The 68,927-nt window shown below is 40.8% G+C and overlaps 3 protein-coding genes across 4 annotated transcripts; all 3 read left to right on the forward strand.

Moving 5' to 3' along the window:
- The first annotated feature begins 3,739 nt into the window (after window positions 1–3,739).
- Window positions 3,740–11,879, forward strand: vamp5 (vesicle-associated membrane protein 5). The gene is made up of 3 exons (XM_044110746.1): window positions 3,740–4,314; window positions 6,948–7,091; window positions 10,636–11,879. Exons 1-3 carry the CDS (start codon window positions 4,312–4,314, stop codon window positions 10,777–10,779), a joined length of 291 nt encoding a protein of 96 aa, XP_043966681.1. The 5' UTR covers window positions 3,740–4,311; the 3' UTR covers window positions 10,780–11,879.
- Window positions 11,880–13,154: 1,275 nt separating this feature from the next.
- gcn1 (GCN1 activator of EIF2AK4) lies at window positions 13,155–51,411 on the forward strand. The gene is made up of 57 exons (XM_044111671.1): window positions 13,155–13,245; window positions 14,943–15,045; window positions 15,148–15,211; window positions 15,324–15,455; window positions 16,667–16,775; window positions 17,041–17,139; window positions 18,132–18,266; window positions 18,352–18,529; window positions 19,921–19,995; window positions 20,106–20,234; window positions 20,323–20,373; window positions 21,320–21,418; window positions 21,792–21,965; window positions 22,042–22,194; window positions 22,269–22,361; window positions 22,452–22,527; window positions 23,237–23,396; window positions 23,489–23,678; window positions 24,255–24,379; window positions 24,883–25,061; window positions 25,884–25,977; window positions 26,066–26,179; window positions 26,842–27,040; window positions 27,118–27,270; window positions 27,846–28,021; window positions 28,643–28,723; window positions 29,474–29,617; window positions 29,814–29,938; window positions 30,189–30,378; window positions 30,466–30,536; window positions 31,211–31,376; window positions 31,455–31,649; window positions 33,097–33,343; window positions 34,236–34,357; window positions 34,545–34,659; window positions 35,236–35,415; window positions 36,030–36,250; window positions 37,400–37,468; window positions 37,559–37,697; window positions 37,783–37,979; window positions 39,011–39,153; window positions 39,910–40,027; window positions 40,158–40,373; window positions 40,489–40,653; window positions 40,730–40,891; window positions 40,974–41,066; window positions 41,148–41,291; window positions 42,335–42,604; window positions 42,688–42,801; window positions 44,578–44,808; window positions 44,897–45,090; window positions 46,667–46,781; window positions 47,083–47,179; window positions 47,875–48,023; window positions 48,825–48,935; window positions 49,423–49,644; window positions 50,773–51,411. Exons 1-57 carry the CDS (start codon window positions 13,165–13,167, stop codon window positions 50,896–50,898), a joined length of 8,073 nt encoding a protein of 2,690 aa, XP_043967606.1. The 5' UTR covers window positions 13,155–13,164; the 3' UTR covers window positions 50,899–51,411.
- A 1,120-nt stretch (window positions 51,412–52,531) lies between these two features.
- On the forward strand, window positions 52,532–64,782 carry rab35b (RAB35, member RAS oncogene family b). Of its 2 annotated transcripts, XM_044110616.1 has the most exons (6): window positions 52,532–52,924; window positions 55,403–55,453; window positions 56,928–57,051; window positions 61,751–61,875; window positions 61,981–62,105; window positions 63,686–64,782. In XM_044110616.1, exons 1-6 carry the CDS (start codon window positions 52,873–52,875, stop codon window positions 63,812–63,814), a joined length of 606 nt encoding a protein of 201 aa, XP_043966551.1. In that variant the 5' UTR covers window positions 52,532–52,872; the 3' UTR covers window positions 63,815–64,782. The 2 variants fall into 2 exon arrangements, with proteins under 2 accessions (XP_043966551.1, XP_043966552.1); XM_044110617.1 differs by lacking the exon at window positions 61,981–62,105 and having other exon boundaries at window positions 52,573–52,924; window positions 63,686–63,792.
- The last annotated feature ends 4,145 nt before the right edge of the window (window positions 64,783–68,927 follow it).

A 68,927-nucleotide genomic window follows, 5' to 3' on the forward strand; every position in this document is an offset into this window, starting at 1 on the left:
TTCTTTATGACGAATATGAAACTTCCCCTTATCTCTCCTACTTTCACTTTGGTTTCTTCTGTTTCTGTAGCTTTCTGTTGTCTGTTCCTATAATCGTTCCTATTCATCGTTGTGTAACATAACATTTAACCAGGAACAAGACAAACCTGTCTTTGATGGGTTTTGAGTTCTCCACTCAGGGCTGTTGAACCCGGAAGCTTTCACTGAGCAAACAAACTGGGGGATTTTGATCTTTTCACAAATTCAACACAAAACAGGAAGTGTCCTCTTTCTATGTGTGAAAGGTAAAACGTGTGTTACCCCACTTCCTATTTCTCAAAAATATGTTGTCAAAATGTAAGTTTTACATCTAACATCTGGTGGTTTAGAAAAGTGGAAAATCGTCAATTGCTTTCATGAACACAATTGCAAATGAATCAGAAACGCCGTACATTTTATTCCGAAGAAATACAAATACAGATCACTGCACAGGACGAGATGAAAAGGAAATACTTTTCCATATCCTGGATGCTCCGGGGTTTTTTCTCGCCTGGCTGCTCTGTTCTGTAAATCATTCTGCATTAAAAAATCTGGTAGATGTTCCTCCTTGACCTGATCGCCTCTGGTTGTGGTAAACATTAGCATCTCCTCTGGTTGTGGGTTCTGTGTTTCCTTGCGGTGAGGTTGGTGTTCCTGGATCCGGGAATCTTCGTGTATCCTCCTCTCAACCCGGATTCCTGGTTTTCCTCCATTCCGAACCTTTACGTGTTCCTCTCCTGTACACGCCCTGGAAAACAGATGATAAACACAACATCCAAATCACCACGCATCCTGGATTAGTCAGAACAGAAAAAATAAGAAGTAGGATGAGAGTCAAAGCATTCAATTCATAAATTATCTTGGGACTTCATTTACTTTTCTCTTCCTCTTTGATTGTTTAATATTAGTTTCAACAGACTAATTACAAATCTGGTAATCAGGTAATGCTTCACTTACAAAGAATGTGCATGTTGGTTATGAATATTGCTCTGCTGCTGCACCTCATTGTAAATCATTAGCCTTTTAGAAGGGTCATTTGTGTGAATGATCTTGTTAGTGATGATGATCTCCTGTTATGTTGAACACATTTATGTGCTTGGCTTATCGAACCAAGAAAAACAATCAGTCATCTTCGTCTTGTGTAATACAGACGTTTAGAACGTAATGGTTGTTTTGTATATTCAAGCAGAAGCAGCAGCTCTGATGTGGGAAGCGTGTCATGTTTTCTTATTACCACTCTTTGAACTGTTCAATTTGTTAGTCTCGCTCAGAGTGATGCAGATGAAATATAGCAGAGTTGTGTTGTGTGCTCCTAATTAAAAAAAAAGTCTCACTTTTCAAAATGTACACACACAATTGAACAAGCGCTCAGCATTAAGATCTATACACAGTGACCGCTGATGCATAGCATTTAATTTTTTTGACCTCCATGTAAACAAAAAACAGGCCATAGAAAAGATTTATGTGCAACTCTGTTACATTACTTTCCTGTTGTTTTTGTCTTGGGAGGAAAATTTTAATCACAGAAGCTGTTATTAAAAGAATGGTGGAGAGGGGGGGGGACAAAAAATACTGTGGTGACATTTAGTGTGAAAAAAATGAACTGCAGAGAATTAAATACGATCAGATAGGAAGGTTTCATGTAATTTTGAAAAAGCAACAAAAACGGAACCAGAGGTGCACCACAGGGTTAAAACAGACTCAGTGACGGTCCCAGTGGGGCTATTGGATGAATGTTTCTCACTGGGCGGACTTGCAGTTCTCTTATTCAGAACGTGCATGGCCCATATGTGTGTGTGTGTGTGTGGGCAACACCCTAAAATGACCTAATGACTCCGAGTTTTGTGCCGCCAGTCTGAAGGCTGCCTGAGCAAGATAACTGCGGGACGTGTTTGGGCTGTGAAGATGGGGACGGCGTGCCAGACAATGAGCCGCAGGCCGTCTTGGAGGTTCGGTGCTCCAGCTGCATGAAGGAGATAAAGGAGAAAAGAAAAGAAAAACGCATCCAGCTGTTTCTGCTGATGGAGACATAGAGGTTTCAGCTCTTTCTGGGGAGTAGTTTCAGGGTGGTGGGGCTTTTATGACATCACATGTTCAGTGACTTACAGATGTTAACTCATCGAGTGGCTTTGTTGTAAGAGCAGACATCCACACTGACCAAAAACCTGTTACAATAGTTTAAAACGTGTTCAGATGTTGTTTTCACTCTGTTTTAGACACGCATCATGTTCCTTATGTTATTTATTAGGCAGCACTTGTCAGTCACCAGTCACTGGCATTTAGGGATTTGGTTGAAAATATGAAATGTTATTAAGTACAAGGTCTCTAGCAGATAAGTAGAATTTTAAAGGGGTGGTTTTGTGTGTTTTCCATCCACATAATGCCACAATCAAGTAATTATGTTAACTCCAGTTTTTGTAAAAACATTTTACGTATTTAATGTGACTTAAAATAAGAATTTGACTTCATAATTTCATGCCTTGAAATTGGGCCTGTGTCTCTTTAAGAAGCTCCTGCACATTCTGAAACTCCACCTTCAGGAAGTCGTCACAACATGGCTCCTCTATTAACCTTTTATCAGCGTTTCACTGAGAAGGAGCTCATTCAGTGAGCTCAGCGTGCTCAGTTCCACCAACTGTTTGCTAATTGATGCTGGCTAGTCTGAAGGAGCTGACTGAGGGAGTCATGGGGTAGAGGAGCTCTGAGAGGCAGAATCTCAGTGGCTTGGAAATTGCAGCTTGGAGGAGGAGCTTCGTCCTCGAAGGCGGCGCTAGGTTCCCCAAAGCGTTTTAACAGCTGAATGGTTGCCATGGGAGATTCAAGGATTTTTTCAATCATATATGAAAGAATCAAGGCAACACTCCAGGAATGTTTTTGATGAGGGAGTAACATTACAACATGATATAAAACTCAAAAAAGTCGATTTTACATAATACTGCCCCTTTTAAATGTTATTTGTTTTTAAATAATTATTCAATTTTTTTTTTTTTTTTTGTATCCTGCAAGCCCGGCAGAATTGTGTGTAGAAAAGCTCACATTATTGTCCTAGGCAGTGGTGAAAACCTTCCACTCTACCATATACGGATGATGACATCACAAGCTGAAGAATAGCCTTTGAGAGATTCTTCAATCTGAAGGAAAACCCCAAAAAGTAAACGATTCCAGGGATATCTTCATAAAACACTTTTAAAAAATCCACTGATCTTTAAATAATAAAAGAAAAAGCAGTTTATATTGCTCAAGTTAAATTTCTTGAACTGGCTGAGTTGTTACTGTCAGGGTTTCCTAACCTTTGCTCTCCCACATGACTCTGTCCCCCCCCCACCCTCCCACCACCCCCCCCCCCCCACACACACACACACACACACTTGTCAACGGTACAAAAATTAGTACACATGCTAACTGATTGCTCAGCAGCTCAATACCACTGAACCGAAAACCTGTTGCTAGACGAGATCTTGGTTGGAGATCTTTATAAAATATATTCTAAAAACCAATGTTGTAATGTGGATAATTACTTAGTTTTATTATTATCACTCAACAGTGTATTCTGTGATGTATTAACTTAAGTATTTTAATTGTAGTCTTGCTCTTATGTTGTCACCTAAGTTTAGTTTAATTTCTTGTAGTGTCATATATCATTGGTTTCTCATTAGAATACATGTTGCAGGATACATTTATGTTGTGTTGTGTTGTGTTGTGTTGTGTTGTGTTGTGTTGTGTTGTGTTGTGTTGTGTTACTTTGAGATGAACTCTGTTAATGCGTGCATCTCATCTATTACGCTAATAATGTGTTCTTAATGCTTTTCAAAACGCAGCGAAACCGACATTTATTTTACAGAACTGATTGTGTCGGGGCGTGTACCTTTGCTTTGTTGTAATTTGAGATGGCAGCTACTGAAAGGCTATTTAAGTTCAGCGCTTGAGTTCATATAGAAGAGAGACAGAGGAGAACGAGGTAGATAAGGAAATTCCCCTAAGTGGCAAATTTCCGGGAATACCGTGAACGCCTCATAAGACAGCAGCGTCTCTAGCAGCAGCTGAGAAAAGCGAAAGTTTTGACGGGGGAGGAAAGTCACACTTTGCGGAAAGCGAACGAAGAAAAAACGGAGTAAACCACGATTCTGGGCGTTTCTCTTACTATTTTTTCTTTTTTCATTTCCGTCGTTAGCTCCAAATCGCAGGATGATTATGCTGCGTTTCCTGTTTTTATAAATCTGACATTAGTCGACCTTTAAATGCTCGGGACGCAGTGACAGCTCTGACACCAACACAGACTGCGAACCGACAGACATGGTAAGTGAATGCTCAGTATACCAATACCACACAGCTAAGTTTAGGTAGCTTGACTAAAGGAAAAACAGCTTGGATTTACCAAGGAGATAAGACTGGAAGGAAAGTTTATTTTTATAAAATGCTTTGTAGAGTTTCTTCCAACGCTTTCTATGCGGTGGGCAAAGCTCTTTAAATAGTGTGGGCTGGTGAAAGAAACAAGACCCCATGAAGTCAGCTGAATCTATTTCTTTATTTATTTCCAAATTAAATTATAACCTGATTTGTTACAGTGGAAAGCTGCATCATGTGTCAGTGTGTGGATTTCAGCTGATGACATCACAAGAGGCATGAGGAACAATTTGGTAGCACAACATCTCCGTTATGCGATTTTTATACGGGCTCTATGACTATGGTTTCCACACTATGGGGGCTTTTTATGGTCAGAAGAATTTTTATTTAAAAAAAAAAAGGTTTTATTGGCTCTAGTGGCCTTTATTTGATAGTTAATTGACAGGAAAGTGGGTAATGAGAGAAGGGGGAAGACATGCGGGTCGCCAGGCCGTTGTGCTTAACCCCGGAGCCACTACAGCACATCCCTGGTCAGAAGAATTTTTATCTAAGTTATTTGACAGAAGAAGTGATTTTAGAGCAGCAGCAGTCTAAAATTTTAAACCTTCAAAGGACTTTTGCTTCATCGGAAACGTCTTGAAAGAGTGGCGTTGTGGTCTTATTAATATATATATATATATATATATATATATATATATATATATATATATATATATATATATATATATATATATATATATATATATATATATATATATATATTAGAACTCCAACAGACAACAGTGAGGCAGGAAAAGTGCTGATGCTGTTTCATTGACTTTTAAAGTTGGAACTTGAATGTGAGAAGAAATCAATCAAATTACTCTGAACTTTTCAGATCGACGCAACTTGGTACCACATAACCTCAGCCGGTTGTGGCTATATCTAATTAGCTCCTAGTATGCCTTTCCTAGCTAGGTATCTAGCTATGGAAAAGCTAGCTAGCTATTTATATGTGTCTAAAATTAAACCTGTAAAATTTCTTAAATTAATTTAAAAGCAAAGTTACATTAATCACAGGTTACATTAATATTCAGCAGGATATTTTTTGTTTAATTTTGTTCGTATCGGATTGGTTTCTGTGACTAATCACCACCATTATATTCTATATTCTGCTTTTATCATCTGAAATAGTTACATGAAAGTACAGTGACATTGCATACATCTTACCAAACCAATGTCCCTTTCTGATCGCTAAGTAATGAAATTTGATCAAAAGCATGAAAATGTAAACTCATTAAGCCTTCCTTGATGTCAGCAGGGCCATATGAGCATGGAGGCATTTCAGTTTCTTTTTTATGTACGTTTATGTAATGCTTTACAGTGAAACCACAAAACGAATTGAAAAACTGACTGCGATACTTCTTAGGGAACAAACTTTATATGAGTCTGATATTATAAAAGCCTTTCTAGCAGCTCTAAATCTCTAGTTCCTGTTGCCCATCCTGTGTGACGGCTTTGACTCCATCCTTAAAACACAAAGTTAAAACTGGTTCTGCCAGTTATGAGGAAGGGAGTGAGGGAAGGAAGGTCTGGGCAGCAGTTCCTGTGTTAAGAACGACTGAGCATTAAACACATGCTATTGCTGGTCTCATGATAGGAGACGGTAGCAGATAAACATCACTTGGCAGCAGAATCTGATGAGTAGCAGATTTGTCTGGTTTAAATAGCCAGAGGAGAGGCTGGAAGTGGAGTTTGTTGATTAAAACGAGAGCCACAGTGAGATGCCGAGTGTGTCAGTGGGCTTCTCTGACTGCTGGTTTCCTCTTCCTGTCACCTTGTCAGATTGTGCTTTCCTGTCATGGCTCAGAGGGCAAATATGAAGGAGAAAGCAGGCAGGAAACAAATAACTCTGAGGTGAAACCTCTTCTTGAAATTTCCTGCTTTGGCCCTGGCCTTGTTTTTTCTAGATCGCTCTGTTGATCGGATGCTTTCATCATCAGCCTGGAAGTCTGCCTTCATTGTAGCTTTGCATCTAATAGCTTCTTGTTTGAATTCTTTAAGGCTTCCTAATCAGTTGGGGAAAAGTATTTCTAACAAAAAATGTTTTCAAGAGGTATTTAAAGTACTTAGAAACTTCTGGAACGTCAAGTTGATATATAACCCTACTCTGCAACTCAGACAGTGGTGAACAATTTCTGACTATCAACTAACGGTTTGAATATTGATGGACTGAAAAGCTTTAGGTACTGCAAACATTTCCACATCTTCCTAAATATTTGTGTTCTGCCTTTCAGTACATTATACTTTGTGTAGATCTTGAACAACACAAATGTTCAAATCTGTTTTTAGAAATGTATGCAACACAGAAAAATGTTAGAAAAGGAAAGGGTGTGAGTCCTTTCTGGTGACGCTGAAGTTGACTTTCACAGCAGATCTGAGTGGCTGCCAGCCATAACGCCAAATCCTTTGTTTACCCCAAAACTTAAGGAGAGTCATGGCTTGTTTATGATCCCAATCGTACCACAAACATCCATTATCGTTGTGGCACTGACCTAAAAGCTGTTCCAAATGACATTAAGTTCTCATCTGTCTCTACGTTCCAGGAGGACGGGAAGAGCCGCCTGCAGCAGACGCAGGACGAGGTGGAGCAGGTGAAGGACATCATGCTGGACAACATGAAAAAAGCCGACGAGCGATCCGGCAAACTGAACGACCTGGAGCAGCAGGCCGAGGATCTGCTGGAGAAGGTAGCTGCTGGAGGCGCCGTCCAACTGCAAAACCCATCATGGCTGCCACACCGTCGCTTGGGCCGCTTATGAAAGATCTTTTTTGTCAGGAGTAAATTGCTCATGGGAGTAATTAAGGTGCAATATCGGTGGCTATAAATATGTCGTAGGTGGAGCTGGGCTGGAAAACAAATGTACAATTTACATCCTGACTGTGTAAAAACGGTGCTATGTTTAGAAAGGTATTTCCTATTGTTTGCTAAGATGAATGAAGCAGGCTGGTCTCCCTGGGTACAGCGCAGAGATTCCAGGACGTGCCACGAGGCCAGCCTACGTCCGGGGGTCGACAGGCAGGTCACATCATTCCCACATCGCCCCGCTGCTTCTGTGTTACTGGACACTCTGGGTTTGAGCTCCCAGAACACCAAAACGGCAGGAAGAAAGCAGAAGGCAGAAATCTAAGCTTACAAAACACGTACGATTCTGATTCACGCTGTTGGGGGCTTGCAAAAGTGATCACACCCTTTTCAGTTTTCTTAAATTTTGTCGTGTTACAAGCACAAGCCTCAAGAAAGCGGAAGAAAGTTAAGATTGTATTGGTATTCAACCCCTTTACTTTGCTACCCTGTACCAGACTTTAGAAAGGCCTTACAGGGACAGGAGCCCAGGGCCTTGGATTTTTTTTTTCTTTTTGGGGGGGGGCTGGGAGGAACATAATGTAAGCATGTTTTGCATACATCATATTTAATCTAAAATTCAAAAATCCAATATCAAATGAGTTAATATTTTGGGACTTTTATGGATATAAACAATATATATATATATATATATATATATGAAAGTTACAAAGTTATAGTAGATTTCTTTTGGAACAATATTGAGCTTCAACATAATAACATGTAGACCTTTGAGATCTCAAGACATAAAGGGCATTAGAAATAAAATCTATTACATCTAATTTTGTTACTATTATTATTATTTGCTTTGGGACATTTTAAACCTACCATGCATCGGTCCGTGCCCGCATACATAGAAGAAGAAGAATATTTTTCTTAGTCCCCCAGGGGAGAAATTGATATTTCAGTACAACCCGTCCAAAGGAACCCAAAAAGAACAAACATAAGACAAGGGTAGGCAGGTGACTGAGGCTGAAGTCATGGGAGGCGCTGCCCCTTCAGGGAAGAGTTTCAAGAAGTAAGTCGCTGTTGAAAAAGAACTTGAAGAAGTTTTGTTTGCACTTGGAAACACTGCAAACAACCTTAAACCTCAGTCAACAGACCAGCACCACCATCAAACCAGGAGGTTTCAGGATCATGTTGTGGAAATGTTTTTTTTTTTCTTCAGCAGTGGGAGGAAAGCTTATCAGAGTGGATAGGTGGAGTTAAATATGAGGCAACAATGAAATGACACCTTTCATAGGCTGCAGTGGACTTTAGACAGGGGTGGAGAGTCACCCTCCAGCAGAACAATGACCCTAAATACACTGTGAGAGCTACAGTGGGATGGTTCAGATTAAAACATGTTCCCGTGTTGGACTGGGCTAGTCAAAGTAAAACTAAATCCTTTTGTAGCAAGCTTTTTAAATAGCTGTACATGTCGGTCGAGGTATTTGGCAGATGCATGTCCCAATCACCTTCAATGAAAGGCGGTTCTACAAAGACTCAGCAAGGCTAAACTTGTCTGATTTTTATCTGTAAATTTTGAAAAATGTGATTCTTTTTTTTTTCCTTCTGCTTTTCAATTCTACTCTTCTCTGTTTTGGTCCCTCACTTAAAACCCCAACTACATGTCAAAGTAATGCAACAGGAAGTTTCGGGGATATGAATACTTTTGCAAGGCGGTGTGACATTTGGTTTCCAGCAGACTGTGGAAACAGATCCTAAGAAACTTTAGGTTTTACAGTTTGTTGTCTTGCTGTGGTTCGGTCCGATCTGTTCAGACGCGTCTCAGATTCGTTCTGTCTGTTTCTGATAGGAGCTGATCTTTTGTCCCCATGGAGACCATAAATCTCCGTGGGGCCAAACAGTTTTTCACAGCGCTGTACTCCATTATCTGTCCTCTCTCAAGCATAGGTCAAACAAGGCTTTCTCAACCGCTCTCTCAGACGTGTATGGACAAGTCTAGAATAAAATCAGCACAAAGTATAAAGGAAGACAAAGCTAGAGTTCCTGATGTTGGATGCATAGACCTCAAAGGAGATCAGTTATCCAGCAGCTGTCTCTGCACAGTGTCAGTCGAGGCCGATTTCATGCTGGAGAACTTTCCTGTCCTTGTTTGTCCATTCCTGACCCGCGTGATGTGACAGCAGGCCTCTTGAATATAAATAAATCCCCACGGTGCTCACATCTGCTATTTCATCCCGCTGGAAAAATGCTCAACTGTGTACACAGAGCAGCAGTGCATTGTGGGAACATCGTGTCCGTCCTATCGACCTCAGTGGTGTGAGCCTGCGTTAGAAAGAAGTTTATTGGATACTAAAAACACAAATTGCCTGAAAAACGTTTCTCCTCGTAGAGTTCTTCTTCTTTTATTTTATTCAGACTAATAGCCACGCTTTAATCTCAGTCAGTGCGTCGTAATGGCTGAAGGCAGTGAAAATGAAGACGAGCACATTCATTTATGATCTTGGAAGCAGATTAGGGATGCAAACAATTAATAGATGAATTAATGGTTTATTAGATTAAAATGATTTCAACTCTACTAAATAATTTTGTAGCTTGCCGGCCATACGGCAGAGGGTGCTGCTGGAGATCCTTAAGTGGAACCGGTTGATACAGAAACAAGGATGGCGGGGCCCTACAAGAAAGAGAAACAGTCCAGACAGAGTCTGGTGGGGCATGAAAAATGCATTTTGTGTGTTTCTGTTTAGAAATATGAACACCCAACAAGCTCATTAAGTTATCACCATGCTGCAAGATGAAGAATCATCAACTTCTCATTTGAAAATTATGAATGTGCTGCGAATACTAGAATGCGATGACAGAAAGCTAGGGATTGATAACAGAGAAAACTTGTGGCATGAAGGAAAAAAAAACATGATTCCAATAAGCAAAGTGGATTTTGAGGGCTGTGGTGAGTTGGAGCACTTCATGAAACAAAAACATTCTGTCAACCACAGACCGAACAGATGTATGAACATCTGTTCACATATCTTATTCTTTTCACCTTTTATGTTTTTATTCAGCAACTTAAGAGATGTGTTCTATTTGAATATAACAAAACAGAAACCTAAGTTTTTGTCATGTGGGAAAATAATTTTCTGTTTATTCAGTCAGTCCTTAATACAGCTGACACAACGATGTTAAAATGTAATGTTTTTTTTTATTCATCATAAATTTTGCCCTTTATGTTATGGAAAGACAGTGGGCCTCAGAAAACTCTGATTTTTAAAAAAATGCAGGTCCATTTATCAATTATTTGTTAGTTCATAAATAAGATGAATCAACTTTAGATGATCTAATTAAATAGCTTGCATCCCTGTAACAGATACTGATGAGTGCCAAGTAATGAAACATATTTCAACATGTGTTTTTCTGTTTGTTGTTTTGTTTTTTTTTTTCTCCAGGGTAAAGTTTTTGAAAAAAAAGCCGCCAAGGTCAAGCAGCAGAAAAAAACGTCCAACAAGAAGATGAAAATCATCTTCATCAGCATCGGTGTGGTGGCAGGACTTGTAATCTTGGGACTTATAATCTTTGCCATTGCAGGATAGAATAAAAAGCAAAAGCTTCCTGGCAGATGAAAGAGGAAAATAAATGAGCTGAAGGACAGTTGAACCTGGACAGCAAAGATCCTGGAGACGACAAGCTTTATGTGTGAGACTCTGCTGCGAGATGTGATGTTATTATGCTAAAAAAAATATTTATGGAAATATTTTTCCCAGTCTTCCCTCTATCACATGTTCTATTGGTATGGTACAACTTATTGCTCTTTTATATTTCCATTTCAAATAAAACTCTTCTTGACCTATAAATAAAGGAAAAGGCAGTTTCCATTTGGATTAAAACCTTTTGATGTCTTCTCCCCAAAATCTCACTTTCCTAACGATCTGTTAAGGTTGCACCACCTACTCATCTGCAGACATCATCCTACACCACCTGTTGCTGAAATCATTTTAAGAAGGAAGCCAGAAAAAAGAATATGCCATAATTTGTGAATATTTAGTTATTTTATTTTATTTCTTCTTTGGTTTAATTGTGTTATATTTTCAATCGTAAAAATGATAGCAAAGTTTTTACAATTGCGCCTCATTTGCATCAAAGAAAGAAATCGTGTTGCAAAATACATCGACTTAAAAACGTGGGTAAACAGCAGCCCCTGGTGGTTAATATATTTACTGCAAGGGGCCGATGCATGGAATTTTTGCACAGCTATAATTGGCTGTTTTAAAGTCATGACCATGACTTTTTTGCGTCATGCAAACATTATATTAATCTTTGTACGCAATGTTAGCCTGTTTATGCAATGTTTTACATCAAAATGTAATAAAATGCATCAAAATGCAATAAAAAGTTAAAATCTGGGGGTAAGAGATTTCAATCAAGTAGAAAATTACAAGTTGTGCCAGAGAGACGGTGCTGCAGAGTTTAAATGACTGTCTTGGAGATGAAATATTTTTATAATGTTGTGCGTGTGAAGATAAGATATGTTTTTATTCATACATGCAATTTATAGCCTTCATTTGTCATGGAGTTAACAGCAAACAATGGATGTAGTTTTTTTTTTTTGTTTGTTTTTTGTTGAAACAATGTCATGGTTGACAGGGGTAGCCATGTTTTCCAAGTTTAATCTATTAAAGTTCTGTTTCCTAAATTTTTTCTGGCAGTAACTCACATTTGCTATCATGCCAGTTCAGTGCTACTTACTCTAGCATTCCACATGATTCACTTAATAGTAGCACTATAAAAACATTAATAGGTGCATTCTTAAGTATAACAAGGTTTTCACCAGTCTTCTGCTGTCCAGTCCGTACATCTGCTCTAGATGTGCTGCTCTTTGTGTTTTGTCTTAAAAGTAGCTTCACTACAGCCACAAAAGTCTTCTCCCTAAACTGCGTGACAAACTCATTGTTGAGCAAGTGCAGCATTGGTGGCATTTGCCTCAAGAAGAGACGGGACTCTCTTTACCGTCCTTTGACCAGAGAAGAAGGTCAAAGGACGGTAAAGAGAGTCCCATCCTTGACCTGGAAAGACGTTCTTTTAACTTAAATGTTCTTTGCGACAATTTCTTCAGATGTGCTTTAATTATGATGCAACTTTTCCTTGGAGGTAACCAGCACCAGCACGAGAAGACCATACTTTTAAACAAATCTGATGATTGTTGATAGAACTCACTCCGCAACCCGTGTTAATTCATTTCAGGCGCACTATTTACCAGCTTCAGCTGTTCTGATGATGAAAGACCAGCCTGTCCCATCATCATACAATGAAAATAGATATTTCATTCAACCATACTAACTTTTGAGAGACAGAAATGCTTTTGGGGTCAAATGCTTTTCTGGGATGCTACTGATGTGGATTTTGAGAGCTGTGACAAAATGTCAGAGGTCCTAATTAGAAAGGGTTATCGGAATAGTGGAAGGAAGTTTGACCTTTATCAATTATCAAGTCCAAGCCACAGTGTTTGTTCTGTTCCTTGCCAGTTTCTAGAGATTTATCGTCCAGACTGAGCATCCCACCCAGCCAGCCAAATCACTGATGCAGTGCTACTAACTCAAGGCATCAGCAGTGATCAGGTTACACAATCATAAACAACAATGTAGAAAAAAATTTTTTTGTTTGAGTGCAGACACTTTCTTATTTATTGTGTGATTTGTGTGGGCAGAGTGCTAGGCTGAGAAACAGAAGGAAAGTTTGCATCTCATTCATTCCAGACCAGGGAGAGTTGGCAATCCTTGTGCAGTTAACTAATATGGATCGGATCAGAACTGACTCACTGTGGATTATCAACACAGACTAAAACTGAAACTTCAACATTTGTAAAATCATATTTCTGTCACAGCAAAAACTTTTGGTGGGGAAGCAGAGAAGGGGTCCAACTGTAGCATGACCTCCCCACCAAAGAAAGAAAGAAAAAAGTCTCTTAGCGGAAAAAGGGAATGGTTGGCAGTTTTGACCCGGAAGCGATATCAACAAGTCCTTCCTGCAACAAGACCGGCGTTATGGCAGCGGACACGCAGGTTTGTGTGGTTGAATATTTAAATACAGCCCAAAAGCTTTGTGGCCGCTCACTAAGTTCAAGGGAAAGCAAGATTTTAACAAACCGAGTTGGTTTTGACTGAACGCTTCGGCCCGTTCAGCCATTTATGACGTATCGTTGGAAGAAGTTAGCAGCTGCTAACTAGCAGGCTGTTAGCTGAGCGCTACGTGTAGCTTCAGTAATGTGACTGCTGCTGCCAGCATGACTGCTGTCTGAACACAGCTGTGGCCCGCTAACAAACCTGCTTTTCTAAACTACCTTATTGGAGCTAAAACTCGCTCTTTTCATCCTCAACGGATAAAACTCCTAAAAGTGGACAGTAAAGAAAGGAATTCCTACAATCAGTGACGCCCCCCTATCAGAACTACCAACGGGCATTTTAAGAAGTTCAGCAAATGCTTTTGGCTAAGTGAGACACAAACAGAGGCAACATGGTAGTTTGGTATCAAACCTCTGACTTTTGTCCTGAAGGAAACATCTAGAAATATTGAACTCAGAAGAAGAATTTTGTTTCTGAGCGAGCTAAATGTTTAAGATTGCAAAAATGTTGCTACATTGCTTGTGCTTTGATTAAAAAATTTCTCGAATTCTGAATTCTGACTGTTGATTAGTCAAAATATAAGCACTTAGAAATGACAAAAATTATTATTTTAATCATTGTGACTTTATTCCTGATTTTATTGATTTGATTTGATTCCCAAGGTTTAAATATACAATCGGTCAGAGATATTGGAATATTGGAACAACAGGACAAAGCATATTCTATAAAGTGGCATCTAGACATGTTTTATGTAAACATTAAGCCACATCATGCACTTAAATTCACTTTTATCAGTTAACGGTTGAATATTTGATGTCCCAATTGGGTTTATTGTGTAATCCATTCACTCTTTTTGCATTAAGAGCTAATATCCCTTATCAATAAACTTGCTGTGCATTTTTCTTCTTTCATAAGTTGCCAAATGAATTGATTAAACTCAGAATTGACATAAGAAAACCAGACCTCAATATCAGCCTGAAAAAAAATAAGTTTTTTCTTCATGGAAATGCTTCAGTGGAGGTTGAGCCAAATCACACTGAACTACATTCGTAGGTACATTATCACTGTAATGAATTATTGCCAAGGATACATTGCAAACTGTAAAATGTGTGTTATGTACCCTGCTTTAAGCTGCAGTATGTAATTTTTATAAAAAAATTTGTTTTGGTTTTGTTTGTTTTTTTACACATTTTCTTAAAACTTTCAATATACAATTGACAGTGTGGTATGATACACACAATGTGTGAAAACAAATAATCTCTGTTAAAATATCTATCATGGCCAACAATGGCAGCAGACAAACGGCTTTCCTGTAGCAGTGTTGTTTCTCTGTCATTAACCCATTTAGTAGTGTGTTCACAAGGATGACTGACAGCGCTAAGACCCTCCTCCTGGCTCTGATTTGTTGTTTTTGACTGGTGCATTTCTTGAGATGGCAATAGCAGCATTGAGAGAATGTGGAGGAGTTTGATCTTTTCACAGCTTACCTGTCTCATATTGTACTGTCATGACATGGTGACATGTAAAAAAAAGTTTATTATAAACATTGCATACTGCAGCTTTAAGATAAGCGGAAGACTTTTTGATCTCTCAGTTGTTGGCATCAGTCTTAATTCTTAACGTGATTCTCTCTCCAGGTTTCGGATACCCTTAAGAAGTTTGCTGTAAAAGTGACTACAGCCAGCATCAAGGAGCGCAAGCAGATATACGGCGATCTGAAACAGTGCCTGCAGGGTAAAGGTGAGGACGTTTGTGTTGTTTCGTCGTCCGTTTTGTTTCAAGCTGGTTCAGAATGAGCCTCCGTCAGGATAGAAAACCCTGTGTTTATCCGTTCTGTTGTAGAGTTACCAGAGCCTGCTGTCAAAGGACTGTGCAAGCTCTTCTGCCTCACACCACACAGATATCGGTAGGCTTGTGTTGTCACCCAAAACCTGACTTTTATTATTCTTATTTTTATTCTTTTTGTGATGCTGTTTACTCTTTAGTCTTTGGGTCTTATTTCCTCCTGTGTTGTTCAGAGATGCTGCGTCGCGCAGAGAGCTGCTGTCCGTCATCGGCCTGCTGGCCGAGAGTCAGCCTGACGTCCTGGTGGCCGGGCTCCTCCAGGGCCTCCTCAACTGCGGAGTCATCAGCAAAAATGGGGAGCCCAGGTTGGAGCCTCAAACTCGTTCTTCTTTATAGCGCATCTCTTACTGTTGCAGGGCCTGTTTGTTTCCCCTTAAATTCTGCCACGTTTGTAGCAGAAATGTATTTTTGAGTTGAGCAGCAGATACAGGTAAGTAATGCAGGTCGCACCCATGAAAAAAAAAATCTTACTATGATGAGAATCTTGATATATCCTGACAACGATAAATTTATTTAATCAACTTTTCATTCCTTATTTTCTCCAGTTTGTCCAGTTAGATCAGTATTAGTAGTCAAACAATCTAAAATGTAGTTACTGTGCGAAGTATAGTGATTAAACAAATCCTGCTTCTTTGTCACTGGTGTCCTGATGAAGCCTATTTAAATCATTATTTTTATAGTCATCATATTGATTAAATTTCCTCCTCCAGTAGGGATGAGTGTTAACCTTAACATTTTTTATTCCTACTATTATTATAATCCATAATTTGACCTCACATAGTTACTGCATTCAGATTAGTGATTTAAAAAACTTTTTTATGTATCCTCCTGAATAATTCCTTTTCAAAATGGGTATATGTGTCTTTTTAAGAGCAGTATTTGTGTTTTTGGAGCTATGACTGCATCAGTAGCCACACATTTACCTAGAAAAGGTGGAAAAGAAGTTATGAATACTTTCTTATTTGTCATATTTATCCCAATAAATAGCACAAAATGTTGTGATAACACTTTTGAGTCCATGTCACTCCCCTCTAATCCCGCCAGTGTAAAACGTCTTAAAATCATTTAAAAAAAATGTAATTTGGCCTTAAATACATTAATCACACACATAAAATTTTGTCGTGGCAGGGCTATTTAATCCCTTATATGTCGTTTTCTGTCAGACAAAAGTCCTGTGCAGACGTTTTCACTCCGTTAAGCGATTCGAGTTGAGTCGTTAACTAGCTGCTAATGTGCACTTGCTAGCTAGCTTTTCTGCTAGCTTCCTGTTGTAATGGGGAAGAGAAAATGAATGTTTTCGCCACCGGCTCACTTCTGTTGCGACCTGCCTCGTTTTTCCATTGAAGGAGATTTCGCCCCACATCCTCATGCTACCTCCACGTGCAAGTTTTTTTTGTTGTTTTTTTTTTTTTGCTATGTTGAGATAAAGTAAAACTGAACAACGAACACATGCCTGTATTGAATTTCTTGCCGTTGCTGCCAGTCGTTCTCATTCTGGGCCTGGTTGTGTTTGCAGTAAAAGCAGCGGCTCTGCTGCCTTCATCGGCCTGTCCTGGACCTGCCTGTTGATCCCTAAAGTGTTTTCAGCTCCCGAGAAAAGAGAAGGACCCATCTGGAAGAAAATGGTCAGAGGTCTTTTTTTGTGAGCGTGTCTAAACGAAACTAAGTGAATGAGCTAAATCAGTGTCTCCTAACCCTGGTCCTCAATACACACTGTCCTACATGTTTTATTGGTTTTCCTGCTTTAATGTGCCTGATTCAACTGACTGCAGTTCAACAAATGCCTGTTCATCAGTCATCAGGGGCAGTGAGTCTGGAGGACCAGGGTTGGGAAACACTGTGCTAAATGATGTTGTACCTGACCAGAAAACCTGCTGTCATTTGCTAAAGGTGGAGGTTCAGAGTCTGCTGGTGGCTGAGGTGGTCGGTGGAGCCAAAACCACAGCAAAGAAATCCAGCCTCAAGAGTCTTTACCACCTCTGGGGAGAAGTGAGTGAGCTTTCTTTTCTTCATACATTTCCGTTTAGCTGAAGTTGTTAAACATACGTGGGCAAGGCAAAGGTCACAACGTGAGAGATCTGTGAGACATTTTTGGTATTTAAAAAAGTAATAATTAAAGTTATGTCTTTAAATAAACATTAACATAAACACAACATGAGGCATAAAATAATGTTTTTCAGTTCGAAACAGTTAGTGAGCAAAGCTCTCATTGTGCTAGAAGTCCTGCATTTTCTAGCATGATGATTTTAGGCTATTATGTTTTGTATTCACATTTATATTTACAGTAAATAAGCTGTGAAACAAAAAGCCATTTATTCTTTCTATTTCAATTATTCCAATTTTTGATTTTGAAGGTTTATTTTTGGAAAGTTTGGATACGTTTTCATCAACGCACTTCTGAGGTTTTCATAGTTCAGAGTGACGTCAGCACAACCAGGGCGGCCATCTTGTTTGAGAAGCGTGTTTTACAGCTTCTATGAGTTCGTGTCAACTTTACAACAGAATATTAAGTCCAGGCTAAGATTTTGAATTTTTAATACAGTCGTAGTAATACGAGAATAAAGACAATAAAGGCAAAATATTACCAGAATAAAGACGTGATATTAGGAGAATGAAGTAATGCTTTTATAACTCCTACACAAAAAGTGACAAAAAAATTATATGAGGAAAAGTTGCCCAGTCGCTCTTATGTTTTTGTATTGAGGCAATACAAGACAAGCGTTGTGTTGACATCAGTAGTAAACTCAGTGCGTTTCTGTAATTATAGTTGCAGTGAAAGGGATTCCCTCTTAAGATGTGGCTGTCTGCAGCATGCCTGATTATTTTAGAACCCACTGGTGGAATTTACCAGTGGCTGAAAGACTTACAACAGCAGCTGTTGTGTAAGAAATAATAAGTTGTGGTCACTGATCTCCGTCTGTGATCCTACAACCAGCGTACCAACCAGAGGAATGTTGGACTCATTGTTTTGTCTCCACCAGAAACCTGGACTGGTTGAGCACTACATCAGAACCCTGCTGACCCTGGAGCAGAGCCCCACAGTGCTGCCCCTGCTGGGCGTCTGCCTGGACTTCTGCGCCACTCAGAAGGACAAAGCTACAATAGAGAAACACAAGGTACGATTGTTTAGCAGTGACCTGTAGCTTCTGGCGTGATTCTAGTCTTTAAAATAAACAGCCAGCTGTCTCTCATGTTCTGCAGAGCGCGCTGTTGGACCTCTATGTGAAATTGGTCCTGATGAGCAAAACAAAACCGCAGCAGCACATTCTGGACAAGAGCGGCTCCTTGTTGCGCCACGTCACCCACTCCGAGTTCAAGGAGCTGCTGCTGCCCGCCCTGCAGAAGACCATGCTGCGCAGTCCAGAGAACGCCATGCAGAGTGAGGCCTCACCGCAAAAACACAAAATGAGATCAGAAATCTAAGGGATTTCTGATCTTTTTTCTAGTGAAGATATCTCAGTGCACTTGAAGTAAGACAAAACTAACTTACAGCTAACTTTTCAACAAGAAGTTAGAAGCTTGACGATTTCTTAATACTGATAAAAAAGTTCTGTCAGATTATTCCATTTGGTGCGACTGGCTCTGGGGGTAGAGTAGTCCTGTTATCTGAAGGTTGTAGGTTCGATTCCAGCTTCCTCCTGCCACATGTCGATGTGCCCCTGAGCAAGCCATATATATATAATTGTAAATATCACCATGTATATATTGTTTGCACTGTTTTGGAATTAGCTTTAATCTCATTGTACATGTGAACATTGACAAACGGTAAATTCTAACTCTTAAGATATTTCTCTAATGTTATAAGCAAAATAATCTGCCAGGGGAACTAATACTTTTTATCAATATTCAAGGGATAGTATTATGTAAAATCCACTTTTTTGAGCTTTACATCATGTTATAATGTTATTTTCTCATTAAAAACATGCCTAGACTGTTGCTTTGATTGTATTATTCATGTTTGAGAAATCCTTTAGTCTCCCGTGGCAACCATTCACCTGTGCAAAGCACCTGGGTGGACCGAGCTTAGTAACTCCCCCACTCAACTCCTTCAGACTAGCCAGCAGCAATTAGCAAACATCTGGTGGAACTGAACATCTGCTGAACTCATTGTAGGAGCTACTTCTCAGTGAAACACTGGTAAAAATGTTGTTAAAGGATTAATACAGGAGTGACGTTGTGATGACTACCTGAAGGCGGAGTTTCAGAAAGAGCAGGAGTTTTTAAAGAGACAAAGGGCCAAATTCAAGGCATGAAATTATGAAGTCAAATATAGAGCAGTGGTGCCCAAAGTGGTTCCTGGAGGGGCGACATCCTGCATGTTTTTGTTCTCTCCCTGGCTTAACGCACCTGGATCCAATGATGGCTCGTTAGGAGGCCTAAGAAGAACATTGACATGCTGAAAAGCTTGTTGGTGCCACTAGGGAGAGAACTAAAACATGCAGGATGGCGACCCTCCTGGACCAACTTTGGGCATCCCTGATACAGAGCGCTTTTGTAACAGCTGAATGTTATAAAAAGATAACACTTGATTGTCACTATATGTCTGGAAAGCACATAATACTGCCCCTTTAAGGAATTATTGACTTAAAACAAACTCCTTTATCTTGCTCGAAAGTTACTTGTAAGTTAGTTTTGTCTTATTTCCAGAGCACTAAGATACTTGCATTAGAAACTCGACCAAAAATACTTCAGATTTAGCATCTTTGCAGTGCTTCAGTCATACTGTGGAAAACCCGTAGGGTCACTAACGAGCTGTTTGTGTCTTCTTAGCCGTTTCCTGCCTGCTATCTGCTGTTACTCTAGATCTGAGTCAGTATGCCATGGATATTGGAAAGGCCATAGCAAGTAAGACTCTAGTGTGAAACAATTTTATCACATGAAGTATAAAAAATAAAGCATCTGGTGAGTTAAACCTGTTGATTAGGGTTGATTTAGTGTCTCGTCTCGTGTTTTAGGCCAGCTGAAGGCGAACAACGCCCAGCTGATGGAGGAAGCTGTGAAGGCCATGCAGAACCTGGCCCAGCAGTGCAGCGACGCCACAGCAGTGCAGGACATCGTCACTCACCTTTTCAAGATCCTTGGAGGTCAGCATTTTATTTCCTGCTCAGTTTGGGATAATTTACTAACTTGTTTGGCCTTTTTGGGGATAATTTGTTCATTTTGTGCCTGCAGGGTCTGAAGGAAAGCTCACTGTCGTTGCCCAGAAAATGAGCGTGTTGTCAGGTGAGAAATTTTAAGTGCGCATTTGTTTACAATAAGATGCAACAACATTTGTGTTTCTGATGGTGTTTTTTTTATTGAGCATTTTGACATGTGGCATTAGAAAAGGTTGATGGAAACGGCAAAATTCAAAATGACGAATGTTTGACGCCCTCTGAAAATATCCAAACCTCCAGGGGAGGATGCCAGGTTTCAACCTCTGCATCTTTTTTATTACGACACGTAAGGCCAGCATATGACGATATCACACTTTTTGTGTTACCTGGTTGATTTCCTCCAAACCAGTTAATAGAAACATGCCTAATTCACTTTTCTTGTTATTTTTGCAACATTTTAAAAGTTAGCTCAAATTTCGTATGACATATGAGGATAAAATTGTACGAAGCATAAAATTATTGCCAATAGGGAGACTTTGTACGATAGAGCACATGACTGAGTTTATTTAGATGAAAGCACCAAACAAACTGAGTTTGCTAATTTAATTGAAGCTTTTTACTCATTAAAACAAAGTTTTTTTTCTTGTAATTTTAGGACCTTCTTCTGGTAAAATTGCGTCAGAAATCCTTGCAGCCCGGCCTTAATTCTCTGCCGTCAGACTTGCAGAAAGGAAACAAGAGTCACTTTTTCAGAAGTATTTTCTGTCATTTGTAATTTCTTTTTCAGAGAAGAAAGTGAGAGAAATAACAAATCGATTAAATTCGAATCTGGTATGAAAACCAGACCTCTAATCTACTTAATATAAACCTATCATAAGCTTCATTTACTTTAAAGGTTTTGTTCGAGGTTTTGGCTGCAAGTGGTGATTCTGTTAAAAACATTCCCCAGTTTTAGATTATATTCCTGCTGACAAACTCAATTTACTCCAGTTAAAGGTTCATGCTGGGTTTATTTGGGGTATTTGTCTGTCCAAGTGTGTAAATGAGAACAGACTTTGTTGTTGTCTCCTAAGGGATCTCCAGCTGCAGCCACCACGCCGCGTCAGGAACCTCCAGCCAGACTCTGAGCTCTGCTGTCACTGTGATGTTTATCCCGTACCTACAGCAGGAAGGTATGGCTGCTCTTGGTCTCCTCTGGATCAGGTACCTGAGTGAAGTTTGCCCCCCACCTTCTTCAAGTCAGATAAAATTGGTGTCAATCGTTTGGGCTGCAAAGATTTTAGTTTGTGCCATTTTAAAAAATATTACTTTTAGAACTTTTCATGACCAATGGAAACATTCTGTAATCTCTTTAAAACTTTTGATTTTGTTTGATTTGAAGAAGGTGTGTGTGTGTGTGTGTGTGTGTGTGTGTGTGTGTGTGTGTGTGTGTGTGTGTGTGTGTGTGTGTGTGGTATCACTTTGAACTTCACTCGGGTGTGTCAGGTCAGTGGTGTGTTTTGTCGGTGGAATCTAGACGTGTGTGTCTCTGTGTGTGTCGTTCAGTTCATGAAGGCACCCTGGTGCACGCCGTGTCTGTGCTGTCTCAGTGGAGCAGCCGCCTCACCGTGGAGGTTCCCTCCGCTCTGCTGGACTGGTTTAAGAAAGCGTTCACCCTGAAGACCTCCACCTCCGCCGTCCGCCACGCTTACCTCCAGACCATGCTGGGGGCTTTTAAAGGTACGTCCCGCTCAGGTCGAATGCATTCGCCGTCCCCCAGTGTTTTCTCATGCCGTTTTGTCGCCCCGGCTCTCAGGTGACACTTTGGCCCAGTCCTCAGACCTCTCCCCCCTCCTCCTCCAAGCGGTGGAGAAAGCCGTGGCGCAGAGCTCCCAGCATGCCCTGCTCGCGGAGGGCGTGGCGGCTTCGGTTCTGTTGAGTCGACTCGCTCTGCTCGAGATGCAAGCAGGTGAGACGCGGTTTCCGTCACGCCGCTTCGATACCTACGGGTTTTAAACTGACGGAGGCTTCTTCTGTTCACAGAGGCCAAATTCAGCAGCTTCTGGAGCCTGATCTTAGATGAGAAGAAACCGTTATTCACCACAGAGAAGTTCCTCTCTCAGAGCAGCGAAGAAAGTAAGAACGATGAAGTGTGCAGGATTTGAAATGCATGAAATAATCAGGACTGATAAAAATGACTCTCTTGATGTTCCTCTGTGTCTGCAGCTCTGCTCACAGTGCTGCAGCTCTGTGAGAGGCTGTTTCTGGACCACGCCCACCGGCTGAACACCAGCAAATCACAGTGAGTCTGTCTGTCTGTCTGTCTGTCTGCCTGTCTGTCTGCACACACTGATATAGTCATCATGGCTTTGTCATGCTGCACTGCCTGGATAAAAAATAAAGTTTTCACAAAAGAAAAATGAATAAATAAATCACACTAATATTTCATTGGAGAAACTGAATTCTGTAGAATACCAAATAATGTATTGATTTTATGATTGTGAATACAGAAAACCTGTAAGGGACTCCAGATGTAAATTAGCTTATGCTATAATCTGGTACGACACATCAAAGGGTGACATTTATTTTTGGATTGTCCCTTTTTTAAATAAAGTTTCATTGAAAACAGTTATAAAATATGTCAAATAACACCAAAAGACATAAGAGAATGCAACCTGCGTCAAAACCTGACTTTGGTCTTTATTTGTAGATCACATTTAAGCAAGGAGGAAGTTATTTACACCATAAAAACATGGTACAGTAACCAATTATTAAGTAAATGTTATCTAAACCATCAAATATATTGATCAACCTTCCAGTTATTGTGAATCAGAGGGCAGCTCTAAACAGGTGAGTTTTTAGCCTTGATTTAAAGGAAGTCTGTGTTCCGGTTGTGTGTGCAGTTTTCTGGAAGTTTGTTCCAGATTAGAGAGAAGGATTATAAATGGATCCCGCTTCTAGAAGTTTGATTCTGGTCGCATGACCAGCTGACGTGTCTCTCTGCTCTGTAGGATGTTTCATCACGCCATAGTTGCGGTGCTGCTGTCTCGGAGCTGGCGTGTGAGAAAGAGGGCGCAGCAGACCGTCAGGAAGCTGCTCTCCTCTTTGGGCGGGTCCAGTCTGGCCCACGGCATTCTGGGAGAACTGCGGGTCGTCATCAACAAACACAAAGTAAGAAGCTTGTTTTCCTCTGCACCCACTTAGAGAAAGTATCAAAACAGATGATATACCGATGGACAACATGTTGTTGTCCATCGGTTCAGGTTCTACCCCAGGACGTTCTGGTGTCGGAGTCAGGAGAGCCGACGGAGCTGGGCCGCAGCTACATCCCCCCTCGAGTCCTGCTGGATGCTTTGTGTGTGGTTTGCTCTGCCGCCAGCCAATGGGGCGACCCGAATGAAGCCGAGAACATGGCCATGGAGACCCTCATCGTTTCTCATCATCCTTCCATAGGTATGGCAAGAAAGCCCTCTGAAAATCACAGTGTTGTAGCGCCACAGCTAGCAATAGCAATCAAGTTTTCTGACAATGATTGGATAAATAAAAAATAAAAAATCAGCACATTCTGCAGATTTTTTATTTAGCCACTAAAGGTTATTTTATACAATGAGAAATACAAATAAAAAGTCATTGAATTCCTTTTTAATTTAGAGAATAGACATTTTATTCCCTGAAATGCAATAATTAGTGAACTATTGATCATTTGTAGCAAAGGATGCATCTGCTGCTTAAAAATCCAAACATCAGTCTGTAAAAAAGTCAGATCTGTCTGCTTGACTTAACATCAACACAGTGTAGAGCTGATCTGTTCATTATTTTTTTTTGGATGAGCTGATAAAAAGGCAAAAGATGCTTAATGGGATATTTTTCTTTTTTACGGAATTTAAACCAGGTGAAGCAAAACTTTATTCTCCAGTTAGCAATCAATTGTTTTTACATCACGATTAATCGTTTCAGCCTTATCGTATTGATAACCCTGCAGATCAGTAGGACCATGGAGTTGACCCTGTTCCCATGCCTCTCTTCCAGTCAGCGCCCGGCCCGGCTTGTGGCCCGGTCTGCTCTCTTCCATGAAGATAAAAGCTGAAGAGCTGATTGAAAAAAACCTGGAGGCTATCCTGCCACAGCTGCTGCAGGTCAATGCTGACAGCCAGGTGAGGAAATCAAACTCTTCCTCTTCATTTCTGAATCAGACCTGCAACATTTTAACAAGAGATTGGAGCTATGCTTACCTCCATTTTTAAAATCCCTTAAGGTGAAAGTTAAGAACTGGATTGTGCACATCTAAAAATGAGCAAAAAAAGTGTCTGTGAGCTTGCTGCTTTTTATTTTTATTATTACGTTGAATATAATCTCAGATTCCTTTGTAGGTTTTGTTCGGGTTGCCTCAAAATATGAGCCGTTATTGTGACAGGTTAAATGTTCTAAGCCACAGAAGAGAAATTATGAGGGATTATTCTGTTAATATGCTAATATTCTACAGCCAATTTTAATACTACTGTTATGGCAGTACTTGCCAATATTTTATTTGGTCTAATTTTGTATTTGATTACTCAATCACTAAAATAATTGTTAGATGGATCTAACTATGAATGTTTTTATAGTTGAACAGCATCACACAGAGTGAACATTTGGTCACTTTGTTTCTTTTTGCAAGGCGGTGAAAAACGCAGTCGGCTCCCTGAGCGTCCTCTCTCCAAACAAGCTGTTGCCGCGGGTGATGAGTCACGTTGTGGAAGGTCTCGCCCAGCCCAGTCTTCTGAACGTCACCAGGGAGGAGTACGCCATCATGCTCACCCCTGAGGGAGAGTTGTACGACAACAGCATCATCCAGAGGTAACACACACACACACACACACACACACACACACACACACACACCCAGGTGGACTCCAAAGTACTGTGTGATATGGCTTGAAATTAAAATGTTGTTGTCTTTTTACTCACTTTTTATGAAAATAATAATTACAAATGAAAAAAAAATATTTTCAAAAATGACTTTTAGTTCAGTAATCCTTTCTGTGAGTTGTCTGTCAGAGTATCAGGTCCAGGCTTCCGAGATTTTTATTAAATTGCTTAATTATGAAAATAAAGTCGTAATATTAGCAGAATAAACACAAAATTTTACTAGAACATCTGGAAATTAAAGAGAAAAGTCATTTGATGACTTGTCGTGAGCAGTTCAGTACTTGTTTTTTTTATTTTTATTTTTATTCAATGGTTGCAAAATCCTGCTACTGATAAAAATTTGATAAAAAAGATGAAATATTTCCTGATCTGTAAAGCCAATACTAAAGTCTAACTTCACAAGATGCTCAGTATTTTAATGTATTCTTTTCTGTTATATTACTAGCTTTTGGTAATATTAACTTTATTCTTCTATTATTTCGACTTTATTGTCGTAATTAAAAAAAAAAATTTAAAAATTTAAAACGAACATCTTAGCCTGGACTTAACATGCTGTAGTAGAGTTGATCTGAATTCAAAGTAGAAATAAATAGAAGCAGTAAAACAGGCTCATTAAACAAGATGGCCGTCCTCGACACTCTGACATCACTATGAATTATGGGAACACAAAGCGTGCATTGGTGGGGGAAAAAACAATCCCAGTTTTCCGAATATAAATCTTCGAATAAAATCGATGCTTATGTTCTGCAGCGCCCAGAAGGAAAACACCAAGAAGGTGAACATGAAGAGAGAAAACAAAGCCTACTCCTACAAGGAACAGATCATCGAGCTGGAGTTACAGGAGGTAGAGTGAACTGCAGTTAGTTCGTTTCAGAAAGTGTGTGTGTGTGTTTTTTTTTTCTCGCCTTATCTCTTTCTGTTTGATTCTGCAGGAAATGAAGAAGAAAAAAGGCATCAAAGATGAAGTTCAACTGACCAGCAAGCAGAAGGAAATGATTCAGGTCCAGCTGGAGAAGGAGTCAGCTCTTCGCAAAAAACTCAAAGGGGTATGGTCCAAAATTCACTCAATCTAACTAATAATAGTTAAGAGAACTCCTCATTCTTTATTTCTATTTTTGTGTAGAGCTGGCAATAAAACAATAGCAATATACGTTGCAGAATATTTTTTTTTTATTAAAAATATAAAAGAAAAACTGTCCCTTAGAGAGAAGGCCAGTCTGCTTGTAGAGCTGGGTAGAAGCATGATTATACTCAAACTGGAAACTGGATATAGACCTGCAATATACAAAATGATAATTAGCCAATCATGATAAGAGTTGATCCATGATGGACCAATCACAGGGCTGGGATAGAGCCCCTCACAGTTATGTTGACGCAAACAGACATCCAGACGTGCTAACGGCTAACCTCAGAATTATGACTTTGATCTTCTGAGATCAAAGTCATAATTCTTTTGTTTTTCGCAGTGGCCCTAATCCTCTTCTGTATGGATGACGTGTTCAACTTTTAAAAGTAAATCCTTAAATTCAAAAGTAACCATGTTCTATCCTTAATATTACCAGGGAACAATACAGATTTTTAAAAACAGTGATTTGTTTCATAACGTGATATCAATATGGATTGCTATAAAAATGTTCACCTTGGTAGGATTATTTTCCGTATGGCCCTGACCTGACCTGACCTGACCTGACCATGTGGTTCTCTCCAGATGGATGCAGAGCTGCAGAGTGTGGTGGGCCTGCTTGAGGCCACTCTGAGGGCCGGACCGCCTCAGATCACCAGGGAGCTCCCCGCCGTCCTCCAGGTCCTAATGCCCCTCCTCCAGTCCCCGCTCGCCGCTCCACGCATCCAGCAGGTCTTCCTGGACATCGGCGTCAGCCTCATGCCCAATCACTTCCACCATCTTGGTAGGAGGCAGCCTTCAGGACTCCCTTTCTCTCTTCCTCTGTTTCTCTGTTCAGGATTTTTTTTTCTCCCCTTGCAGCTGTTCTTGTGGGTCACGTGACTCTACGGCTGCTGAAGCCAGAATGCGATCTGGACCAGGCGTGGGACGAGGAGGACCTGGACACAGCGGCCCAGCGCACCGTGCTGCTGTTGTATGACCACACCGTCCCACAGAGAGACGGCAAGGCTGCAGGTAGAGCTGGGCTGAACTCTTTTTTTGTTTGTCTGTTGGAAGAAATGTCTGCATTGTAAACGATGGAATTAAAAAGAGAACAAAGAAACTACTCTTTATTTTATTATTTGGCGTTAATTTTATTGTATTTTTCTTCAGTTTTTTGCTTTGAATCCATAACTGTAAAGTTAATTTCATTTCTGTTTTAACATTTTCATTCACATAGTTCACTATGTTGAACAGCTGTTTTCTGACAGCTGGGTGTTGGTGGAATATTAAATCAGCTCTACTGTTTCCCACCATACACTGACACCTACTGGCAGACTGGTGCAAGTGCACAAAAACACATGACCAGAAGACAATCTGACTTTATATAGTAGTTCTTCCATCATAACAACTAAGGATTAATACAATTGTTAAAGTAAATTTTAGATTTGGACGAAAAAAATTAATTAAAGTGGACTTCATGCATCACTCGATATAATTCAAGCTGAAATTTTGACTTGCTTTTTGAATATTTCAACCACTCTACCCGTTACTTTAGTGAGAAAACAAAAAGACATGCTGTTACTTTTTGCTTCCTCCATCACATGCAGCTCCCCTGGCTGCGCCTGCCTTCTCCTTCTGCTTCCCCCTGCTCAACGCCATGCTCAGGGAGTCTTCAGGCAGCACCGAGGAGACAGAGGCCATGATGACCAGAGCGCTGCAGGTCATCAACGTCCACGCCCAGCTCCGGGCCGCCACAGACAGCGACGACCTCACAATAGACGAGGTAGAGACCTGCTTCTGTTCCAGTCTCTGGAAAAAAAAAACAGGCTATTCACTGCATTAATTATGGTCATAGTTAGCAAAAAAATGTGATAAGTGTATATCATAACACACTTATTACATACCCAAAAAAACATTAAGGAGTGTTGGACTAAACACAGTTACCACAACGTCCCACAGTTACGTAAAAAGGCAATAAAGGTTTTTGTCTTTATTGCAAATAGTTTATGAAGTTAATTTGTAAAGTTTTTACAGCTTAAGGCTAATTTTTCCAGCAAATGGGCTTTTTTTAAAGTCTGCATATTCTGGTTAGCAATTAATTACTAAATGAATTGATGATTAATTTAGTAAGTTAATTTAGTTGAGTATATCCTCCCCCCAACTATATTAATCTGTTTTTAGTTCTATGACAGTGTCAGTGGTTACTGTGTGAATTCTGTTTGGTTGCATTTTGGAAATCCCTTCTTCAGTCCTGTATTACATCCCTTTCTGTTTTCACAGTTTATTGACCTTTTTGTCATAACATGTTTTATGTTAGGAGTTCCTTCAAACAGTGGGCATTAAATGGTGTTATTTCTGTTTAAAGGCTGATGAAAGTCCTGCTGTGCTCCTTGTTTTTTTGTAGAACGGTCCTGAACTCCTTCCACGTGTGAACATGCTGCTGCTGCTGACCAGGGTCATTTCCACAGCTACCCCAAGACTCCAGGTAAACCAGTTAATGGACACTGATTGTTTTTTTTTTTTGTCTCTGATCCATCTGTTCTGAAAGTAAATCAGTCCAGTAGGTAGGGCTTTATGATTGATCAGTTTTATTGATTAATCAAATTTTTTTTTAATTGAATTTTTGGAAAATAAGCATGCTTGTGCACTCCTGTTGTCAGCCTGCGCAGGGCCGCCATCTTGTTTGATAAGTGTGTTTTACACACTTATCAACACTTGTATGAGTTCAGGTCAACTTTACAACATAACATTAGGGGCACTATTGCGCAAATGACAGGGTTTATTTAAAAGAAAGGACCACACTGGCTGAATTGGTTAACTCTTTTTTGCGTTAATTTTTCTCCCCCTTATAATTTTAGGAGGTTAATATTACGTGTTTATTCTGCTAATACCATGACTTTATTCTCGTAATTAAACAAAACTTTACGTAGTCTGGCCCTAATTCCAAGAAGGGATGATTAAAATAAAAGACACTTTTTGAAAATATTTTCCGTCACTTGTAAATTTTAGGGGAAAAAAAAACAAAACGAAAAGGCGAGAAAAAGAAGTGATGAAAATCGTAAGCCGGATCTGGTATTGTAAAAAAAAAAAAAAAAAAATCAGATGTTACTTCTTAGCCGTATTACACAGCCCCAGCAGCAGGCCTCTTAACGACATGCTGGGCGAACTCTTTCTGTTTAGATCTAAACGACGGAACAAGCACCAGATTTCTTCTTGTCCTCTCTTTTGGTTTCAGGTGTTGGCGTCTCAGTGCCTCACTGCGCTGTGTGCGAGTGCAGGAGGAGGGGACGGCTGCACGGTGGCTGAGCAACCAGAGATCGACGTCCTGCTGAACGCCCTGCTTTCACCCTGCTTCTCTGTCCGAGATGCTGCTCTCAGGGTGAGCTTGGAAACCCAAAATAATAATAATAGATGTTTAAGTATCACTCAACAAAACAGTATTATTGTAAAATTGTGAACATGCTTTGAAGTTTTTGCAGTACAAGACCGTAAATTTGTGACATATTGAGAGAGCAGTCACATATAAAAGCTTGGTTACACTTTCTGTTTCCACATGTAATGTATCTTATGTGAAGGGGCTGTTGGAGATGGAGTTTGCGCTCCCGACAGACAGCACAGAGAGCAGCGGGATGAGTTTGCTGCGCAGGCTTTGGGTTGCCAAGTTTGACATTGAAGAGGAAGGACAAGCTTTGGCTGAAAAGTATGTAAAAGGAGAACTTTTATCTTTTTATAGTCTCTGTTGGTGCTCGTTTTTTACTCAAGTGAAGTAAAACCAAAAACAAGTGGCCTGACTTCAAATAAATTCCATTTGCTGTCCAAATTAGATTTATGTTTCCTCCTTTTTCGCTACATATTTAGAAACAAATGAGCATCATTTTGATATAAAATGCAGTTGTTTGTTTTTTGGTTTTTTTTGCACGTTGAGGTAAAGGTTGGCTTGTTCCCTTCAGGCTTTGGGAGTCTCTGGGGTTGGAGCTGGTCCCTGAGCTCTGCCCCCTGCTGATCGGAGACATCACCCATCATGAGGAGGCCATCCGTAGCGCAGCAGCCGAGGCTCTGTCCTGTGCCGTGTCCCAATACCGAGACCAGTCTGCTGCCGTGCTCGGCCAGCTCACAGAGCTCTACCATCAGAAACTTTACGTGAGGTTTCTTTCAAACAGGGGTTTATAACTGGTTGAAATTGCGAAACTCAAACAAAATGAGGTGAAGTTCTTTTTCTGTCTTTAGAGGCCGCCTCCGATCCTGGATGCTCTGGGGAGAGTGATCTCTGAATCTCCACCTGACCAATGGGAGGCCAGGTAGGACAACTTGTCTATACAGAGCTTGAGAAAAGTATAGTTGTCCCTCACCACAACCCAAGTCAGCTCCTTAAGACTAGCCAGCAGCAATTAGCAAACACCTGGTGGAACTGTGCATCTGCTGAGTTCATTATAAGAGCTACTTCTCAGTGCAGCGCTGGTAAAAATATTGTTTAAAGGGTTAATAGAGGAGCCAAGTTGTTATGACTTCCTGAAGACTTCCAGAAATCAATGCCTTAAAAAGACAGAGGCCCAATTTCAAAGCGTTGAATTACGAAGTCAAATTTCTTTTTAGACATATTAGATGTTAATAACATTTAGAACTTAGTGTTTTTGCATTATGTGCCTGGAAAATGTACGATACTGCCCCTTTAAAGGAAAGAAATTCCAAATGACATAACATTTTCAAAAACTGGATGATATTATTCCATTAGAATTATTATTTTGATCATCACTTTTGTGAATTGACCTGAATTAAAATTAGAAATAAATAGAAACTGTAAAACACACTTGTCAAGCAAGATGGTAGGTGGCTAATATCAGTCTGTACTATAGAAACCTGTGTTTCTATAGTCAAAAACCAAAAATTGAGTAATTGCCCAGCTTCACTATGAATCTTTTTGCACGAAGCTCTATTTTATAACGAGTGAATTACTCCTGCTCCTTTTCAACAGATGCGGCATTGCTCTGACTCTGAACAAGCTGTCCCAGTACCTGGATGAGTCTCAGGTCACGCCCCTCTTCCTTTTCTTCGTCCCCGACGCCCTGAACGACCGCCATACTGAGGTGCGGCGCTGCATGCTGGACGCCGCCCTCTCAGCGCTGAACACACACGGAAAGGTACTGGCGCGTTGCTTTTTTGGTTCGGCCCGCCTCAGGAATTACCAAAACCCCTAACGCTCCTGTCTCCTGTGTCAGGATAATGTGAGCTCTCTGCTGCCGGTGTTCGAGGAGTTTCTGAAGGACGCCCCGCAGGACGCCAGCTACGACTCTGTCCGGCAGAGCGTCGTCATCCTCATGGGATCTCTGGCCAAACATCTGGACAAAAACGACCCCAAGGTCAAACCCATTGTGGCCAAGCTTATAACTGCTCTGTCTACGCCGTCACAGCAGGTAAATAAAGAATGCTTCTTTTCCTTTTTCCGTTTGAAACCTGTGGAACGAGCTGAAAAAAAAAAAATGGTTGTTGGATCAAAGAGAGTAGCCAGTATTAGATTATACCAATTTTCTTCCAGCTTTGAGAGAGAAACAAGATCCACTGCAGTAATAAAAGCCAATTCTCACTCAGTTTTTGTATCAAATTTTCAGTGTGCATTTTAAAAGCGAGCTCTTTATCCAGCATAAACCTGAGGAATTTCTAATTAAAAATGGCCTCAATTAGTTAACCTTTGGAGGAAAAATCTCTGATGGGCCTCCAGAATGCACGAAAACCATTGTTTTCGTTTTATCCACATTTCAAACCAATGTCAGTGTAAACAAGATTGATTTATGTTCAATCAATAAATCAAGTTTTATTTGTATAGCACATTTCTGCAACAAGGCAGTTAAAACAGCTTCATAAAAACACCAAAAAACTATTACATAAAATGTGGAAAACACCACATAGTCAACAAACCAGTAACAAAAGTTACGTTTTGATGAGTGCCATCATCAAAATCATCAATAGACATCTCATATTTGTGTCAATGTACCATTTATTATGGTTCTAAAGCAACTCTACATAGGTGGGCTTTAGTCTAGATTTAAGGGAAGTCCGTGTTTCAGCTGTTTTGCAGTTATATGGAAGTTTGTGCCAGATTTGCGGTGCATAGAAGTTGAATGCTAAAAACTCTGTAAAAAGTCTATGGCCTGAGAGGGTGAAGAAGAGCTCTAATAGTAAGTCATCTGCATAAAAATTATAAACGGCATTTGACAAATCATCACCCAAGTGACAGATGCGGAAATGAAAGAGTTCCAAGAACTGAACCCTGTGGAACTCCTTTTACAATTTCAAGAAGAGAGGAGGAGGAGAAAGAAAACTGAACACTCTGGTTTCTGTTTGACTAAAAGTCAGCCACACATATTTTGTTATGTTTTACCATATAGGGGCGTGCTGTGGTGGCGTAGTGGATAGTGCAACCCACATTTGGAGGCCTTGAGTCCTCGACGTGGTCGTTCTGGGTTCGATTCCCGGACCCCACTGACATTTGCCGCATGTCTTCCCCCCTCTCCTTTTCCCTTTCCTGTCAGCCTACTGTCATATAATGGACACTAGAGCCCACTAAAGCCCCCTGGAGGGGAAAAAATAAATACATTTTACCATATGATCAGCATTGTCAAATGTCTTTGCCAGATCAATAAACAACTCAACGCAATGTTTTCTGCAATCAGGAGCTTGAATAAGACCATTTAAAACCTTTAATGTGGCGATAACATCGTTGTGTTTTGTTTCTAAAACAACAAATTGAGAATTAAGTCAAATTGAATGGCTTATCTTTGTTTTCAAATACCTTTTCATGTATAACAATGTAAAATGATCATACGTCACTATCCATTAATGCCAATCCCCTTCCGACACCAGGTCCAGGAGTCGGTGGCCAGCTGCTTGCCTCCTCTGGTTCCTGCGATCAAAGATGACACTGCAGGAATTGTGCAAAACCTGCTGCAGCTGCTCCTGGAGAGCGACAAATACGCAGAGAGGAAAGGAGCAGCGTACGGACTGGCTGGACTGGTCAAAGGTCTGGGCATCCTGGCGCTCAAACAGCAGGAGATCATGACCACGCTAACCGACGCCATCCAGGACAAGAAGAACTTCAGACGGAGGGAAGGTCAGTCAGTTTTTTGACTGGTTCTGGAGATGTATGTGACTGCTCAAGGAATTACATTAAATATAAAGTATTTTTATAAGTAAGCTGGAATTAAGGTCTGCAGAATGCAACCATCTCACAGACACAGAGGTTGAATGTGTTGCTGATATGAAGATATAAAGTTGCTGTTTTAACAGTGTTTTTTTAACGGCCATAATAATCAGCCCTGGTGGTTAAAATGTGTAAACAGCCTTAAAATAACCATTAATTTCATATATAGACAACATTTTACATCATTTGAGTGCATTTCTTCTGTGGGAAAATAATACAATATTTAAGAAAATAACCTTTTTTCCTTACACTTAAACTGGTAAATTTTCATAAATATACTTAGAATATAGTTGGATCCTCACCACACTGGCTTTCCATAGAGTTAAGATCTGAGAACTGAGATGTGGTAAATATTTATATTAGAGATCAATAAAAACAAAAAAATCTGAATTTCTCAGAATCAGCACGTTACGCTTTTTGAAAATCGGTCATCGGCCAAAATGACCAGTCGGTGCACCCCTAGCATATTTTGTCTGCGGAACCGTTTCTCTGTGGATTTGGCCACGTTTCGGTTTGTTATCTTGTTGAAAGACCCAACGATGACTCAGTTTCAGCATTACTGGAGGGAATGGAAGCATACACCAGATTTTTATTGAAGATGTTCTGTGATTGAGGGTCAGCTCCTCTGAGTCTGACACTGTGGTTCTTCAGGATGACAGTCAGTCTCTTCCTCCAGCTGAGCTGTTTAAGTGTCTGGGTGTCTCATGGGAGCTAAATAGACAGATGTTATCTTAAAAAATCCCACAATTTTCATCAACACATGACGGAGATGATCTGCATGTGGAACATGGTGTTGTTGCAGGAGCCCTGTTTGCCTTTGAGATGTTGTGCAACATGCTGGGGAAGCTGTTTGAGCCGTACGTGGTCCATGTGCTGCCGCACCTCCTGCTCTGCTTTGGAGATGGAAACCAGTATGTCAGGGAGGTAAGAGAATCTAGTTCCCGCTCAGCCAACATAAACATGGAAAGGTTTTAGAATGCAGAAGTTGATACTATTATTTTGTTGTGATTCAGTTAAAAAGCATCTCCATTTTTACTGGATGTAATCAGTAAAGATTAGATTCAATTGTTTTTTTTTTGTTTTCTTTAATACCTCTGACCTCTTATTCCAGGCTGCAGACGACTGCGCCAAGGCTGTGATGAGGAACCTGAGCGCGCACGGCGTGAAGCTGGTCCTCCCCTCTCTGCTGGTGGCCTTGGAGGAAGAGTCATGGAGGACTAAAGCAGGTAAGATGCACAAGAGGTTTAAATCCAGATTATTATGTATAGGGATGCATGATATGTCGCACTACCGGCTGATATTAGTCATTTTTTAAACATATCAGTCCAGTAAACAAAACATGGGCTAACGAAGGGAGATTGGAAGAGGCTGGTCATGTGATATTTGTTTGGTCATGTGATAGTGATGCAGTGTGGGATTGTGGGAACTTTAACTGAAGCAGAGGGACAGTGGGGAAGTCAGCGATGTGCTTTTATTCAAGGTCATGAAAGTGTAGTGAAATATATATATATATATCAAAATACACAATTTCTGTTACCAGCCATAAAGGCAATCTTAATATCGGACATCCCGGCATTGGCACCAATATTGGTGCATCCCTGTTTGTGATGAACTACTGGTGGTTTTAAGGAAACTACAACAGAAAACTGAATGTTTGCAGAATAGAAATATTCTTCATCGTCCCATGTTTTCTACACGTTTTCCTTGTTTAGCTGCTGTCAAGTGTACAGAAACTCAGGAAAGATTTTCATTATGCGATCTGTGATAAAGTTTGTAGTCGATCACGTCTCTGCTGCTTCCAGGCTCGGTGGAGTTGTTGGGTGCCATGGCCTACTGTGCGCCCAAGCAGCTCTCCTCCTGCCTGCCCAGCATCGTGCCTAAGCTGACGGAGGTGCTGACTGACTCCCACGTCAAGGTGCAGAAGGCGGGCCAGCAGGCCCTTCGACAGATCGGCTCCGTCATTCGCAACCCAGAAATCTTGGGTAGGTGACTCGCATTTCATCACCATAGAGATCCTGTTGTTTGTACAATGAAACACAGAGATAACTGGACGTATGCAGGTTTTCAAGTCATGAAATGAGCAGTGTTTTGTAAAATCGACTTTTTTGAGCTTTCCGTCTTGCTATTCCAAAACATACCTGGAGGGTTGCCTTGGTTCCTCCACGCATGTTAAAGAAATTCTTTAATCTCCATGGCAACAATTCAGCTGTTGAAAGCGCCTGAGTGGATCTAGCTCCCCCTTTGAGATGCAGCTCCTCCTCGGAGAAGCTGTTCCAACCCCTCCACCACTCAGCTCCTTTAGACTAGCCAACAGCAATTAGCAAATAACTGGTGGAACCGCGCATTTGCTGAACTCATTATACGAGCCACTTGTCAGAGCAACACTGGTAAAAATGTTTTTTATGTCATATTTGATATTAATAGCATCTTTATAACAACCGAAGGTAACACAGTAATCAAATTGATCAAGATTGATTGATTATTAAAATAATTGTCAGCTAATTTAGTAATCAAGAGCGTTACAAAAGCTGCAATTATAAATTGGCCACAAAGACTGGACCATCTCTACCAGCTATTGAACTTTTTCTTCATACAGCTATTACTCCCATCCTGTTGGACGCCCTCACCGACCCGTCCAGGAAGACCCAGACGTGCCTGCAGACGTTGCTGGACACCAAGTTTGTACACTTCATTGACGCCCCCTCCTTGGCCCTCATCATGCCCATCGTCCAGAGAGCCTTTCAGGATCGCTCCACCGACACTCGCAAGATGGCCGCCCAGATCATCGGCAACATGTACTCTCTCACTGACCAGAAGGTTAGTAGCTTTAAGTCGCAGCAGCTAAGTTTGGTCCACTTTAATGGAACTCCAGTTGGTTTGTCTAGGAGTGAATCAAACTCTGATGCAGATCGAAAAAGCAAAATCAGGTCCGCCTAAAAGCCTCGGTCTCTGTTCGGTTGAAGTGAATTCTGGTGAGCTTTGGATGCATATGTGAACACCAACTGGACTGGAAACTGTCCTTGCACTATAGTCCACAAACAGTGGACTATAGTGCAAGCAGTGAGGGTATAGTTACTTTTAAAAAGCAACTTTAATCGGATTACTGATACTATAATAATCGAACTTGGCGAGCAAAACTCAAAATAGTTCCTGTTTTTCCAGCATCAAAATGCTCATCTGCCTCTTCCCTCCATTGTTTATGTTTCTGTCACATAGAAACGGTGGTGGTCACTCCCAAAGAGCAGAGAGAAAATTAAATTAAAATACCAGAGAAGACAGTAACACAAAGTGGTTGCGATAAGAAACTGTAGTTTGACTACTGGGTTTGAAATAGCAACGCGTTAGATTACTAGTTACTGAAAAAAGTGGTCCGACGATGTCAGACCACAGTACCGCGTTACTTAGTAATAATGTTACTTACTTAGTAACGCATTACTGATGTTACTGAGTGCAAGGCATTCTGGGTAAATATAACAAAAACAAATGTGGGAGGCTAGTGGTTCTTTGGAGGTTTTTATGTTTATCTTCAGAAGTTCCTTGTGCGACGCCTCCACAGGTAAACAGGTTTTCAAAGGATTTAGTTCGTTTAACCATACAAAATGAAAATGTAACGAACGTTACCACTTTGGTCTCCAATCGAACCGAGTCTATGGGACTATCAGATGTGAAAAACCCTAAGTTCACCTTCAACCAACCAATCAATCAATCTGATTTTATTTGCATAGCACATTTCAGCAGCAAGACATTTCAAAGTGCTTTACATCATAATAGATAAAAACACAAAGTGATGCAACATAGAATGAACAATCAAAACATTACATTAAGTCATTAAATTCGTAGTTGACTACGTTTCAAATACAACTCTAAACAAGTGGGTTTTCAGTCGAGCTTTGAAGGAAGTCAGTGTTTCAAGATGATTTCTTGTAAATATGTGTGATATTTTATGTTATGCTGTACTGCCTACAGGATCTGTCGCCCTACCTGCCAAGTGTTATTCCTGGACTGAAGGCGTCTCTGCTGGACCCAGTACCTGAGGTGTGCCTAGTGAACACAAACATGATCACAGTGCTAATATTGACGGGCGTCTCCCATGTATGACATTTAAACATGTCCTCCCCGGTCCAGGTGCGTACCGTCTCGGCCAAGGCTCTGGGCGCCATGGTGAAGGGGATGGGAGAGTCCTGCTTCGACGACCTGCTGCCTTGGCTCATGGAGACTTTGGCGTCCGAGCAGAGCTCTGTAGACCGCTCTGGAGCTGCACAAGGTCAGTAGTCCTCCTCTTTATCCGTAGGAGTCTCATCTTGCGGCTCACCCGTGTCTGTGATGAAACGTTTTGACGGTCCTCTCAGGTCTGGCTGAGGTGATGGCTGGACTCGGGGTAGAGAAGCTGGACAAGCTGATGCCAGATGTTGTGCAGACTGCCAGCAAGGTGGACATCGCTTCTCACGTCAGAGACGGTTACATCATGATGTTCATCTACCTGCCCCTCACCTTCGGAGACAAGTTCACTCCCTATGTGGGACCCATCATCCCCTGCATTCTCAAGGTGCTGCCCGATCGGAAAGTTTTGAATTTTAATCAGCCAAAAAACGAGCATCTGATTATTCTGGCTTGCATCTAAATCAAAGGTATCAGAACTGTGGTCATTTCAGCTCTTAGAATGATTTTTGGCGGCCTTTGATCAGAATTCAAGAATGATTTATGTTTGGTTTTCCAGGATGCAGGTAAACATGGAAACACATTGGTACACTAGGTTACAAAAAATTGTTTTTGGTAGTTATTGGAGTTTTTTTTTTTTTTTTTTTTTTTCTCAACTGAATTAGGACTCCAAAAATTGCATCCATTTTTCTCCATCAGGTCAGCTTTTTATTCCAACTTGATTTAGAGAAATACGATCTTCTCACTAAATCAATTAAATTTTTGTGACATTATCAGTTCATTTCTGTTAATATTTATCATCCCAAAAAGGCTTTAGGATAAAAAAGAAAAAGCTTGTTTTGTAACAGAGTGTTTTAATAAAATGCAACAAACTTGGATTTCTATAAATTGAATAATAAACACTGATCAGGGTAAAGTACATATGAAGTGAACATAATGTCTTTTTTCCTGTCCTGATGGAGTCTCTCTTCCTGCTCGTCACTCATTGATCCAGATTCTCAAGAAACCGATCCAGATGTGAGAGCAAGTCATGAGTTTTGATGCTCATGTTGCTCCACTGTTCAGAAAGTTGATGTGATTGAGCAAAACCAATGTGATTGTTTGATTCAGCTCATCAAAATGACCCTAAAACAGTTGAAAAAACCCCCAGACAATTCTTTTGGCTCTTGACCAGTGAAATCAATCAATGGATCAGTTGTTCTCACACCTATAGCTCTCTGTTTGAGTAAGACCACTCGATCAAGCCTTTTCTAACATTCCACACTACAACATAAGTAATAAAACCGTGTACAGTTCCTGCCAATATCGGTATCTGCCAATACTCAAAGCTGCAATATTGGAATCTTCTCTGAAATGAAAACGCTGTATATGAAATCACCCCTGGTTTTAACGTCTGTCTCCTCTGACTCCGTCTGCCAGGCTCTGGCTGATGAGAACGAGTACGTGAGGGACACGGCGCTGCGAGCCGGCCAGCGAATCATCAGCATGTACGCCGAGACCGCCATCGCCCTGCTGCTTCCTGAGCTGGAACAAGGCCTGTTCGACGATCTGTGGAGGATCAGGTCAGAGCGTGACCGCAGCTGAAACGATTAATCGAATTAATCGGTTATTGAAGTAATCGTCAACCATTGCAGTAATCGACAGCTGTTAGCTGGATTGCTGATTGCTGAAAGAACCTCATACTGGTAGCAGTAATTAGGCCAAAACTGTACAAAAGATATATTTGGTATTTAAGATTATTAAAAACCAAAAACTTCTTTGCCTGCAAGTATGTTCTACCTCAAACTCTTCAAGTGACACAGTTTTAGCTTCACCTGGTTCAAATTATGCAAGGCAGAAAAAAAGTCTCCTATTAAGCAGTCTTTGCTATCCAATTATTAATCAGTTAATTCAAAACTAATTGACAGATTATCCCCACAACTATAGTGAAAAGTTAAAAGAAAGGGCTGAAAAAAGAGGTTTCTGTTTGTCTGCAGACTGCCACAAATGTGCACTTAAGGAATGTTATGTTGTTGCTTTTTATATAGCAAAAAGCAACATAAAACTTTATGAGAAGGAAGAATTTCTTAATACCTTTTAAAATAAGAAATTAGTTTCTTATTTTTAAAAGAGTATTGCTTGTTTATTTGCACTTGCATTTCTATTTTTTTGTTTAACAAAACCTTTATGTGGTAAAATGAAAAATGTGCCAAATTTTTATTTTTTTTTATCCAATTCATTGTCAGAATAATCCATGGATTAATCGATCGCTAAAATAATTAAAATAATCGTCCTCCTCTTACATCTTGATGACTGAAACTTTTTCTGTGGGTTTCCAGGTTCAGTTCAGTCCAGCTGCTGGGCGATCTGCTGTTCCACATTTCAGGAGTAACGGGAAAGATGACCACGGAGACGGCCTCAGAGGACGACAACTTTGGCACGGCAGCATCCAACAAAGTCAGCAGACCTTTCCCCTCATCAGTCCACTGCAGATCCATCCCCCAAATATTTACATGCCACTACAGAGACATGGCTGTGGTTTGTATTTGGGTTCTGAAGGTCTCAGCTTTGCCTTTCATCCTCTCAGGCTATCATTTCTGCTTTGGGAGCCGATCGACGGAACCGCGTGCTGTCAGGCCTGTACATGGGCCGCTCCGACATCCAGCTGGTCGTCCGACAGGCTTCTCTCCACGTGTGGAAGATCGTCGTCTCCAACACCCCCAGGACCCTGAGGGAGATCCTCCCAACCCTGTTCTCCCTCCTGCTGGGCTTCCTGGCTTCCACCTGCCCTGACAAGAGAACGGTAAAACCTGCAGTTTTTTTTTTTGTTTGTTTATTTGTTTGTTTGTTTTTTGCGACGGCTGCTGGTAGAATCAGCCCTCAAAACGTGGCGTTCTCCGCTACTGCTGTGGTTTCAGATCGCCGCTCGGACCCTCGGGGACCTCGTGAGGAAGCTGGGGGAGAAAATTCTCCCAGAGATCATTCCCATCCTGGAGGACGGGCTGCGCTCAGACAAGAGCGCCGAGAGGCAGGGCGTCTGCATCGGGCTCAGCGAGATCATGAAGTCCACCAGCAAGGATGCGGTACGTTCAAGGAAACGGGCGGAAGCGTTGGGACAAAAGCGAAAACTCAACTGAGTCGACGTCGTTCGTTCAACAGGTGCTCGTCTTCTCCGAGTCGCTGGTCCCCACTGTGAGGAAGGCTCTCTGCGACCCCCTAGAGGAGGTCCGAGAGGCTGCAGCCAAAACCTTCGAGCAGCTCCACGCGACCATCGGCCACCAGGCGCTGGACGACATCCTGCCTACGCTGCTGAAGCAGCTGGTGAGCAACACGATCAGTCCAAAAGTCACGGTTTAAATATGCTTAACATCTCTTGTGATTATTATTTTTATTTTATTCCCAGGATGATGAAGATACAGCTGAGTTTGCTTTGGATGGACTGAAGCAAGTCATGGCAGTGAAGAGCCGCTCCGTGCTGCCGTATTTGGTTCCAAAGGTAAGCTGTCGGTCACTTTTTCTCTTTCACTCCTTTCTGGAGTTTGTGTCTGTGATTAATTTCCTCCTCCGTGTCCTGCAGCTGACCGCTCCTCCTGTGAACACCCGGGTTTTGGCCTTCCTCTCCGCTGTGGCAGGAGACGCTCTGACGCGTCACCTGGGCGTCATTCTGCCCGCCCTCCTGTCTTCGCTTAAAGGGAAGCTTGGAACAGAAGAAGAAGCTCAGGTACGTCCATCATCTGCTCATACATTCTTTCAAGGTTTATTTTGGCACTTGTTGCCTTTATTGAACCGTACATTGTCGTGGAGCTGTTTGTTCTTTCTTTATGTTCATCCGCTTTACTAGCATAAATAATAAATGAATTGATCATTTACAGGCAAATTTCAATAAGTAGGAATATAATTTAAAACTTCATGCATTTCAATATTCAAAAATTATGTTTCAGCTTCTTATTCCTGTAATTTTTGATGATTAAGACTTACAGCTCATGAAGACTGTTAGTTTTTCTGAAAGTCAAAACATCACAATAGATGAAAAACAGATTTTAGAACGTTGACTTGACTTGATCCTCCACAAGGACAGAAAGTCACAAAGTTTATGGATAAAGAGGTTTTCTGTTCAAACAGAGCTAAATTCATATTATTGGAAAGTTTAGTGGAGGGTAAAAAAAAAAACTCTGTTCCTTTCAGTTGTAAGCCACAATGATCAAAGTTCACTAAGTGGATAAAATATGTTTGTGTGTGATTAGTTCATATGAGTTTCACTTTTCAAACTCGATTACTGAAATGAATGAACTGCTGTTCATGTTTTATGGTCACTTCACTGCTGCTGTTTGGCAATGATGTCAAAATGCTCAATGTTTTTATTCTACTTTGCTCAAAATGCTTGTTTTAAATTTTCTTTTGTACAAAATGCATAAAGTCAGCAGTTTTACAGCTTATATTTGACCTAAAAATATATTTTATGTAAGAGGATCAAACACAGCAAAACTGGTAATAAAATAACATTTTTGGTTTTCTCCACTGCTCTTCATTTTCTTTGCCCGAGTTTCCTGCTGGTTTATTGTTCTCCCCGAGAACTCTTTGTCTTTGCAGATTAGTTTTTTTTTTTAATGAAATGTTTTAAATAAATAAATAAATGTTCTGACACTGATTATTCTACCAACGTTAAATAAATTAATCAGTCCCTCAACTTCTTTTGTCAACACTTTGTGAATGTTAGAAGCATTGAAAAGTCTAAAAACAAACCAACCTGATTGTGTTGTTCAGGAGCTGTGCAGCTGTCAGAGCGTGATCCTGTCTGTGGAGGACGAGGCGGGTCAGAGGATCATCATCGAAGACCTGCTGGAGGCCACGCGGGGCGCCGACCCCGGCCTGCGGCAGGCCGCCATCACCATCCTCAACGCTTACTTCGCTCGCACCCGCCTGGACTACAGCGCTCACATCCGCACGCTGCTGTCGGGCCTCATCCGCCTTCTGAACGACTCCAATCCAGACGTCCTGTCACAGAGCTGGGACACCATCAACTCCATCACCAAGGTTACTGAAAGTTTAAAACGCTTTTCTGCTAAGAACGCTGACTCTGTGGACTCGGCAGTAACTATGTGGCGTTTGTGGTGCAGAAACTGGACGCTAGCAGCCAGCTGGCGCTGATCGACGACCTGCATCGTGACATTAAAGCGGTCGCTGCTGATGTGAAAGGTCAACACCTGCCCGGCTTCTGCCTCCCCAAGAAGGTGAGGAGAAAACTCCCCACACAGAAAACACCTGAAACAGCTCTGTGTGCTGCTTCCATTAGAAACAGGATGGATGGCAGCCTGACAGGCCAATCAGATGCAACGTGGAGGTTATTCTTCTAAAGCGTGCTTCAAAGAGGAGTTTGGGAACCATTTGTGGCCCCTGGACTAATTTTGTGCTGCCCACTGACAACAAATCAAGAATGAATTGAATAAAACTACAACTTTTAATTTAAAATCTACTTACTAAAATGTTAGATGCAACACAAAGGGGTTATTTTTTCCAATCTTTCTGCTTTCTGTCTGTTGTCACAGAAACTAGAACCAAATCTCCACATTGACTTGTCCTTTAAGATACACTTTGTTGCACCTAAATCTGAAAACTTAACTGACTATAGCAACTATTTTCAAATGAAGACCAGTCTTGGTCTTGCTTTTTCACTGAGAATGGATAAATTTCATTTCTTTATTTTTTTTTTCAGTTTTCTTTAATTGAGCGCAAAATAATAGTAAGAGAAATGGAGACTTTTCATTTAACGTTCAAAATCAATTTGAAGTTCTGGATTTACAATCTCGTTTCTACAAAAACAAATCTGATTACTCTTTGTTCAACTACAGCAGTTCATGCTCAGTGATTAAACAAGTTCATAAAAAAAATCACATCGTATTTGGTGATTTTAGTTTTTATAAATCTTAGATGTTTTTTTTATCTCAAGTACTTTTGATCTGACCATTTTGGCCCAGTTGACAAAATGTTACAACACCCCTCCTCAATAGTGAAAAAGAAATTAAATGTATAAAAAATCCTAGCTTTTTTTTGTCATTTTCCTACATTTCTATGTTTGATTTTAAAAATAGCTGCAACAAGTCAAATTTCTTCACACAACAAGAGCATAAACCGACTACATTCAGTTGGATGAGGCCAAAATAGAGATGCTGAGCCAGAGTGTAAAAAAAATGCAGCATTCAGTGAAAACCAACATAAGCAACAAATCAATTAGTCCTGAACGTTCTAATCATTAATATTTTTTAAAAGTCAATTTTGTTTACAGAGACTTTATAATCTATTTAATATGGTTTCAGTTGTGTGTGGTTTTTATTTTATTTTATTTATATTTTGAATATTTAAAATATGTTCCAGTTTCAGTGTTTTTAGAAAAAAATACCTTTTATTGATCTCTGAGGATGCCAGTTTTCATGTTTATATAATTATCATAACATTACTTAAAAATGGTCTCAAAACAACAACATTATCGCAATAATTTCTTCTACAGCCAAATTTATTGTGACAGGCTGAATTCCACCAACCAATCAAGCACAGAGTTGGAAGTCTGATTATTAGAACTTTTTTTTTTTTAAGGCAGGAAACATTTCAGTCGCTCATCTTTTATTACTTCCCTGCTGAGAAAGGAAATGATTTAAATGGTGCAAGAAAGTGGTCAAAGTTTGTATCTGAACTGATCTGATTCTGTGGTGAATCCGTTTGAGAGAAATGTTCAGACACAAACTATGACTCAAAAAAAGGTCGGCACCAAACAGTAGTCACTTTGAGTTATATTAGTCAACTTCTGCACACTGCTGGCTTTTATTAAACATTTACACGAAGCAAAATGTTTGTTGTATTTTCTCACATTAATGTCCTCTCTGTTATCCTTTCTATTGAATTACTTCTGAAACACACCTGAAAGAATTTCATGGTATGGACTTGATAAAAGGTTTCAGAAAGTAACTTTTCTACTTTGAAACGTCTGAGTGTTTTCCTCCCGTTGGTGGCAGGGTGTGACGTGTATCCTGTCGGTCCTGAGGGAAGGCGTCCTCACCGGCAGCCCCGAGCAGAAAGAAGAGGCAGCTAAGGCTTTGGGTGGAGTTATCAAGCTGACCTCTCCCGAAGCGCTGCGCCCGTCCGTAGTGAACATCACAGGACCTCTCATTCGCATCCTGGGAGATCGCTTCGCCTGGACGGTGAAGAGCGCTCTGCTGGAGACTCTCACCCTGCTGCTGGCAAAGGTTCTTCTTCTTCTCAGCTGCTGAAAGAAATCCGCCATCGAAATCCCTCAAGGTCTGCCGTGTCTAATCTGCCACGCTCCGCCAACAGGTGGGCATCGCCCTGAAGCCCTTCCTGCCGCAGCTGCAGACCACCTTCCTGAAGGCGCTGCAGGACTCCAGCCGCGCGGTGAGGCTGAGGGCCGCTGAGGCTCTGGGTCAGCTGGTCTCCATCCACACCAAGGTGGACCCGCTCTTCACCGAGCAGCTCTCGGCTATCCGCAACGCCGAGGACTCTGGAGTCAGGTGTGCACGCCGGCCAACAAGTTTGAATTTGTCTCTGACATTTTTATTTATTTTTTTCCAATAATCTAACTTTAACAGGTTTGTTCCATATTGTAACCTCCACAATAACAAGTCCTTATATTTTCTTTCTTTTTTTTTAAAGTTTTTCTGTCTGGTTGTGTAGCAACCAGAATTGTTGTTTGGATGCCGAAAAGAAGCCAAACAGATTTACTTTCACAACTGGATTGATTTATTTGCGTGTAAAATCTTAGAGGGAACTTCAAATGCAATTGTCACGGAGATGTGAAAAAAAAAGGGACACAGGTGAGGACTAGAGGAGAGAAAGAAGGATAAAGATAATGTAGGATAACACCGATAGCATTTCTTATTCCTTTATAAGCCGATATCGCAACAAAAAACTTAAGACAGGCTCCATTTTAGGTTTAACATAAATACGCTGTAATAACCAGATCAATATTTGTGGCCTTATGAATCACCCAGCAGCTGTTCCCCAGAACTGACACTCTGAGCTAAAAAGGCCAAGAGATGAAAATAGAGATGAGAATGCTCCTAATTTATCAGATGAACCTTTCATGTCAAAGTCCATCATCATTTCTTGTTGATAGAGGTGAAGAAGTGAGCAGGTGAGTGTTGCGTTCAGGAGTTTTAGGGGAAATGAAACCATCAGGGAATAATATGCAGACATTTAAAGGTTGAGAAGTGAAGAAATTTCTAATTAACACTGATGATAGTGTCATTACTTAGCACAGCTATCGTTTGGCTTAGCAGCTACTTTAAAGGTGGCATTTAGATGCTAAGCCAGGTAATAATAAATGAAAAGCAGAGTTGGCAGCTGCAGTTTAGTTCACCCTAATGAACGGTTTTATTCCCATGTGCTACCATTTCGTCTCTTCCTGCTTCTATTTTGTACCCTGATCATTCTGCGCCTCCTTTCTCATCCATTGGATTTTTGTTCACGTCTCTTCTTAGGTTGGTGTTGTTATGAGTTCTGAAGATAAACAGCAATAAAGATTAAATGAGATTTAACAAGGACGGTTCACATGTGGTTTAAAAACCACTTCCAGACCAGCGTTCTCCCACTGGCAGGGAAAGTCATGCTAAAAAGAAAGAAAGAGAGAGATTTAACTCAGCGTATTTCTTTTTTTTTCTTCTTTTTTTTTATACATGGTGAAACGTCTGTCATCTTTTTGATATTTCGTCATAAAAATTACTTCTGCAATCTATTCTTGAAAAGTAACCGTTTAAGTGCATCGGTCAAATCTAATCAGTGTTATTTTGAGTTGAGTCTCAAACCTTCATTTTTGTGTTACAAGCAAAACATAAAAAGCGGTGGTTGATAACTCCTCTGCATTTGACACCTTTCCCTAAATGTCTTCAGCTCGAGTCTTAAATATCCTTTACATCATAGCTATATTTGTACGTGTTTACTGATGTGTAAGTCTTGCCTCAGGAAGCAGAAAGCCATGACATCTTCACAGTTCACTTGCATTTTCTTCCTAAGGTTAAAGCTAATAAAGCTTTCAGTATCTTTGGCCTCATGCGTTTATTTGAGGGGTGTGGCTATTTGTGTTTGCAGGGAAACCATGCTCCAAGCGCTGAGGTTTGTCATCCAGGGGGCCGGATCAAAAGTGGACCCAACCATTCGCAAGAACATCACCACCACGCTGCTGGGCATGCTGGGACACGACGAGGTACGATAGCAACGGGAAGATTGCTGGCGGCGTCAAGCCGAGCCAGACTTGTTTGATGCAGATTCTGCAGCAGCCACTGTACACTCCGAGAAATACTCGAATAAAGAAAGCAAAAGCTTAGAAGAGCCGCTGCAGAGGAGTCGTTTTCTCTCTGATCACAGTCTGGGGGGAAAAAAACGGAAGTCAAAGAGAGGATGTGGTTTTCTCAATAGGTGGTTTAGACTCTTCATGTCTCTTTGTAACACAGAACCTCTTTCTGTCTGGCTGTCTGCTCTGTGTGTGTGTGTGTGTGTGTGTGTAGGATGCTACTCGAATGGCCTCAGCAGGCTGCATTGGTGAGCTGTGTGCCTTCCTGTCAGAAGAGGAGCTGAAGAGTGTGTTGCTTCAACACATCTTAGGTTTGTTTTTTTAAGTAATAAAAGTTTTTTTTCTTCCTCGTTTTGTCATATACAGAAGCGTCTGATGTGACACACAGTAGTGCATAATGGGGAACTTAAAGATGAGTTCTAAACCTTTTTACAAATAAGAATCTGAAAAGTGCGTTTGTGTTCAGCTGTACTAAGTTAACATTTTTCACAACCTGCTTTGGGAATGTTTCTATTTGTTTTGCACATCAAAAATGTTTTCTCAGTCAGTGGGATTGCATAGGAAGCGCATGTTTACATCATTTTGTAAGACCTATCACACATTTTCAGGGGAATTGATTTCTGGACTTTGACTAGGACATTCTAATATATAAATATGGATGAATATACTTTGATCAATACCTCGATCTGACTGTATATTTAGGATTGCTGTTTGGCTTGTACTTAGCTCCATTCCTTTCCCTCATCAACTCTCATGCTGCCACCAGCACCAATGGCTAATCAACAGATTTCTTTGGAAGAAATTATATTAAGAAAGTTTTCATATGTTATCATAAGCAGAGGAAAAAAGCCATTTAATTTCCTTTTTTAAGTGTAATTACATCATGTTGTGTCATGTTTCTATGGTACCCATGTTGCCCAAGGCAGCTTGGCTGCTGTGTGTGTGTGTGTGTGTGTGTGTGTGTGAGTGAACAGAACAGAACTAACGTTTTCCTGCCTCCCTGCAGCGGACATGTCCGGTGTGGACTGGATGGTGCGTCACGGCCGCAGCCTGGCCCTAGCCATAGCGGTGAAGTCGGCTCCTGAGAAGCTGTGTGGGAAGGATTACTGCGATACAGTGACCGAGATGGTTTTGACCAACGCCACCGCTGACAGGGTGAGCGCAAACGGGTCCGAAGCCGCCGCGCAGCTTCAACATAGATCCGTTGCATGTTATTGTTTAGATCCGGAAATGTTTGCGCATGGGCACCTTGAAGGAGGGCAAAAAGATTATTCTACGCAGTTCCATCCCTAGCGGCGTTGCTGCGGTACAACAAATCCGTTTAACAGAATGAAACAAGGAAATGTAGATATTAATTTAGTGCAGTGCACCACTGCAAAGAAAGAAAAGGGAGAAAAAAACATTTAAGAACAACTCAAAACCACTTGCATTCTTCATATTTCTTGTTTGTGTCACACAGACCTGTTGCCATAGCAACTGACTTACAACAGCTCCACTAGTGTACCAAAAAACATACATTAATTCCCCACACAGAGAACTGAACATTCAGTCCATCACAGCATCATGTTTTCATGCTTCATGTTTATGTTGAGATCATTAAGAGGCGATCGCCTGAACACAGCAGTGGCTGATTAGCTAATGCAAGCAGCTGCTCTACTGATAATCTGTCAGAGAGTTGATGTGTGGGTTGTCTTTTTCTTTTTAGCTGAACTGAAACAGCACATCTACACGATAAGGTTGTCATAGCCAAGCTAGCATAGCTGACCTACTTCCTTCTCCCTCTTTTTTTTCTTTCTTTTTTTTTCTACCTTGTGAAATGTGACACCCAGAGGGATTTTTACATGTGACCTCACACTGCAACACATCTATATATTATCCTCTAAAGATTTAAGCATTTTAGCAAATCCTACTATTGACCTTTATGGCTTTCCGTAACTGATGCGATTCCTCCTGCAGATCCCCATCGCCACCAGTGGGATCAGAGCCTTGGGCTTCCTGATGAGGCATCATCTCAGGACGGAGGGAGGCAGTGGCGTTTCACAGCGCATCATCACACAGTTGGTTAAGGTGAGACAAAGGGAACTCTTCACGTCCAGCTAGTAGTCAGATTCACTTCCTGTTTTTATTCCTGCAGGTGAGGAAAAAGGGAGAAGTGGGTGAACAGAAATGATCTGGTCTGTGTGCTTTGTGACTGTAAATCACAGCGCTGAGAAATGATTCACCAGAGGCTGTTTATGGGGAAAACAGCTGATTTGTGACATTCCAGTTAGTTTAAATGAATTTCTTTTTAGTCGTGGATCAGCAAATGTTAAATAAACGGTGGCCTGTTCAATGTACAAGTTTACTTAGTTGAACTGAATGGATCTGAGAGGATTAATCACAGGATTTATTGGTTTAACTGGATTTGATGGAAACAGGAATTGTTGTCAGAGCGTCTCATACACTGATGTCAGCTGTAACTTTTTCTAATGCTGTCAGTTTGGACATCAGATCATACATGAGTTTTGTAGTAGATATTTTTTTGTGATGTGTTTTGACGGCGTGCCCCCCACAGTGTCTTCAGAACCAGTCCAGTGACATCAGGTTGGTATCGGAGCGAGTGCTGTGGTGGGTGTTCAGAGAGCCAGCCACTCCCGTCTTGGAGCCCAGCCTGATGAAGCCCCTGCTGAAGAGCCTGCTGGACAACACCAAGGACAAGAACACCACGGTCCGAGCCCAGAGCGAACACACCATCGTCAACCTGCTGCGGCTCCGCCAAGGAGAGGAAACCATGCAGGTGGGTCTCCCAGTTTACTGCTGCTAATCACACATGAATGATATTCCCGCAATAAAGCCAGTGGCTGCGTTTCCATTGACCATATAGGCACACATACTGGGATTATGAAAATACAGTAAAAGAGTTTAAGTGACAAGTAATCTCCTTGCTGAGCTGCTATTGAAGAAATGCACCGCTCCCAACCAAAAACAACCAATCAGAGCCAGGGGGAGGGTCTTAGTGCTGTTGATCATCCTCGTGTTCTCGCTGCTAAGGGTGGAAAAGCAATTTACAGTTACAGGAAAACTGTTTAGCTCAGTCACCCGGGAGGGACTCAGAGTAGAGCCGCTGCTCCTTCACTTCGAGAGGGGCCAGTTGAGGTGGCTCGGGCATCTGGTCAGGATGCCTCCTGGACGCCTCCCTGGTGAGGTGTTCCGGGCACGTCCCACCGGGAGGAGGCCCCGGGGAAGACCCAGGACATGCTGGAGGGACTATGTCTCTCGGCTGGCCTGGGAACGCCTTGGGATTCCTCCGGAGGAGCTGGAAGAAGTGGCTGGGGAGAGGGAAGTCTGGGCCTCCCATCTGAAGCTGCTACCCCCGCGACCCGACCCCGGATAAGCAGAAGAAGATGGATGGATGGATGGATGGATGTTTCAGTGGCTGTGCTAGCTAGCCTAACCATTAATGACAGACTATGCTATCTGCAGTAAACCAGAGAGCAAGTGCCACACAGAGAGTTTATTGGCAGCGTTAAGACCCGCCTCCTGGCTCTGATTGGTTGTTGCTAGTTAGCACTGGGAGAAGGCAGAGGAGCTCGAACTTTTTTCTCACAGATTCTCTCTCATATCATGTTGTCTCTACTTAATAACAGTCTCAACAAACATGTATATTCTATATTACTAAAGGTGATAAAGATGAAGAAGATGACAGGAAGTAGTAGGAGGTTGATGTCGCTGCATGTTTTCTAATGACTTATCACATGAAAAAACTAATTTTGTGCGTGGTTTTATTTGCGTTTCATACAATTGCAAAGTTATATATTTTTTGTTATTAACTGAATTTTGACCCTTTTTTTGTGCGTACTGGTAATGGAAACCTAAGTAGCGTCTCAGATTAACTGTAACCCTTTTCGTCTTTTCTGCTCACCAGAGTATCGCTGCCATTCTGGACTCTGCGAGTAACGAACTGATGTCAGAGTGTCACCGCCGCTCACTGAAGAAAATCGCCAGCCTGCCAGACTCCAACGAGGAGATCGACGACACCATCCTAACATGATGGAGCGGGACTTGATGACAAAATGTCTGACTGACACAGCGAGTGTATGAGAACCCCAGACACTCGACACACATGCTCAGATTGAACCAGCGTGGGAGGAAGAGGAGACGGGTGGAGTTGTGACCGATCTCTCGACTTTCTTAAACCCCACCACCCCCAAATATTTTTTTGTTTTCTCTCACTTTACCCCGTTCTTTTAGCGGCTTATCAGCCCAATTTCTTACCTGTTTCTTTTATCTTGTACCAAACAGATTATTATGTACCAAACACGTTGGGAAGACGCAATACCAAATCTGTTTTGATATTCCAGTGTTCTGCTTCTACTTTTACTGAACTGATTTGAAGCATTTCAGATGTGATTATAAAGAAAGCCAACCTTGTCGTTAATTTTATTTGGACTTAGCATGTGAGAGATGTTTGGGGGGCAAGCAATCGCTTATGAGACAAATCATTCTTATCAGTGATACTGTTGTAAAAAGGCAAAACAGAATAAAAACTGATTTCATAATGTGATATCAAGAAGCTCATTTCTGTCTGGGCTCTGAGGTCATTTAGAACTTGTATTTCTATGTGTGAGCAATGGATTCACTACATACAACTGTCTACATTAGTTTATACTGCAAGATTACAGACGGTCTGGTGCCCAACTACAATGTGCTCAAAACACACATACAGTTGTTATAAAATGCCATATTTTTCAAACATGACTTAAAAGAAATTTGACTTTGTTATTTAAGGCCTTAAAATTGGACCTCTGTCTTTTTAAGAAGCTTCTGCTTTTCTGAAACTCCGCCTTCAGGAAGTCATCACAACAAATTTTCTCCATTTACAACAGTTCCTGGAGGTGTTCCACTGAGAAGTAGCTTATATGATGAGCTTGGCAGATGTGCAGTTCCACCAGGTGTTTGCTGATTGCTGCTGCCACTAGTATGAAGGAGCACAGCATTTAGGTACCTAGAATGACTGCCTTCTCAAACACGCATGAAAGAATCAAAGCAACAGTCCAGCTGTGTTTGATGAGGGAATACATAACAAGACATAAAGCTAAAAAAAGTTAATTTTAGATAATGCTAACCCACTAATTACAAGCAAAAACTAAACATTAAAATTTTCTCATTAAACAAATGCTTTTTGAAATAGGACATCATACTTCCTGATACACAGCATTACCTGCATTAGCTGAAATAATTTCAATGAAAACTTGTGGTCATGTCCCAGTCTAAATTGGCAATCTATTGGAGATCTATCAAACACTGCAGTTGATGTAAAAATATAATATTTTTAGGTAACTAAAATAATCAAACTGGTGATACAAATAGCAATATCTGTGGTTGTCAGACTTTTTAAATAAGTACCACTCTAAAATCAAATTCACCAAATTAACATCTCAAGATTTTCACAACAGAAGTGTATATTTTTTTGTTTCGTCATAAGAGAAAAGTGACAAAAGAACAAGTTAATTATTTAGTTATATTGTTATGACTGGATTAATGTAGCATTCAGTTGTCACTAAATTTCGTTGATTTTTCTTTATAGTTTATTTTATACTAAAATTATTCCAACAAAAAAATGTCAACATGTATGATAAAAAAAAACAAAACATAAATATTAGAATAAGTGACAAAAATAGTTCAGTCTTTCACTGATTCAGATGCTCCACATCTTGTTTTGTCCTATGCGTGCTGCAGCTGGAGTCTGCGCAGTGAGGCCGGGTCACACTTGGGTGCAGCTCCGCCAGAGAAGGAAGCAGAGTTTCCGGCTGTTTGCAGCGGAGCAGGAGGATTGCTGACGCCGCGAAACCCCGAGAAAAACGCCACCGGCTCGGGGGGCTAGTAGTTTCAAGCTTCGGTTGTGACTCTTTTTTTCTTATCAGGGGACCTGGGGGCAGATAAATTTTCTACGGGACAGGGGGACCTGAGCAACAAGCCAAGCGAAGAAGCTGCACAAGGCGGAGGTTAGCTACCAGCTACCGGCATGGCCAGGGACTACGATTACCTCTTCAAGCTGCTCATCATCGGTGACAGCGGTAAGCAGAAGCCGGGGATGCGGGACGGGAAGTGGGCCTTGACGAATTTTTTTTAAACATATATGTATATATTATTTATTTATTTATTTATTTTACCAGAAGAGAGCGAGAAATACAGCGTTGCGCCATAGCACACTTTCTGAACGCGTTTACCGTTTGTAATTGTATAGCTTTAAAACGAAAATAATGAGGGAAATGTACACATCCGCCATGTTTCTGTGCCAGTGACAGGGCGGAGGTTGTGTGTCCGGACTGGGCATGTCAGGCTGGACACCGCCTCCACATCTTCTGGGGTTGTCTCACGAACGTTTCGGGTGTTGTTCGGTAGTTAGTGGGGCATTTATTGTGTCTCTATAGCAATAGCCTCTCTTTGACCTAAATAGCTTTACCGGGGCTGTCTTATGTCAGTCTCATTTGGCCTCTTGTGTCTGTTAGCTGAAGCTAAGCTAGCATCTCTCTTTCATGCTCGGCAATGTAAATAACTATTTCTAGACATTTTTGTTTATGTTGTTGTCGTCTTGACTCAATAGGTTATTTATATTTATTATAAATGCTTAATGTTGACTAAGTGGCGGGAAGCTGTTGTAGCGATTCAGTTTAGGCAACTGGTTAGCATGAAAGTCTGAGCTCCCTGATTGTGGAAGAGTTCATCACTGCAGCTGCCCAAACTGAAGTGAGAATAACAAAGTGGGCAGTATTAACACAAAGTGTAACCAGTTAAGAGCAGTCAGTCGCATGCTGTCATATGTACTCCTAACCCAGGCAAGAGGAATTCCCGGTCACGGCTGAACGCTGTACAGGGGTGGTTGGAGCTACTCCTCTGGCACTTTTGTAATTCAACTCCACCCTCTTGAGAAGCAGCGTCTCATCCTGCCGAGGGTCTGATTTTGTTTGAGGTTGGGGGGTCAATAATCTTTGCTTTCACTGACAGTTCCAAATCCTGGCACCACTAACCCATCAGCTGGCCGGCCACAGAACAAGGCACATCTCTCACACAGGCTCCAGTGTCCCTTCCGCTGTGCAACTGTCTGCTGTTTTGCACGGCTTATTTTGGAAAAATGGTTGAGCAGCAGGAGAATGCAATTTTACTTCAAGCGGTCAACAGTCACCTGTTACATTTTGGCTAATTATGCTTGTGCAGGTTACTAGTATTAATGACGCGCTAAGCAATCTCTTTCTGCTCAGAAGGTAAAATGCTGAAAAGTGTCAATTTTTTGTCCCCTAATTCATCTACTTAGTTTTGCTCAGATTTTAAGCAGAACTGTAAATCAGGATTGGCCATAAAAGTCCTGATTAGTGGATCTCTGCCGACCACCAAGGTTTTTAAGATATTTTAAATATTCAGTTGTGTAATTTCCTATGGCTTAATGCAGTCATTTTAATTCAACATAAGGTCAAAGTCACCAGAGTTTTATCGAGTAACCCAACGGTGCCATTCCTCCTTGTGACCGGTCAGCTGGATGAAAGACGTCTCTTATATCTCCCTCATACTTGCAGAAGAGAAAAGTCTTTGAAAATATTTCTGAACACAAAAATAAAATAACATTCGTGGCGTGAAAACAAAATGTTTACCACTTGTCACTGTTATTAAAGTCACACAGTATGAAAACCACAGCTTATAGTCGCCATGGTAGTGAAACCTCGGCGTATTTAACCAAGGTCACAGAAATCAGTTCAATCCAAAAATACTTTATTTTCCCAAAGGGAAGCTAAATGTTGTAAATCGTTTTACAACATGGTGTCCTCTTGTTGTTGTCGATGCTGATGGCTGTAGGATTTGTAGTGAGATGAGAATGTCACCCTGCAGTGCAGCTTGACATAACCTCATTCATATATTTCATCATATACCTGTGATATTTGTTGTAAATAAAGACCCATTAGACTCCTGATGGTGGAGCTTATTCTAGTCGGAGAAAGTGATTTATTCCTCTTTTTTTTTGTTTGTTTGGGGTTTTTTTTGTTAAGCCAGAGAGCTGGAAACACTCCTTTGAAGCTTTTTCTATTGTTAGCCTGAACAAAACTCTGCGCTGTAGAGATCACAAGAGCCTGTGACCAATCAAATATTAGACGTCAGCAACGACACAAAGGAGCGGACAGGAGAGCCTGGAGCAGAAAGGTGATTTGTTGAGGACAAAGCAGCGATCCCATGCTAAACATCGCCGTCCTCCTTTCTGTTTTCTTTAACTTGTGATGTACATAGTTTCTCTGCTCCTCTTAGGTGCTTTAGTTTGTTACACTTTAGCTAATCTAATTGAGCTCTTAAGGTGTTTGTTTAAGTTGACTGTAAAGTCGGTGCACAAAGGTTACACCAACCGCTGCTGTCGTCATCACATGACCTCTACGAAATGAAGCCACGTTAAACTCTGAGTTACACCTGCAGGTCGTATGAAACTGTCCAAAACCGTCCGAGACGAGGATGGGAGGCTTCAGGAACCTGCTGCACTCTAAACCTTTTCCTGTGTTTTGTTTCCCTTTCAGGAGTGGGAAAGAGCAGTCTCCTTTTGCGCTTCGCAGACAACACATTTTCAGGTTTGTGGCTTCGCCTCTGCCGACACAAAAGTACTCACACCTCGCCTTCACAAATTGTCACATCACAGCCACAAGCCACAGAGGATATTTTTGGGGGATTTTATACGGTAGATCGTAACTGGTCCTCTGTCCACCAGAAGCTTTTTATGCGGATCTCTGGAGTCTAGACATAAAACCTTTCAAAGGAATATTATTTTTAATCCATCAAGTCACAGCAGTTTTATCTGTATTCTCCTAAATTATATGAAGGTGATAAGTTGTTCAGCATTATTTAACTTTAAGAGGTTCTCATGTAATATAGAATCAGCTATTTGTTCATATTTTAGCAGTTTGAGTAGTTTTATCAATTCATTTGACCACAACTGGCCCTTTAAAAAAATGAGTTGAACACCCCTGACCTTCCCCACACGGAAACACGGTGGTGGCAGAGTCATGCTTTGGGGAAGCATTTGATGGGAAGATGGATGGAGTAAAATACAGATCAATGCTGGAGCAAAGACTGGAAACGGAGGCAGATGTTTACCTTTCTGTTGCCAGCGCTGCAGTTGAACGGTTTAGATCAAACCGTTTTCATGCGTCAGAACGGCCAAGTCAAAGTTCAGGCCAGAATCTACAACTGCTTTCCGTCTAATCTGGCTATGATTGAGCTGCTTCAAAAAGATGGATGGAGAAAATTTTTAGTCTCCTGATGTACAAAATCATAGTAAATACTGAGGATGCACCGGTTAATTTTTTCATGTCCGATACCAATACCGATATCTGAGGGTTAGTACGGACTGATAACCATCCCACAGAGACTAACAGTGCTGAAGTTACTTAAAATGTTTCTTTTTTTCATTTTTTTTCATATACAGGCATAAATGTACTGAATTATAAATATATTTGCTAACTCTGCACCAGTACAGAACATTTAACTGTACCAGTAGCATCACAAGCTTGGTCAAATATGTAAAACCAACTTTGGTTTGTTCAGTCAGTGGAGTTAGGAGAAGAACAGGCAACGTAAAATAAATAAAAGAAACCGACAGAAACAGGATGACTACTTTGGTTCAAACGTGTCACAATAAACTTTAACAAATCTTCTTTCAAATGGTTACAAAGTACAATTAGGAATTCCAAATATAATGTAAAATGAATAAATAATAAAGCATGCCATTGCTCAGAGCATAAAACATAGAATTGGACTGAATAGATCTGCCCTCATGGATAGGGCACATTGTGATAGATACCTGATCTAGAATTTTGAGTAGAGAGTTGGAGGTTGAGTAGAAATGCACATCACAGTTTTACATATCTAATTGTTAAAAAACTTCAAACTCTGTATCCTCCTCCTTACTGTTGGTCTATCACCATAAAAACAGCGACGCTTGCGGCTGCAATGTGACAAAATGTTTAAAAACGTCAGAACACGAATGCTTCTGCAACATTCCTCCACGTGCCGCTCTCTACATCCGTCTCCGTCCGCTGCTCACAGGTAGCTACATCACCACGATAGGCGTGGACTTCAAGATCCGGACGGTGGAGATCAACGGCGAGAAGGTGAAGCTGCAGATCTGGGACACGGCGGGCCAAGAACGCTTTCGCACCATCACCTCCACGTGAGTAGAGCCGCCGCTCCACGCTGCCGACCGAAGCCCCGGGAGGCGCTCTGTGGTCGTCGAATGAGATTTTATATGAGGGGGGCAGCTAGGAGGCAACGACAGAGTTTGTGCTTCGCTGTGAAACTGGGTGGGATTCCCCCACAGACCCTAATTACAGACGGAAGAGGGAGGCTCCTCGCTGTGCAACGGCGACAGCTGCACTTACACTTTTGGGTCCGTACGCCTCGGGACTCGCTCTGATTTCTAACCGCTCGGACACTTTAAAACTCGACTGGTTTTGTTTTATCTTCCAGTGATCTGCCGTGAAGCATCACTGCTCACCTAACAGCGTTTAGATCCGTCAGAAGCAGCAACTACGTTATAAAGGACAACAGTTTATTCTTGAGTATTTGGTTATTTTATATATTGAGCAAAAAACAATACTTGAAGCAAAACTTACTACACATCTAGTCAGACTTCTCTGCAGAAGTTGCAGTCAATGCTCCACAAAATTCTGCTGCCATTAGTTGTGCTTTCGTTTTATTAACTTCCTCCGTGTTTTGATTTTGTGACAATTTGTCTGTTCCTATTACCAGATAAACTTGAAAGTCGTTTCAGAAACGGCTCCGGTTTAAGAAGAAGAATTTTCTTTATGGAGACTTTATAATTAATTTTACTTATTGCTTCTGTTTTGATTGGTTTTGGATATGTAAAATGTTTCTCAGTTCCCGTGTTTAATTGATCATTAGAATTTAAAGTTTATTGATCTTGGAGATTATGTTCTTCCATTATTATGCCATTATCATTATGTTACTTGAAAATGGTCTCAAAACAGCAATGTTAACATTTATCGCAGTAAATTCTGGGACAATTTATCATCCAGAAAAATTAGTTATTGTGACAGGTCTAGTATCAATATCTGGTGCGTGAAGGAAAATATGAAATCGTTGTGGCCCACAGGAAGCCTGACTCGTGTGTTTTCTTCTTTTCAAACCTCAAGATACGCGCAGCGTGGACAACTACGGCTTATAGACGCCCTTTATAAGTGCATTTTGTTTTTAAATTTAGTGAGTGTGACTTGTATTCAAATGTGCTCAATAGTCCAGAAATTGCAGCATCTTTGTGTGTGGTCTTCATATATTTAGGAGTGAACGCCACACTTTTCTGTCGCTACACCCCCCCACCCTAATATCCACCCCAGAGGAATCATCAGCGCGTCATTGAGCTGTAGTGTTCAGTGGGAGCGATTTAATTCTCCGTTAATTTGAATAATCCGGCAGCAAACTGAACCCCAGTGACTACACCGTTCCAGGACTGCATCGGTTCGTCCGGCAGAATGAGCTCAGGAAGGCAAAGCATCCGAAACATTTCAAGTGATTAACGTTCCCTTGGTAATGATGTCGATGGTCGACGTCTTTTCCTCGTTGTACAATGTGCTCAGTGTTCTGTTGCTGTTGCCTACCTAAATATCTCTCGTCAGAGAAACTGTGCTCAGCATTTATTGCCAGTGTCTCCTCTAAAACTGAGACTATGAACTTTGTAATTTAAACAAGTTGACATTAGGGTTGGGCAATATTTATTTAACACTGTTCAGACTTAGATGAAAATATTTAATTAATGGTATTATTATCTACATCTCCAATGGCTTGTGATGTTGATTCACTACACATTGCATGTCAATTTAAGACCAAGAAGATCTATAATGGATTTGTATTATATTAAAGAGGCACTATAAGCATGTAGTAGCATTTTATAGCACAAGTAACTTTTAACTTCGGATATAAAACTGCTCTATCTGTCATATTTGACTTTGTAATTAACGCCTTAAAAATGGGCCTGTCTCTTTAAGAAGCACCTCTGCATTAGAGGGATGCTCTATGAGGCGGAAGCTCAGTAGCTTGAAAGCTGCAGCTCTAAGGAGGAGCTTCGCCTCGAAGGTGGAGCTACATCCACCCAGGCATTTAGCACAGCCGAATGGTTGCCATGGGAGATTAAAAGATTTCCCAAACCTGCATGAAAGAATTAAGGCAACACTCCAGGTATGGTTTTGACTAGTGAATAACATAACACAATGTAATACTCAAAAACGTTAATTTTTACGTAATGCTGCTCTTTAAGATGTTGTGGAACAAAACCTCCTTCCTGTAAAGTGACATGTAAACAGATGAGCGTTAAAAACTGAAGTTCTTCATGTTGCTGTAAGGATACAGAATCAAGACCTCGACACAAGACATGGCTGTAGAGAACGTAATGCCAGGTAGTGCATGTTTTGGGGGGTTTGAATTCAGCCCATTAGTATACAGGCCTCATCAGGCCTCAGTGGGCTGCAAACCTTTCAGCTGAAGACTTGCTACCAAACGAGGATATGCACACTGTGACTCACTGGCTCATCTTCGTATTCTTGCAGGTTTCCAGCATCGTCTTCACTGGAAACGATGATGTTGAAGTGCTTCAAGTTGCCTAAAATCTGTGTGTCAGGGTATGAATGTTTACACACCAGGACTGCAGACGAGTCAATATGTTTAGTGAAGCGGTGTGCAGGTTCAGTCCATTTACCCCACAGAAGGCAAAACGGGCTTTGTCAGATTTTATCTTCATGGATCACAGGCTTTCTACTTCCACTCTGTCACGTTCATGTTGTCATGGTTGGAGAATGTCTCGCAGTGTTTTTCCTGGTTTCAGCTTCCACTATTTCACTCTCCATACCTCTGGCTGAATTTCTACGTTTTTATAACGGCATAATATATTTTTACTAAAGCAAAGATTTGCACTGATCTGAGGTTTGTGGAGTAATGCAACTTAAAATCTCAATTCTAAAGGCGTTTTCACACTTAGAGCTACAGGAGAGGGTCTTGGTGCTGTCAATCATGCTTGTGCTGTGTGATTGGATCACACAGACCAAAACAACTGTACCAAGAAGGAGGTGGTCTCAGTACGGTTCCAACTCTAGAGCCGATCACTTATGATGTGAATGTGATCCAACAGAGCCACCAGGTTTATGATGCAAGCATGAACCAAAGCTGTTCTCTTGTCCCTTTGTGAGTTTAGTAGGGACATGCACGCTGCAGTTAGCTTACTACTAAGACGTAGATGGACCACTGCAGTGAGGATGAACAGGAAGTCAACTCTTCCTGAAGGAATAAAGTCATGAGGAGGACTACGGTCTCCAGGAATGCCTCTGCAGAACACGATGCCTGTTCAGGCTGATTGTTTCCGGCACTGAAGTGGAGAGTTGTTGCGCCTCATTACGCCCTAAATGAATTGTTGGGGCGATGGCCTGCTCAGGCAGAACAACCTGCAGAGGCAGTCGAGTAGTGAACAGTTACAGCTTTGATGTTTTTTGAGGTTTAAAAATGTAACAAATATTCTGAGGAATATAAGTAACAAGTTATTGAATAAAGGGGTTCGGCTTTGTGGAATGTTTTTCTGGAGAAAAGGTAGCATCAGGTTTAGTCCGACTCTCTGGCTCTTGGTGTGTCCACCTACCTGCTGTCCTTTTACTGTTAGACATTTGGGACAAAATTGGCCAACAAAGCAGAATCCCCATACAGTCACAGCGAACAGGGAGGCTGAGATGAGCCCTCTCTCCAATCCTCTCCTAAATATTGGACCTATAAACAAACTAATTATTGAGGCCGCAGTTAGCTAACAAACATTGGCCCTTTCAACCTTTTTATAGAAATTTCAGGTTGGTTACATTCAAAATTGAGATTTGTCCCCATCTCCTGGACACCAGCTACAATTTAAAAAAAGACTGTGCCAGCTTTGTCTTCTGGCACCTCTGGAAAACCGTATAAAATCTGCGCAACTAAATTTTTCTATAAGATTTAGGTCTGGGTGCTGAAAGGTAGATTTTTTTTATTTTTTCCCCCTTCTACTGGCTCCCTATTCGAATACTTCCTTTAGTTTGTAAATCGCTGAACGGCCCAGCATCACAATACTTTAGAGATCTGTTGTTGTCGTTGCACCAACCTTCCAGACCTCTCACATCTTCTGGTGATGCAGACCAGAACCAGAACCAGAACCAAGCCTGGAGAAGCAGCATTCAGTTTTTATGTGCCACACCTTTTGCAACAGACGTCAAGAAAACTGCAAGAAACGTCTGAAACACTTAGACGTGTTCAGAGTTTAAACTCCCGTTCAGAGTTTTCCTTGATTCGGAACAACTGGAACATTGATCAATATACGTTGGATGATTTTGATTGCATTTGACAAAATGTAATGTTTTTTGCTTGTTTCATTGGTTATTTTATTTTGTTTTTAACTGTGTAAAGCACATTAAACTGCCTCGCTGATGAACTGCGCTATACTAATAAACGTGACTTTATGTATGCAGGAAAATATTGAGACTCATTGTCAGGACTGGACCTGAGTGCTCCAGTAAATTAGCTCTGATTTCCTTCATTTCAGGTGATTGGCGATCGGCATGTGTGCGATTAACAACAGTCTCTCCTATGTTGACAACTTAGCTCTGTTGTCGCTATACTTAGCAACTTTTCAAATAAAAAAAAAATCCGTATTGGCTAAATCAGAATTGGCAGGTCAGTCTTCCTAAAGATTGGCTAGAAAACCCATAATTAGCTTTCTAATTGGAGTTTTGTCTTTATGTCTTGATTGTATTTGCTGAATCACCAACTGTCTCTCACATGTTGATGTGTCCAACATCTTCCAAAGACAACGAGGCGGTAACACCAATCTTGCGTTTTCCCGTCTCCAGATATTACAGAGGAACGCACGGGGTCATAGTGGTCTACGACGTCACGAGCGCCGAGTCCTTCGTCAACGTCAAACGATGGTTACATGAAATCAACCAGAACTGTGACGACGTCTGCCGAATATTAGGTGGGTCTCGTTCTCCCACCGCCAGAGGAGGCCCAGCTGTTTTTTACGTGCCAGTCTGAATGCAGAGAAATGATCAGAACCTGCGATGTTTTTTCCGCGTTTCAGTGGGAAACAAGAACGACGACCCCAGCTCGAAGGTGGTCGAGACGACCGACGCGCAGAAGTTTGCAGAACAGATGGGAATCAGCCTGTTTGAGACGAGCGCGAAAGAAAATATCAACGTCGAAGAGGTGAGGCAGCTTCTTCTGGGAGTTACAGAAACGATGCATTTTACTGGGGTTCACAATTGTCTTGATTTCCAAAATCTTTTACAAATAAAAATCCAAAAGGTGTGGCATGAGTCAGTTTCACCTTAGAGTATCTGCCAACTTTTTACATCTAAACATTTACATTTCTCTCCATTCTACTTATATACAGTCGTTCTACTGTCAGTTGTATTTAGCCCTGAACTTTGACTGGACTGTTTTCATCTCGTCTCAGCAGTTTCTCCACTGTTGGCAACTTAACAATAGTCACTGCATTTAGCCACTTTTCAGACAAAAACAGGTCGGCCTTTTAAAAGATCAGTAATCAGTCTTTTTTTTTAAAATGGCAATTGGTTTAATATTTTAGTTTATAATTCGAAGGCCATGCTTCTCACTATCTGTGGTCTGTCAAAGAGACCAACATCAACACTGTACACCTACGAATCATTTGGTACGTTGAGTGTTTTTCCCTGTTCTGTTTACTAATTAGATGATTACTGAAGCTTGCATTGCCTAATATTTGGGGGCATCAGAGTAAAGGGATTTAATGCAAATGGCTGCCACCCTTTATATGTTAAATATGCATAACTGCATGATTTTCACATTCACAATTCCATTCAGAAATATTTTATTGACCCCAAAGAGAAATTAAATGTAACTCTTATTAACTCAAATTCTTCAGTTATTGTTGATGGTGATGGCAGTTGGCAAGGAAGGTTTCCTGTAGCAGCCTGTATTCCAGTCAATTTGAAAAAGCTTCTGACTGAAGACACCGTGTTTTCCCTTGACAGTCTCCTTTCACTTCATAGTCAGTCATCTGTTTGTGTTGGTTTTGTCATATAAAACTCCAATTGCTGTTTGAACATTGTTTTATGTTTTATGTTTTATTAATCAGGCCTTCCTGGCTTCCATGATTGTTTTTGTGATTTTTTTAAAATTATTATTATTGTCAAACTCACTGACTTTTATGCTGCTAAATTAGAAATATTTGAAAGGAATTTTGCAATATTTTTTTCCTCAATGAACGCCTTCCAAAATCTAGATATATAGAATGAAAAAAAGCCGACGAGCATAAATACAAACATTTTGATTCCTTAAAGAACTCAAGATAGCGCCTTTTTTTTTCTTGTTTGTTTGTTTGTCTGTTTGTTTTACTCACCATATTGATCACACACTGTTGATACGTTCCAGTCGCGGTCGGAACTGGGAAATTAAAACTTCAGAGTTGGAAGAATCGGGTGGAGTGCTCACCGGAAGTCACACTTTTAACTTAATGCCAAGTCACAGGCTGTTGGCAGCAGTGCAGTAGAAGTAAGAAATACTGCCACCTGCAGGTGGGAGGTAGCACTCACTGAAACCCGAAGTTTTTTGACCATTTTTGCGAAACATTTGCAAGAAACTCACAATCATGCGCGAGCACGAAAGAAATGCGGAACTGATTGTGATCAGAGAACGGATTAATTTAAAATAAATCTACCGTTGCATCAGCCTCTTTCCAAAATGGAAAGAAAAAGAAAAAGAAATACCTCCAAACACATTGTGACTGTCATGTTGTTGCTTTGCAGATGTTCAACTGCATCACAGAGCTGGTGCTAAAAGCCAAGAAGGAGGTTCTAGCCAAGCAGCAGCAGCAGCAACAGAACGACGTGGTCAAACTCACCCGGAACAGTAAACGGAAGAAAAAGTGCTGCTAGCGAAAGCGAGCGGTCAGCGGCCGGAGGCATCTCCTCTCCACACACTCACACACCCACACCATGGGACTCAGAGCGTCTAAATTAAAGAGCAGATAAAGATTTAATGAATATACAGAAAAAAATAAATAAAAAAAATAAAATAAATGGAAATATTGTCCCCTTTGGACAAACTAATCATGAAGACTTAAAAAAAAAAAAAAAAAGAATTTGTACAGATTTTTATGAAACGTCAGATCAGGTTTTATTTGGAAGGCATCAGATAAGCACTGTTTGACCTGAGCTCCTCTGTTTCGGTGAAGAATCTGAAGCCGACGTCTGACGGACACAGAGCTCAGATTTCCGCCTGCGTGTTCCGCCCCTCATCTTACCCTCCTGTCAGTATCTCATCTCTCCTTCCCGTTCCGCCGCACACAGGACGCTGCAGGCCGAGGCCGGCTCCGCACCTGAGGGGGGGAGGACTCGTTTCCTTTAGACTTTTTCATTTCATTAGTTTAGCTTTTTTCTTTTTCTTTTTTTTTTCCGTGGGCGGAGCGAGGACTTTGCGCATGGCTGCGAAAGAAAGAACTCTTCTCGTGTTTAAAAGTGCGTACTTTTTCATCCGCCCACATCGCCAACAGATCATGAACTTCTCGGTTTCGTTGTCGGGGGAAACAAGCCCGATGATGAAGTCGATTAGCACGTTTAGCAGTTAACCTAAAGGACTGAACTGGTGTTTTCTCGTGTCTTTTTTTTTGTTTGTTTTTTTTCTCAGTATTTTGCCAAGCTTCCCCTTCCTTAATCACCTAACTTCCAGTAGCGCTGAGCCAATGTTAACTGATCTCATGTTCTCCACTGTTTTGTTTTTTTTGTTTTTTTTTATTCTCTCCATGCAGCAGGGCAGGTGAACCACTCCCAGAGCTCCCATTGCACCGTTCACTGCAGTCTTACTTCCCCTTCCATTTTCCTTTAAACTTTTTCTTTTTTTTTTTTTTTAAAAGAACAAAAAAAAAAAACAAAGATACTGCCAATATTATAAAACAAAGAAAATCTATATAAATATTTTAGCTCGGCAGAGCCTCATTGGACTGTTGCCATAGCGGCCGTCGGCTGGCCAGGATACAGGGTGAATCGGCGTCTGATGGGACCCTGTTGAGTCCTCAGGAAATGCTCCCTCCCTCTCTTCTTCTTCTTCTTTTTCTGTTGCTGTCGCCAGCCTTGTGTTCCCTCATCATCCACATATCAGCACCTCGCTGTGACCGACTGACCATCTGCAAGAAGAAACCTGCCGTCGCTGTGACCTCTCCTCCAGGCCGCACTGGGGTTCCTCTTGCTTTCTTCCTGTTCTGTTTTAACTTTATTTTCTGGTTGTTTTTTTTTTTTTTTTGGCATGTAACTCTTTGTTTTGCAGACATTTCTTTTTGTAAAAGCTAACGAGAACTGACTGTGTTCTCTCCATTAACGGTGACTAATGTCACGTTTCGATCTCCCATCACCAGCCCTCCCTCCTCTCTCCTCCTCAAATCTGTTTGAGTGTTAGCAGTCAGTTTTCGGTGTCCATGGCAACAACATGGCAGAACGAGCGGCAGCACCGGATCCCCTGCGTCTGGACCCGAGTCATGTTTTCCCATCAGCATCTGTTACTGACATTTATTGTTATTTTTTTAATTTTTTTTTTAAATTGGGAGAGCTTTACAGCAGATGGAGGAGGAGGAAATACTTTGGGCGGGTTATGGTGGGTTCACGCCAACAGGTATCAGAAAGCCCACACTTTGATTTCTCTCTACCATGCGTGTATGTAGTGCACACGTGGTGTATAGTGTATATATACAAATGTGTGTTTATATTCAATGGTGGGGTCATGAAACAGTGTGCTGGGGTCATGAAACAACACACTCGTCAGCTGTGGTTCGCTGTACACTGGAGAAATAAAGATGTACTATTCAGTTTTCCCTACATGAATTAAATCAGTAAAAAACGTTTTAAAGAAATAAATATTTGACACATACTGATCGATTTTTGTCCCGAGTTCATTTTAGCAATCTGTTTTTTTTTGTTTTTTTTTTTCTGAAGATGGTGTAAAGTTTGAACTGGTGTTTAGGTTGATTTTGAAGCCCGGCAAAAGCAATAAGGAAGCAAAAACTAATTACATTTTAATAAATAGTGCACTAAATATACTCGTATAACTAACTTTAATGTAGTCACCTTCCTAAAATAATGGCTAACGGTTTGGGGTTTTTCCCCACCATGTAGAAATCACCATGTTTTCTTTATTTTCTCCAAAAGATTATTTAAACAAATATATTAATCACTTTTTGCACAAAACAAAACAACTTTTGTTCTTCAAGAAAAACCAGCAATTTTGAAAATCCTAAAAAAATCAAATATCAAGAAATATAGCAGTCAGTAAGTGCTTCACTCATCTAGAGGATTTCTTTTGGTAACTATTTGTTTGAATGTTTTTGTAAATTTGGTTCCCAACAAAATTTTCTTTCGTACTAGCTTCCTGATCCATTTTGGAGCGTGAAACTTTTTCATACATCTTTTTTATTTTTTTTTCTTCATATTTTCTTGGTCTAAAACCAAAGGCATTTTGCAATAAGTCATATTTTGGTCTCATCTGGGTGAAAGGAAAAGGTGAACCAGGGATAATGGCAGCCTTGTCAACCAAAATCCATTCCAGGAGTGACCTTTACATGAAATATTTAGTCAAAACTACAAATAGTTTTTTTGTCCTTTCAAAGACAAACATATTTGTTTTTTTCTTTTTTGCTCATTTTTAATCAGCAACAATTTGTAAAGTATATAGTCAAACTGCTGCGGGTATATCTGATGCACTGTTATTGTAATTGAGCAGAAACATTGAACGGATCAGCAGCTCCATTTGTCCAACTGTGGGAACCACAAACACAAGCGCTTCCAACTCAATCAGACTGAGACACGAGGATTTGTAAAGAGTTTATTCGTACAAAAACAAGGATGCTAAGAAAATTGCATGATAAATACTTTGAATAGTTTGAAGTATTTTGTAACTAAAACAGTGCCATCAGTCAGTGGTGAATGGAAGCACTCGCGTGGAGTACAATGAGCCCACCGAAAGCACTAAATTCAAAAACGACGTCGGGCCGAGGGAGAGACGAGTAACACAAACACACTCAGTGGGATCTCTGTGTTTCCCACTGCAACACACACTTCAGTCTATGGCGGCTGGCATAAGGATGCCCAGCCACACACACAGAGACACTGGACGTGTTTTCAAACGGGGAGGGGTGGGATTCATTCAGTCTGCAGTGTCAGAGATAAATTCAACCAGAATAAAAAAACAGACAGCATTTACATCAAAATAAAGTCAACAGAATCAAACATGACGGGTTTTTTTTCTTCTTTTTTCCTTGAAAGTGTGTCATAAAAACAAAAATCCAAACAAAGAAACTGAAGTTTAGTTCTTGTCCCAGTACTGACTCCAATGTGTTGGCATAAAAACACTGACAGTGAATATGATTGTGATCATCTCTGCTGGCCAGTATTATGTTATAAATTGATATTTGAGGTTACAATCTTTTTTTTTTTTCTTTTAAATTGGGCTGATTGTGCCATTTTGCTTTACCTTAAAGAGAAATAGCGTCTCGTTTCGCTATATATAATTTATGGAGTAGACTGTTCTATCAGGACAATATTGATAAAAAGAACTTTTATCAAGTCTATCTTATGTAAGTAAAAGCTTACACTAAAAGTGATTACTCACTAGTCTGACTAAGACCTGGAAACAATTTACAGGTTGATTTTCAAAACTGTTGTCTCTTGAAATGGCTCTTACAGGGACTGTCGATTGTTGAAGTTATATGTTTTTGAGTTGTTAATATCTTGCCTTAATTCTTACGTACAGTACATAAGTCTTTCTGTGTCTTCATTTACTAAAACATCCAGATTATTTGATCCTGGAGGCAGCTAAGAAGAGCCAAGATTAAAGTGAAATTATGACATCTTAAAATTAATTTAACTTCAAAAACATCGGGGATTATGCTAAATTTTATCATTTGAGCCTGTTAATCATTGTCATGTTTGGCTTGGATACTTAATTACAAAACAAAACCTGTTGATTATATACATCAATTATGGAGGTAGGAAGTGGTGCGGCGCTAAAAGTCTTCCTGACTACTCAGAGATGAAACATGGAAATGTTTCCGGTCAGTATAACTGTCTGACACAGAGGGTTTAGTGTACACCATTGTAACTTTTATGCCTTCATTTTCTATTAGGTAGGTTTGGATAAATGCTTCACATGTTCCATTCTCAGTATGTTTCACAGAGGAAGACAGTTGGTGTTGCACAGCCTCCAACCTCCATTTCCTTATAAAGACTTAAACCATCCAATGCAATGGTGACAAGTTTATAAAAAAAAATATGACAGAGTCACTTTAAATTTCTTATAGTTGAATGGAGAGACGCACAGAGGTACAAGTTGGCTTTGGCTCTTCTCAGACTAGCTGTTAGCTTCAGGCTCTACGATTAGCTGGTCTCAATTTATGCCAGATGAAGACCCTGAGATAATTATGTACTGCAGTCAAGATATTAGCTGCTTATACATTTTTAACACAACCTCAGTCCCAATTCTTTTCATTTTAAGTCATTACCAATAACAGATTACCTGAAAATCACAAGCCCCATATATGAGTATACTTGACTTTTTGGGCTGTTTATTTGTGCCAGCTAGCTTAAAATAAGATAGACTATCTTATCTCTAAAGCCAGGGACACAGCTACTTCGGCTCTATCCCTGAAGCATCAAAGCTTGATAGATTTGAAAGTGGGTGGTAACATTCACAGTGATACTAAAATATAAATTTTAGCTAGCCGTGTACACGCCTTTCTAAATTCCAGTATTTGCTAAAATAAGACAAATTAAGCTAAGCTAAATCTCGCTTAAACAGCTGTTTACATGCAGAAGCATTTAACTGCCAGAACAAGGAAATAAATACAGGAACAGTATTTCGTTATAATGAAATGTAATGAAATTTCTCATTATAGCAAGGAGGTTTCTTCTTTTAGTGGGACACTGCTCCAGTATTTGTTTACTAGTTTGGGCAGTTAAACACTTCCATAAAAAAATAGAACAATATATAAATCTGTTTCTTTTC

The sequence above is a fragment of the Gambusia affinis genome, linkage group LG03 (assembly GCF_019740435.1).
Source record: "Gambusia affinis linkage group LG03, SWU_Gaff_1.0, whole genome shotgun sequence".
Lineage (NCBI taxonomy): Eukaryota > Metazoa > Chordata > Actinopteri > Cyprinodontiformes > Poeciliidae > Gambusia > Gambusia affinis.

Coding starts and splice junctions, on each gene's coding strand:
- vamp5 (XM_044110746.1), top strand. Junction 7,092..10,635: donor CCGAGGATCTGCTGGAGAAG/GTAGCTGCTGGA, acceptor TTTTTTCTCCAG/GGTAAAGTTTTTGAAAAAAA.
- gcn1 (XM_044111671.1), top strand. CDS start 13,165: ATGGTTGGCAGTTTTGACCCGGAAGCGATATCAACAAGTCCTTCCTGC. Junction 22,528..23,236: donor CTGAACACCAGCAAATCACA/GTGAGTCTGTCT, acceptor TCTGCTCTGTAG/GATGTTTCATCACGCCATAG. Junction 24,380..24,882: donor AGGTCAATGCTGACAGCCAG/GTGAGGAAATCA, acceptor TCTTTTTGCAAG/GCGGTGAAAAACGCAGTCGG.
- rab35b (XM_044110616.1), top strand. CDS start 52,873: ATGGCCAGGGACTACGATTACCTCTTCAAGCTGCTCATCATCGGTGAC. Junction 52,925..55,402: donor GCTCATCATCGGTGACAGCG/GTAAGCAGAAGC, acceptor TTTCCCTTTCAG/GAGTGGGAAAGAGCAGTCTC. Junction 61,876..61,980: donor CGACGTCTGCCGAATATTAG/GTGGGTCTCGTT, acceptor TCCGCGTTTCAG/TGGGAAACAAGAACGACGAC.